At 36.4% G+C, this 60,948-nt stretch overlaps 2 protein-coding genes and 1 long non-coding RNA gene across 3 annotated transcripts; all 3 read right to left on the bottom strand.

The window, feature by feature from the left end:
- Positions 1–292: 292 nt before the first annotated feature.
- Positions 293–12,056, bottom strand: LOC126809807 (glutamate receptor 4). Its single transcript, XM_050534599.2, has 8 exons — positions 11,934–12,056; positions 10,623–10,844; positions 9,268–9,368; positions 7,986–8,076; positions 7,310–7,631; positions 6,599–6,816; positions 5,490–5,740; positions 293–1,093 (listed from the first exon to the last, which is right to left on the bottom strand). Exons 1-8 carry the CDS (start codon positions 12,033–12,035, stop codon positions 817–819), a joined length of 1,584 nt encoding a protein of 527 aa, XP_050390556.2. The 5' UTR covers positions 12,036–12,056; the 3' UTR covers positions 293–816.
- Positions 12,057–13,630: 1,574 nt separating this feature from the next.
- On the bottom strand, positions 13,631–21,407 carry LOC130010902 (uncharacterized). Its single transcript, XR_008786190.1, has 6 exons — positions 21,326–21,407; positions 19,252–19,385; positions 17,856–18,020; positions 15,030–15,281; positions 14,367–14,539; positions 13,631–13,800 (listed from the first exon to the last, which is right to left on the bottom strand). It is a non-coding gene; the product is annotated as an uncharacterized LOC130010902 (long non-coding RNA).
- A 15,058-nt stretch (positions 21,408–36,465) lies between these two features.
- LOC126809809 (ionotropic receptor 25a) lies at positions 36,466–51,869 on the bottom strand. The gene is made up of 9 exons (XM_050534601.2): positions 51,768–51,869; positions 51,420–51,680; positions 51,010–51,128; positions 43,813–43,908; positions 42,861–43,052; positions 41,671–42,001; positions 38,794–39,361; positions 37,351–37,564; positions 36,466–36,721 (listed from the first exon to the last, which is right to left on the bottom strand). The coding sequence occupies exons 2-9, from the start codon at positions 51,535–51,537 to the stop codon at positions 36,629–36,631; spliced, it is 1,731 nt and encodes a 576-aa protein (XP_050390558.2). The 5' UTR covers positions 51,538–51,680; positions 51,768–51,869; the 3' UTR covers positions 36,466–36,628.
- Positions 51,870–60,948: the final 9,079 nt, after the last annotated feature.

Below are 60,948 nucleotides of genomic sequence, written 5' to 3'. Positions count from 1 at the left end.
AGTTCACCAATACTGGTCACCTAACATATTAGATATAGCTCACCAGCAGTAGAGATTGTCTCCCCCCCCCCATCGCCCCTCTCTCTCTCTCTCTCTCTCTCTCCCTCTCATATAACACATTTCATGGCCATGCCATGCCGGATGCCATCTTCATTAGCCCGATAGGTGCAGAAAGGTAAAACCCGTTTCATGTTTGTTTCATTTTATGAATCACTATTTATTAAATTAACATATTTACATTTTGATTATCTATATAATCTATTTCAATACAATTTACGATATATGGTGCCGATTATCTTCCTTTAAATTCAAACACACATTTATATTTGTACAAAATCATTAATTAAATACGGTGTCGCATGATCTGATCGTCCACATCTCCTTAATCGAGAAATAACCATAAATAAACTACTTAAATTATTCGTATCAACACTAAACGGAATCATAAAATGTTCGAAGAGTTATAATGGAAGCTAATGTGAACATCCGCGAGATAGCACTCATTAAACATTACGTGATATATTTATTTATTATTCAAACTTCCGGTAAGGCAATTTATTAATCAAACATACTAAGTCCAACTTCCGGTAAGGCAAATGGGAAGTCATGGCATATTCCTGGTTGATTAAATACATTATCTTAAAGTTAACTAGAAACTAAAGATAATGTCATTGAGATCAACCGTGAAGAGTGCTGCGTTTGTTTTAATTAACAGCTTGCAATTGCTTCGTTCTTACATTTTGCTATTTTAGTGCACTGTTTGTTGTATGTTTTGATGGGAAGTTAGGCTGCCTTGCGTGTTACGACCGTTCAAAATTATTCTTTTTCGTTTTCTGGTGGCTCTTGATTTCCGCTGATTTTCAAACATTTAGTCAATCCAACAAACCCTTTAGAATAATAGACTAGTTCAATTAAAAGCAATATGCCGGCACTTCCGGCCACTGAGAGAAAAATGAAGAAAGGGCCGGCTAAACTCTCTAGACCTAAAGTCTGTGCTTGACTTGTTCTGTCGGATCCGGAACACTGATCGGAACTTGGCCACCATTTCTGTTTCCATTTGTCTATTAATCCTGCTTCCTGCATCTTCATTATACTAGAAATACAGGAAGTACTAAAATCGTTATACATGAAATACATATTAAGAAGTATGAGCGTAGTATGGATCAGGAACCGGACATGACGTCATCGTCGCCATCTTGGAATTGCAGAAACAAATACCAGTCTGTGAAACGATGCACTATGGGCAAAGGAACGGGAATTGTTGGAGCCTTAGGCTTTTTTCGAAGTGCACCACTCCAATTCAGAAAAAGAGCAAGATGAGGGCATAGTTCCTGGTCTAAAAGTAAAATCGATCTTAAAGTCTATTAATACAAACCGGCAAAGCCGTGTACGTTATTATTACCTGAACTGACTGTCATTTATAAATTGGAAAATAACACACTATTTACATGTATGGTTTCAACAAGATTTCACAAGTCTTTATCAAACATATAAACCTTGTCGGGGAACGTTCTTTAAGAAGCCTATCCATAGCACAGTAATATCTGGCGTTTCAAAACGGCTAATTATGGTCGGCCACCCCCCACCACATGCATCTCGAGACTAGAGTGTTACATTTTATTTTGAGCTGAAGATTTTTTCGACAATGTAAATAGATTATTTCTTAAAATTTGGGAATTTGATTTAAATTCTTAAAAGGTCACATTTTTTAAATATATATTTCAGAAAAACCTGGATTTCTCCTTTAACGTGGCTGACAATAATTAATAATATTAAAATTGCGCAATAAAACAAGAATGAAGCATACAACATTCGTGAACAGGTTTCATGAAATCATATTTCAGTAACAAGAGATCTTTCTACATTTGGGATTTGAAATGTGTGGAAAGTTAGGAAACGAATGAAGGAGAAACTCAGATGCAAAATGCAAAATGGAGAAGTGTAATGTGAAAAATAACTATCATACTGTATTTTGTATTATTGAAAAGTGTATTATATATTTTAACACTGTGGCATTGTGGAGCAATGTAAATTGCAAATTGTAAAACTAAAATACATATTTTGAACTACTGACATATGCAGGTTGTACAGTGAACATTGAAATAATATTGGCAACGTTATACTTCCATAATATATAAACTATGCCATGTAAAAACGCTTTGATGAAGTTCAATTGGGGTATTCCATATGTATAGGTCTTTAAAGACAAGTGTACTGGGTTGGGGTTTTTTTTCGACCCTTTACTTAACAACGACATGATCCACATGATAGATAATAGACTGAAATCAATAATAACGCAAGTGTTGATGTAAACACTTTTATTTTAAACAGCGTGAATAATTCCAATCTGCTATTTTTGTTAGGTCCATAAGCACCGTATATAATTTTATTTCCCTGGCAGTAATAATAACATTATTTAATAATACTAATAATTTGGGATTTGAAGAAGTCAAAGTTCGCAGTATTCCAGTGTTTTATAATTATATCTCACATATGACTGACATTCATAAAACCATCTGCCCCACGGTATGAAATCACATTCATAAAACCATCTGCCCCACGGTATGAAATCATACTCATGAAACTTTTCATCTCCCTGCCTCCTAGTATAACCTAAGATTCTCCCAACATTCTTCTCCATACGAGAGAAACTTGAATGGTGTATTTGCAAAGGTCTATCTGTTCCAGAAGATGTGTGTGTGTGTGGGGGGGGGGCGCTGCAAGTAGCAATAACAAATGTTACTTCCTGACACTTCGAATGGAAGCGAACTGTTCCACGTGATCAACATCTCCCATCATTCCTGGCAATGATCAACATCTTCCATTCTTACTGGCAATGTTCTTAAAATGGGCGATGAAATGATTTGTATTGTGGATTATATCCAACTTTTCAACACCAGCCGGGTTATCACGACGGGCATACGTCATATGATGTGGTATACGAGAGATTTTACCCGAACAGCTGTTTTACCACCTAGGGTTCGTACACATCATCTAAACGGCTAGCATTATTGACCAAGTTCACAAAGCATCCTCAGGCTTAAAGTTAAGAATTTACTCAAAATTGTTCACCTTATTTTAACTACAACATAGCCCTTTATAAAACTTTTGTTGTTATAATGTATCAAATACATAAATAAGAAACTATGTGCAATGTTTTGTGTTTCTGGATCAAAGATCTTAAAGATACATTATGACAGTTCTCACTATAATAGTTAAATAATAGATAATGTAAAGAGAATAACGGTAATATTCTGAAAATTGCAGTCAAACTGCGTCACTTTAAATCGAGAAATACTCATTTTAAAAACCATGTAGCCTCGATTGTCATTGTTGCTTTGTGACGAAAATAAAAAGGTCTCGTTTATCCATTTTTGTGTTTTTATCAATGGCTGTTGAACGGTAGATCGGATTCAAATCTAATGAAGATCGGAAGCATCAGATGGCATCAAGAGTTGATTATGGTCTTGTGATGTTAATAAATATCTAATTAATAGTTTATATATGATTTCAGGCCTAAAAAGTCATGCGATAGGCAGATGTAGCTCTTGCATCTGTATGTTTAACTAAGTCTGAGAATGCTTTGTGAATTCGGGGCCCGGCTTATTCAATCAACACGGAATCTTGTGGTATGTGAGGCGCTGAGTTATTCGATGAGCAACTACGGCACCCATGGATGAATAACGAAAGATGTGGGCCATACATCAAGAGCTCATAACTTCAACCCTAATACATTTTTTTAAGGCACAAATAGAAACAAATAAATAAATTGTCAATTGTTGATCGTGCCCTATTAAATGGTTGATTAATTAATCAATATCAATATTTGTTCAGCAAGTTTCTAGATTAAAGTTAATGACGAATGTTTGTTAAATGTTTCGTAAAAACACCATTAACTCAAAAGAATGCTATATTTTGTTAAATGATAAATGTTATCCGTTTACCTAGATATCAAATTGGGGCGCAAACTCCCACTCCGATGTACAAAAATATTTTTTACCGCTTTTAAGAACAATTTTATCCTCCGCAATATAAAAAATAGTCTATTTATTTTAGAAGGATACTAAAAAAAATTCTCGGATTTAAAAATCTTCAATAATTTAAAAGCTTTAATAACCCCGCAATATAAAAATAATGTTTACCACTTTTACTATATTTTTAAAACCCCGCAGAACAAAAATAGTCTTTATATTCTAAAAGGTTTCTATTTTTTAAACACGACTTCAATAACTTTTATCTCTTTGTCATTATTTTACGTTCATAACAGGACTTTGTATGTCTGATTTGGAACAGTGGCGGGTAGACGCGCCTGCGTTAGAATATCCTTACGCTTTTTGAAACACCCGATATAATTTTGCCACGCGAATGCCAGGTTATTACTTGTTCTTAGGAGCGCAATGCTGTTACATTGACACATCCCCATGGGGCAAGTCTGTATTCCATTACCTTTATTTTAATCGGTATGTATTTATGGAATCTGAACTGATTACGCTTTAGGAATGGTTGTACTATATTTCACACATTCCTCTATTTTTTATACGTTATATTACATTAATGGAAAGTGTTTAGAGATGGCATCACCAATAGCCATGGGTGTCAACACAAACTTATCGTATCACTGTAAGGGAATGTTAAAATAGGTAAGAACAACAAAAAATCTTTAGATAATTCTTTTAATTTCTTAGAATAAATGCGAATTCTTTATATTATGAGGGACGTGGTCTTTACATTAGAAGGGGTGTCGCTTTTACATTAGGGTGGATGTAGCTTTTACATTTTGGTGGATGTAGCTGTTACATTAGGGTGGGTGTAGCTTTTACGTTAGGGTGGATGTAGCTTTTACATTTTGGTGGATGTAGCTTTTACATTAGGATGGATGTAGCTTTTACATTATGATGGGTGTAGCTTTTACATTAGGGTGGATGTAGCTTTTACATCAGGGTGGATGTAGCTTTTACATTAGGATGGATGTAGCTTTTACACTAGGGTGGATGTGGCTTTTACATTAAGGCGGATGTAGCTTTTACATTAGAGCGGATGTAGCTTTTACGTTAGGATGTAGCTTTTACATTAGGGTGTATGTAGCTTTTACATTAGGTTGTATGTAGCTTTTACATTAGGGTGGATGTAGCTTTTACATTGGAGTGGATGTAACTTTTACATTACAGGGTGGATGTAGCTTTTACGTTAGGGGAGATTCAGCCCTTACATAGGAGAGGTCAAGTCCTTACATTCAAGGAGATCACGCCTATACACGAGCAGACATCAAATCCATAGATTAAGAGAGATCACGCCTGTACATTAGGAGAGATCAGACCTTACATTAGGAGAGCTTTTACATTAGGAGAGATTATTACGTTACATTAGCAGAGAAGAACAAGGAGAGACGAAGGCTTTTCCTTACAAGAAAACTGGTCTTGATAGTACGGACGCTATAAAGCATAACATTGAACCAAGATTAAATCCATAAATAAAACTAATTGACTTACTGATAATTAAAGGCATCACTAAATACTGCATTTTCTGGCATGATAAAACCTAGACCGGCTGTATTAAAGGATTCATCGGCCAGTGAATAGGTCTCACAGTCATTTAAAACGATATATTCTAACTGTGATCTATCGGTCATAAAAGCTGTAAAACCCTGTTCTACCAATTTACGGGCGTCTTGATTATTTGTTATTCTTGGCATGTTACCCATCATGTTCCATACATCTTGGTAAATTCCACCATTCGCTTCCTGCAAGTGAAAGTAGTTATGTATGGTAACATCGGCGGGGAATAATTGTGTTACTGGAGACAAGATTTCATATCAGGCAATATTTCAGATCAGTGCATTTTCAACAAAACGAAAACATAAACCATCACTCCTTTGGTCAGTTTCTGAAGCCGGGTACTTTAACTGAAATATTTTAATAATGTTGCCCTTTGATTAGATAAAAAGCTACAATTTGAAGTAGAATTATAGTTCTAGCCACATGAAAATGTTGAATTCTTACAATATTGTAGTTTTTGTAAGGTTCCCACTGTCGTGCGATAGTTACGATAGGTTTGTCGCTATTACGTCCACGATCTGCTACTTGCAGATACGTTCAGATACGTTTCGATACGGTCAACACGATTGCTACGCTGACCTCAATATATAATAAGACCCGATCTACGATTACTCCAGGATTAAAACTACGATTCCAATCGTAGCACGAGTCGTGATAGTGGAGACCAAGAATTAAGTAGGGACCTACACCTTACCTCGGAAGATGGACCGCCAAACAAAATGTACCTCAAACCAAGTTTACAGATGTACCGCTGCCACACTGAGTTCCTAATACTTAGATCAAGCTGTACCTCAAATATATTATATAGATGGACTACATCCCAACCCATTTCCCAAACACTCAGGACCAACTGACCCAAAATAAAGTATATGGATAATACATTCTACACCCTTTGCCAAACACTAGAGACCAACTAACCAATTATACCTCAAATAAAGTATATGGACTGACCACCCAACCCATGTTTCTAACACTTAGGACCAGCCGTGCCTCATATACAATATGCAGATAATCCACGTCAAGCTTGGTCAACTGTTTCTTACCTTAAATAAAGTATATAGATTGGAACCATATTTGGCGAGTGGAAGAATGTCACTCTGTTCTGATAATTCTGTTAAACTGTTGATAGGTTTCTCAGCTATAGTTACTGTAAGGAAGGCAGCTAAATTAGCTGTGTAGGTAGAGGTCATTAAAATAGTGAACAGCCACCAGAAGCCTAAAATAAGTCGACCAGATATACTCTTTGGTTGCGGGTCACCACCTAAAAAATATAGAAAATAGAAATTAAATGGGGTTTAACGTCTTACTGTTCTGCTCCGGCAGGGCTAATGAAGACGGGCATACGTCATACAGTGTGCTATTAGGCGAAGTTTGCCCGGACAGCGGCGCTAGGACCTACTTTTACGTGCACGAATGTTCTCGGTCAACACAAGAATCGAACACGAAACCCCCTGGTTAGCTACAGAGTGGTATCTTTATCACTAAATGAAATGGTGGTGTCTTGTTCATCTTTAATCAAAGGGAATTGTCTTATTACCTTAATGAAAGGATGCTGTCTTTTTCACTTTAATCAAATGGTTGTGCCGTTTTAACCTTAATGAAAGTGTGGTGTCCTTTTCACCTAAGTGAAAGGGTGGTGTCTTTTTCACCTTAATCGAAGGGTGATGTGTAAATGACCCCAATACAAGACACACTTTTCCACAAATTATAAACACCATTTCACTGTCCCTCTCATCAAAGTAATTATGTCCTACCTTGTTCCATGTAACTCCCATAAACCAACCAAATACTCTCCTTCAACATCATCTGATCCGTTTTACTGTATAATTTATGGTTGGAGTAGGGCGTAATTCTATTCACTATATACAACAATACACCAACGGCGATAACTCCCGCTACTATACAGCCCCACACTTCCGGTGCAAATGGTATGAACATTTTAAACATTTTCTTGGATTCACTGTTAGGTTTTCTGATAAGGATCCCAATACCTTCTTCCATATATGGCTTTGTAAAATCTATCACTGCTTCTCTCACAGACGTAATAGTAAATGGCCCAACTCCAAAGGCATAGTTCTGATATAAAATAGAATTTAAAAATGAAATGTAATGGTGTTTAACCTGCTACTGTTCTGTCCCGAGTGGACTAATAAAGACGGGTAGAATTTAAAACGTCACAAAGGCATCAAATATACCGAGGAGTAGTCCCCAATCTACAATTTATTACAGGTCACAGCAATGCCTAGTTTTCACATAAATGTTTAAACATTTTATATTACAAAGACGTATTTTTATGTTAAATTTTAAATATAAAACTTGTATCTTTCTGTTTAAACTAATAAAGTAAAATTAATTGATAATGATGATCGTAAGAGTATTGAAAGGTTGCATGTAATAAACTAAGTTGTAAATCAATAAAGTTGTGTTTACCCCTTTAACAACCTGTCCAACTATTCCATTCCACGTCCCATCCTCAACCGGTGAACCCCAGATTCGATCAGCAGGTTCAGAAATAACATAACTATAACAAAGAATTGACAAGATTAGAACATGACGATTGATTCTAACCAGAAGGCTAACATACAACCTTCAGTGATAACAACTAGAATTCCTTCCTACGTTTATCCATCATAATTGAAAGTGTGGATATTTGTGTACAAGGCAAACAAATTCAATATTTGGCCACAAATGTTGATTCAATTATAGACGCTTATGTATTTTCTAGATATGCAGAATTAAATGTTCTGTTATGCGCCTTTGCATATCGCAAATATAACACTTGATCTCGCTTTTAACTCCGTACATCTTATGAAGGCCTTCGCGTATTACCCTGCATATTTCAGCACTAATTGCGATTGGCAACTGATCCGCGCTTTCCAGCTAATATGTCTACCTCTGATAATCAAGCGGCAAAGTTCATGGTTCATTCAATGTCAAGGCTTCCGTTGAGGTCGCCATGCTTGATTTGTCACAACCTACTGTTCTCGTGTCCTCGATCAAGGGAGATAACGTAGCTATAAGTTCGGGAATTGCAGACCAGTCTAGCAACGTCTAGATGTAAAACTCCCGGTCGTTGTTTGAGGAACACTAGGAGAACCACGTAGCCTCAGGAACATGAGGTGGACCACTGTGCTTCAGGAACATGAGGTGGAAAACGGTGCTTCGGGAACATGACGAGGGTCGCGCTGCTTCAGAGATCATAACACCAGCTAACTAATCCGGGTATCGTGGGATCTATACTGATATTGGCCGAGGACGTTCTTTGGTATTTGCCAGCCATGTTGTCCAGCTGAAAGACACCCCTGGTCGTTCGCTTAGAAAGTCCCGAGTAAATCATTGGCAGCACTTCGACGACCCCGAGACAATTGGAGTACACCGTAGCGCCTCAGTCAGGGCAAAAGTTTCCTCATACCTCATTTCGTGGCGTATCCCCGACTTCATTCATTAGCCCACGTTGGCGTGGATTAGTAAGACGTTACCCTCCCCTCCCCCCGCCCACACACACACACACACCAACCATCCCAGTTCATTTCATTTTATAGGTCGACTATTATCCAATAGCCAGTGATTCAATACGTTTTATATACAAAACTTACAAATACATAAACAACACGTATTACGACACAAACATCAACAATTAAAACATAGATATACATGTACATACAAATTCGTAAATTCTTTTGTGTGAATTCTTAAACGAAAATATACGTACTGGAAATTAAATTTTTCCGCCATTTCGTTCAGAATATCTATACAGAAACCTTCCCATTTTGTTATATTACCCACTGTAGTCTTCATGTTGAAAGGTTCAGCCTAAAATAGAAAAATAAAAACTCTGCATCTGTTGAACTTATAACTTTTAAACGAGGGTTTGATTGGTCTGTCAAGATCATTCTGAGTAAAATACAGATCTATATTTCGTTTCGTTTTTTTATACTACATGAAGATCTGACCGGTTGTAGCGATAGTTCGCGTCAGAGGCCATACGAGCAACTTTTGACCCTATGACGTCAGACATTTGATTAACCAATCAGCATTGATGTTACTAGTGGATTACCCACAGTTCCGTGCAAAACACGCCTAAAGCTCGCCGTAACAGACCGTTTCATTAGCTATTCCCGCACGTCCTTCAGAACACGTCAATGATAACAACTCTTCCAGATCCTAGTGTATTAAAGACAAGTTAAACGAAATTTTGAACTATAATAACGAAACGAAATAGGATCTGTGTTTTAATCAGATAGTGTCAAGATGTAACTCAGTAAGTAAGACGTTGGCTCGCTAACCCAGGGATCCCATGTTCGATCCTTGCGTTCACCGAGAAAAGTCATCGGGATTTTCTGACGTGGTTTCTCCTTGTCAATGGTGCAGGACAGAGGGCCTGGCAAGGTACTTTTTTACGTACAGTATCATTTACACTAAATAAGAAATATTTGTCATCTAGATATAGTTCCAACACATATATTTTTGAAAATAATTTAGAATAAATTAATTTGTAGAAGTTAACATTGAGAGCTAATAAACTCTCCCCGATCTCTGTGATAGTAGCTACCATCCGAATATATTCTTCTGATCGGTTTGCGACGGCCTCTGAACAAAACACTGACCGATCTGGAATGACCCAGGGTTCAAGATGAACCGGAAGTAGTTTAGTTGAAGTCAATTAAAATTTACACAAGACCTGTTTGTGGAGTTGTGTATTTCGGATATCCTGTTTTCATATAATAATGAATGATGTTGTTCTTAGTGTTTACTGTCTGGCTCCACCAAGCGTGATATCGCAGAGAAGTTGTCTTATTATCATAGAGCATGCGCAGACGTTTATCCTGTGGGAGGAAACCGGAGTACCCGGAGTTAACCCATGAGGATGAGAAAGCGCCCCTTTTTCCGAGTAATATATGATGACGTTAAATTCTATAAATATGCTATACGACAATCAAGACGGATAAAGTAAATGACTTGAATATGGTGTATCAATTTTTAATAATTCACTTGTGGGGTGGTGTGTTTCGAGGACAACATAATCCGGAAACGATCGAAATAGTCGTACAAAACCAACCTACTTACTGGTAAAGCTCCAATCACTAATGTTCGATTACCAAAATCTGTGAAAATATTTTGATAAACAGTCGAGTCTACAAGCATTAAACCAGTCCCGGATGCCCAGTAACCTATGTTCTTAAATTTGTCTGGGTCCATATTATGAAAACTGCAGACAATGAATTTGAGTCCAACTGGATAACCGTGGTCATCGAATTGTAACTTTCCCATACTTCCAATAGTATTGGTCTGAAACAAAGGAATATTTTGATGATGCAAAAAGTTTAATAAACTTTGACACTTAATTTCCCAGATACTACGTATAGTCGTTCGGATGGCACGAACATCCGAGGTCCCGTGGACACATTGGTGTGCACATAATAAATCACTTGGAAGTTGGAATCAGATACAAGAGTATGGTTTCCTTAGTCTAATCGGAGCAGAACGCTATGGCGTTAAATCCCATTTCATTTCATTTCGATGGCACACAATTCATAACAGCCCCGCGATATCCCATCGTAGGACATTTTATACACCCTATTCACAAACAACAATATTTGGACTAAGGATAGGTTTCACTTGTAGGTTACTAAACGCTAGATTTGCGGTCTATAGCCTGATGTCCCATGATCTAAAAACGGCTGCCTTCACTTCCGATTCTCCATTTTGTACAAGTCACATGATCGATGTAATTTATTTGCAGAGTGGTGCACGCTCCTATCGCTTAATTGTGCACACGGACGTCAATTAAAGATATTCTTATTTTTCAGAAAATTAACATATAAACAATATAATAATTAGAAAAGTTTGGCATTTCCTAGCCTTTAAATCATGCAAGTAGTTTTTTACGGTGGCTAAATGGGTAAGACGCTGGCTTGCTAGCCTGGAGGTCGGGTGTTCGATCCCTGCATTGGCCGAGAAAGTTCATCCAGATTTTCCGGCGTGGTTTCCCCTTGTCATTGATGCCGGACAAAGGGCCTAACAAGGACAGCTGTCTACTCGTTCGGATGGGACGAAAAACCGAGGTCCCGTGTACACATTGGCATACACGTAAAAGATCCCTTGACAGTTGGAATTCGATATAAGAGTAGGCCGTAGTGCCTCTGTCCGGGCAACATTTCCCTCATAGCACAATGTATGGCATATGCCCATTTTCATTAGCCCAGTTCGGAGCAGAACAGTGGCACGTTAAACCCCATTTCATTTCATTTCATTACATTACATTTCCGTGGCCGTTACTGGTTGTCATGCATAATACAAAGACACAAGGTGGATTACAATACAATAAAGTAACACAAAGACACAATGTTGGTTAAAATACAATAAAATAATAACCACCTGACTCAACTCCTGGCTTATATTATTCTTCCAGTTAACATCATGGCTATCTGTACTACACATACTGTAGGTGGCGCTGATTGTAGTAGCGGCTGACGTCATTGTAATGGCGGATGACAAAATTTCAAAGGAGTCCAAAAGACGAGATAAAAATACCTGAAGAACAAGGAACAGAAACAAAACTTAAAAATTTAAGAATTCCTAAACACATTAAAGGACAATAACACTCTTGCTGGCTTGACAGCTCCAGAAAATAAATAATAGCCTTATTTTAAGTATTAGATGTTTATGTGTCCTACCTGGTGTGTAAATTGTTCATTACATCCTATTTTACTTGTCCAGAGGGTTCGAAAATATTTTTAAATCCAAGTCACATTTGAAAAGGTTTATGTTAGGCTTTTCAAATCATTTAGTTGAATTTTTCCAATTTTTTAAATTAGGTGTGTTAAGATGAAATTTGTATCATCAATTAATTGGAATATTGTAAAATAATGCAATTTGTTGACTAGAATAAAGATTGGGACATATTATTATGTTACAACAAGAGTGGTATTGAGCCTTTAAATAAACACGTATCTGTGTTTGTTTTTGCCAGCCAATCGTCCATGTTAAATACGAAATCAGATAAGAATAGATCGCTTTACTCGTCGATTGTCATGGACAGTAAGCGTTTTTTAGAGCAAAAGCACGATTTGTCCCTAATATATTTCTAATGAATTCTAACAAATACAAATAAAATAAATTTTTATGGCAGAGATAATTTCTGTGCACTCTAATCTTTATAGCAGAGATAATTTCTGTGCACTCTAAAGATAAAAAGAATTATGTATAATAACTTGGGTTGTGGGTGTCTTGGAATTATTTCGATACAATCACTAATTATAATACTGTTAATGATTTATATGGACTAATTAGATACAGTACTAATGAGAGCTAATGGCACATGAAATATAACTAATTGTTTGACGTCATTCTCTGAGGATAAACTTGGTACAGTGATCCACTGAACGTAAATCCGATATAATTTATAGTTAGAGTACTACACAACACTGAAGGTAAAATTTATAGTATTACCCAACACTGTACCATTATTTGAAATAATAGTAAGCCAACAGCAAACGATGACGTCACATCTATATTTTAATTTACATTACTACGCTAAACAATTGGCAATAATACACGATGAATGCTGTCCAGATGTCAAGAAATATGTTCCATTTTAAAAATAATACAATGGACATATATTAGAAGAAGTGATGTCAAAGAAACAGCTTGGGTTATTATTCACTAAAACTTTTACTTATTTAGTTAAAACTAAGGTTTTATAAAGCTCCTAGCTCGTAAAAAAGTTGAATTCGTGAAATAGTGTTTTTTTCAATATAAACTGTTAGCTATGATAACTTGCCGTACTTAACATAGTAATTAATTTCTTTATTTCCTTTAGATCTCCCTTTTGTATTCACTACCAAATGTATTCACCGTATAATCAATGTAGAAACGTTGTTTGACCTATTTGCAGTGCTTTTAGTTGTGAGCTTTGAAGTGTTCGCTGAATACTACCTAACACTTATGGTTAAACAGACAATCATCGGCGATGGTAAAAAGTAAATTGAAAGTAGAAACGTCCATCTTTTATTACGTATCCCCCACCAACCCACCCAATCTTTTTACCTACCTCTTTGTAATCGATTCCTGTACATTGACCATTGACCTGTAGACAAGGGAGATCACTCCCAGCCGGTAACTTTCTCTTTAAAAATACAACATTACTGCCATTCACCTTACCCTCTTTCAAAGATGCTGCGGATATCGTATCAGAATATGCCAACCAGAAAAACGCAGCATCCAACATTGACAAATCTTTAGCCTGTAAAAGTTCCAGATATATAATAGTTATTCTAAGCTCATGATGATGATGAGGGTGATGAAGATGATGAGAGTGATGAAGATGATGAGAGTGATCATTGTGTTGAAGATGATGAGGGTAATGAAGATGATGAGGGTAATGAAGAAGATGAAGATGATGATGATGATGATGATGAAGATGATAAGGGTAATGAAGATGACGATGGTGATGAGGGTGATGAGGATGATGAAGAAGATGATGATGATGAGGAGGAGGGTGATGAAGATGATGAAGGTGATGAAGATGATGATGAGGGTTATGAAGATGATTCATTGATGATGAGGGTGATGAAGATGATGAGGGTGGTGAAGAGAAGATGATGAGGAAGATGCTGTTGTTGCTGCTGTTGCTGATGCTGATGATGGTGATGATGATGATGATGGGGGTGATGAAGATGAAGAAGGTGACGATGAAGATGTTGTTGCTGCTGTTGCTGATGATAAATTAATAAAGAAATTGAAACCTGAAGATGAAGATGATGATGACTAAAGAGAAGGTGATGGTGATGAAGATTACATTAATCGTACCTGTTGGAATACATCCCGTACATTCTGATCACGGGCTATAACAATAATGTTTCGATATTGGGAATCTAAAATGGTCTGCATATGACTGGATAATCCATCGTCGATGTCCAGGCATAGTGAGCCTATATAATATTTCGATAATTCATTTATCAAGCCTGCTTTTTGTTTTGAACCTTGAAAGAAAAAAGTGGTTGACTTTTTACAACAAATTAATATGTTCGAAGCAGTGATGGTAACATGGCTATCACTATAAATAGTTCAGGGACTTTGTCTGTTCCATGTTCCTAAAGCAGAGCAACCTTATTTGTCAAAAATCAATAAGAAAGAAAGATTAAATATAATTTAGTCTTTCCTAGAGCCCTAGAGTGGCTATGAATCATAAGCGCCCAAAGTATTGCAAAAAGGTGACTGGTAAGAAAATCTGTGTTAGAAATAGTCATATTCTACACGTCATATAACGTCATGTAAATGGTTTCATAAAAACAAATTGACAAAATTATTGATAACTGAAATTATTAACATGCTCGTTTTCACTAAGCTGTTATGACCTCATTTTGAATCCCTGGTTTCATTGGTGATCACATGACTTTTCTTTGAGTATCACGTGAGATATCCCGTGTTTGGATAATTAAAATTGCTACTTTTGAAAATATATTATTTTACCTATAAAGGAATCATGTAAAATTAAAACTTCCGACCATTGCTCGTGATTAGCAATCGCTGTAATAGCCTCGTTTTCACTGTGATAATATGGCGTCATTTTGATTCCGTTATCTGAATGGTGATCACATGACTTATCGTTGAGTATCACGTGAGGTATCACGTGTTTGGAAGCCCAAACGTTGATCAATGAAGCTTGCGAACAGTCGGCTATTGTGATTAATCCATGACAACTTGGTGGTATTTTAGAACAACCTGGAAATAATATTCAACACTTATTAGGGGGTTATTAGTAAGACGACTACCTCTGGCTTGCGGTCGTGATCCCTGGTTTGAGAGTATGCGCCTTAGGATAGGGGCGCCTTCTCATTCTTGTGGGTTTACTCCGGGTACTTCGGTTTCCTCCAAGCACGTCATAAACATTTATTACTTGATATTTAACAGACAATGAAGGCGGACTACAGATCAATACGCAGATAGGGTAAACAATTCATAGCACCCCCCCCCCTCCCCAATAATATACACAGTTAATACAACTGATTTAAAATTCTTGGTAAGACAGGGAACCACTCAATAAATATACACAAAATATATGAAAACATCCACAAACAGAAGTACAATAGATCTATACTTCCATATTTCGAATTCCATCTTTCAGGGTTCTTTTACGTGCAACTTCGATTACTCTTCAATCAGGAGTTCCCCAGGGATCAGTTTTGGGCCCCTTTTTGTTTTTGACTTACATCAATGATGTACAAGATGTACTCCATAATGTGGCTAGATTATTTGCAGACGACACGGCACTTGGGTGTAGCAAACAGTCAGTTTCAGAGATAGAACAGTCCCTAAACTACGATCTGACAAATCTTAACATTTGGGCGAATAATTGGCTTATAAACTTTAATCCAAACAAAACAAAAGCTATTTTATTTAGCTCTAAAAAAACAGAAAATTATCCGAGTCTGATATTCGATAATCAAGCACTTGAAGTGGTTAAATGTCACAAACACTTGGGCATTACCCTTTCAAATGACGCCAAATGGACCATCCATATAGAAACTATTATCTCGTCCACCTCAAAATTATTATATATTTTGCGTAAACTAAAATTCACCTTTAATAGACAAACTCTAAATAATGTATATTTGATATTCATAAGGCAAAAATTGGAATACGCATGTGAAGTGTGGGATGGGTGTAACGTTTCCAATACCGAAAAACTTGAAAAGGTACAGCTAGAAGCTGCCAGGATTGTGACTGGACTAACTAAAACTTGTTCTCGTGAAGCGCTTTATTTTGAAACCGGATCGAATAAATTGTCAGACAGACGTACACAAAAGCGACTAACTACATTTTTTCAAATTAAAAATCAGAGAAACCCAGCATACTTATATGACATTCTAGAATATTATCAACAAACACCACAAAAATACAATTTAAGAAACATTAGCGAATATAGATATCCTTATTGTAGAACAACATTACACCAAACTTCGTACTTCCCCACAACAATTCGAGATTGGGAATTATTATTAGAGGACCCCATAAAGCAATCAACCACTCTTAAATCCTTCAAATATCTATACAAACAAAAATTACGTTCCTTAATACATAAAGCGCCAATCTACTATTGTAAAGGTAATAGACATGAAAATATTATTCACACTAGAATACGGCATGGGTGTAGTTCGTTGCAAAATGATTTGTATGAAATAAACGTTGTGAATGATCCCACATGTTCTTGTGGCAAATTTATAGAAAATGCCGAACACTATTTCCTGCAATGTCACTTATATGATGTAATTCGTGCTAAACTATTAAATACACTGTCAAGTTATTCTGTGATAAATATAGATATCCTATTGTGCGGCAATTCAGAATTGTCAATTGAGATGAATACAAACCTTTTCCTTGAAGTTCACAAATATATCAAACTTTCAAAACGATTTAAATAAAAGTTATTGTTAGTAGTTACATCTTAGAATAAATTATTAGCTTTAGCTTTTTTGGTGGATAACATTTTTTTTTTCCCGCACCCCCCATTTTTATTTATTTTGTCATTTTATACATGCATCAGTTCATTTATATCCCATTTATTAAACTTTATTTTTCAATGTTTTAAATATAATTTTATATTCTCTTTATCACCTCTTCACTTATTTTATATAGAGCTTTGCGATATAATTCATCTGACTTTACTTATATTACTTATAAATTATTTATTATTGTATATACTATTTCGCAATCTTGTTTGTATTAAATAATGTCTATCATTTCTATGTATGGAAAGGGCTTTTCTAAGTTTTTGAAACTTGTGCTCAATCCTTTTGATATTTGTCAATAAAATATGTTTAAACAAAAAAAACAAAAAAACTTCGACCCCAGAGTGCTAGACATTGTGGGAGCCGCGGTGGCACATTGAGTAAGACCCTGGCTCATTAACCAGGAGTCTCGGGGTCGATCCTGTTGCTGGTTATTATGTGTGGTTACCTGCTGCCTGTGGTGCCTGGCAGTGTCTATTCGTTCGTATAGGACTAAAACCGAGGTCCGGTGTACACGTCGGTATGCACATAAAAGAACCCTTTAAGGAAGGAATTCGATATAGAGTAAGCAGTTATGCCGTTGTGTCCGTCTTCATTAACCCTGTCGGTGAAGAAAAGTAGGGGGCTAAACTCCATTCGTCTAGCACCACTGACAAGGGGAAACCACACTGGAAAACCCAGTATAATTTCCTGAGATACTTCTCGAAAAACATCAGAATCGAACTTTGTACCCCCAAGCTTCGTGGCTCCCGGAAGTAAAGATAAATCTATATGCGCATATACTTACCATTGTCCGTTATGCCTAGTAATTCCGTCTTTGAGAGCTCAATCAGGGAAGTATTAAGCGTTATTTGTGGAAAGCGCCCTCTGTCGGTGAACGAAAACATAGCATCGTGCATGTATTGTATAAGGTTTGATTCTGGGAAATCCACACCAGTTTGGTGAATTATGCCTGAAGATGAGAGAAGAGACATAACTGTAACACTGTCCAATAAATACGGTGCTTTAAAGTGACATTTTTTAAAACAAAATTATTACTCTTTCATGTAAATAATTTAATTAAATCAACCTGTCTATAACATCATATATAATGTATTGGCCGTTAAATTTGTAATAAACAATTACAAGCAACAACAGCATTGGACAATAAATTACTTTAGCGAATTTAAACATCTATCTGTTGTTTTTAAAAAAAAGGTAATAAAATGTAAAATTAACGCGATATTAATCTACTACATTAATTCTTTCATGTGGTACTTTGAGTTCCACTGCAAAAAAAAACCTCCCCTACCCCTGAAAAAGAATTCTGTATTTTGGTTACAAATGAAAAATATCAGCATTAGTGAAGCAATGGTAAAAAGAAAACATTTAAATACTTTCTCCAGGAAAAGTCTACAATTTTAAAAATCGTAGTGCTGATATGACCCTCGCCAAGCCTAGTTCAAAAGTTCAAGTTTTATTCTGATTGACAAGCCGTGAAATGTATAATGTTAATATTACTGCTGTTTTATATCCTTGTTTTAGTACATGGACAGAACCGGATTTTTCAAGAGACTGAAGTCTGGGATCCTCAAGTTCATGTGTGGGGTCACTCGACAAAGTGTAGTATAATATTATAGACATGGTCATTAGCCTTTTTTACACATGTAGTCTTAAACATCTAAATTATTAGTTAGACATTAATAACTTAACCAGACCATAATCAGCTCTCGATGTCATCGCTAGCCTGCGATATTTACTGAATTAGGATCCCATTTGCTGCTCAACTTTCATTCATGATTTAATCATGAAATGGATAATCGAGACTATGTTTATATCGTACCGACTTCAGTAAGGATGATCGAGGCTAGGCCGAAAGTTCAATCGCTAAAATCTCGGTTAAGAGTGGATCAATTCGACTGAAATTTTTAGCATATTCTATTTACATTATCTAGTTTTTAAGTATTATAGTGAGAACTGCCAACCCTTTATCTAATCTCCTGTAATGTATCTTTAAGTGTGTCTAAAACACGCTTTCATCTTCCTTTAGACGGGGGGGGGGGGGAGGGGGTTACTCACTTTTCTTCATCTGAATCCGGCACTGTACATGAGTTGCCTGTAATATTTCACTACTACTAGTTAGGAAGTTCGCATAAAACGTGCACGATCTAGGCTATCGGACAAACCGAGAAATGTATACTTACATATGTTGAACTCCCAGGCTGTGATAATTTTTGTAAACAAAGCAAACCATAAACAGAAAATATAAAAACCTCCCATATTCTTCTATATTGCAAAGGTTACAATTCTACACATTTGTATTTGTCATCGATGATTCCTGGAAAGAAAAATATAACAAATATTAACTAACCCTTAGTAAATAAAATCAACTAGTTATAAGAATCCCTAGCCCTACCCCCGGGAGAGTGGAAAAAAATCATTTTTAGAAATTCCAAGCCCAAGTAGGAAACATACTAATGTGGCTCTCACCCGAGAGCCTCAAATTTATTCTTTTTTCTTCAGAAACAAAAATACCAGAATACCACAAGTGACACCGAAGGACGGCCATCGGCGCCACCAACACCAAAAAACAGCGAAATCAACTCTGTATATAAATCTAATGTATTGCATGCATTTTTAATAAAACTAGAAAATATTACGAACCAAATTTTCATCATCCTAGGTCAGTGTTTATGTGAAGACTTTTAAGTAACCTCTCGTAAGTAATCACGTGCTCTAACCTTATTTACATCTCAACGACCTTGAGCTGCCTTAACAAATAGATTCAGTCATCAGACGATATAATGTTATTCTCCTTAATTAATTATCCGATATGACCTACATAAATGAACGACGGTTGAAATTTTAAAAATAACATTTTTATACAAATAAACAGGGGGAACAAACATAATTATTTAATCAATAACTAAAACAAATAGACGCACGGGATTAAATTCGAGTCTCATAAAAATAATAACGAAATTTAAATCCATTTGCTGATGGGAGAAGCAGTGGAGAAAGCACGTTCACTATACTTGAGAGTATCGCTTATCTTAAACTAGCGGGAAATATAATCATCGACGATCAAAAGACCCTTTAAATAAAATGGCTAAAAGTTAATAAAGCTGTAAGTTAATAGCATTTACAAATCTAAAATGTAAAACCATTTTACCGACATAGACAGTAGAAATTGGATATTATGAGCGATACACATTGGAAATAATATTATTCTGAAGTAGAGACAAACTAACGAAACGGAAATTACATTATTCGCTAGCACAGACAAACTAGCAAAACGGAAATTACATTATTCGCAAACAAAGACAATATAACAAAACGTAATAGATAAAGGTAATGTTAGAACAAGGCGAGACATTAACGCGCTTGTGGCTAAAGCGCAGGAATATAACGGTAAATAGCACAGCAATAAATAAACCATTAACATTTATCAGAGTGTAAGAAGCGGATGAATATAACAGTAAATATAAAACGAAATAAATAAACCCAGCGGATGAATATAACAGTAAATAAAAAATAAATAAATAAAGCCTTTAATATTTATCAAACGGGGGTCATAAAGGGGTTAAATAAACAACGGAATAAATTAAAACTTTAATATTTATTACAAACTGTTGGTATAAAGCTGATGATGACGAGACAACACCAAACTGAGGGTATAAATTGGATGAATATATTGATAAACAAAAAAAATAATATAAATAAATCGTTAATATTTATCAAACTGGGGTATAAAGCGGATGAATATAACGGTTAATAAAAAATACTAATCAATAAACCCTAGAATATTTATCAAACTGGTGATGTAAAGTGCCTAAAATTAAACGGCCAACTAGAACTTTAATAATTATCTAAAACGTATACATCGGATAAATATAACGCTAAACAAAAAAATATAACTACATAAATAAAGGGGCAATAAAATGGTAAATAATGATATAAATAAAAGAGAATCAAATTAAACTTAAATAATTATCTAAAAAGATATACATCGGTTAAATATTACGGTAAACAAACAATATAACTACATACATAAAGGAGCAATAAAACAGTAAATAAAAATATGACTACATAAATAAACAGAAACGATGGAGAGAAAACTTTAAATAGATTTTAAAAAATATAACTACATAAATAAATAAAGCAGCAATAAAACGGTAAATAAAAGTATAACTGGAGAGAAAACTTAAAATAGATTTTAAAAAGCGGATGAATATCAGGATAAATGAAAAATAGAAATAACAAATTTGTAATATTTACCTGTTTTTTGGTGAAATCTTGTCATATCGTGTATTGTGTATTTCGCTTTGTGTCTGTCGACGTCTTTCTTATAATCAGAATAATATTGATTCATCTTAAAAGAGAGAAAATGAGAGAGAGAAAAAATGGTTAATGGAATCTTCTATATTATTAGACACGTATCATGTGGTATCGATATCGATAATCCTACTCTGACAGATTCTATTTGTCCCCAACCATCTGTTGGATACCTGACTGAAGGGACAAGACGTCAAAACGAAAGTAGATCCACGGTGGCTCACTGAGTAAGGCGCTAACTCATTAACTAAAGGTCCCGGGTTCGATGCTCTGTTCCCCGGCTTAGATCATCTGTTCCCAGGGTTCGATCATCTGTTCCCTGTGTAAGATCCTCTGATTCCCCGGGTTAGGTCCACTATTCCCCGGGATAGATACTCTGTTCCCCGGCTTAGATCATCTGTCCCCTGTGTTAAATCCTCTGTTCCCGGGTTAGATCCTTGGTACCCCGGGATTAGATCATCTGTTCCCTGTGTAGTTTCCAGCGTAGTTTCCGCTTGTCAGTTTGGAAAGAACCAGTATCTAGATGGGACAAACAACCGAGGTCTCGTGTACAAGAAAAAATAAAAAGATATACAATTTAATTGCTATTTTAGTTAAATTTCAAAATGAATTTTGATGTTAAGCCATAGAATATAAACAAGATAAAACACAAACAAATATGGACGATATTAAATTACTGATTGCCATGTTTCCGTTTTGTTTAACCCCCACAAACAAAGACGTGTATTTCTAATTAAAATGTGTTCACACACCGCAGGGAGGAGTGTACAAAACGAAAGTAGAAGATGGAATAATAACCAAGAAATCGAAGACCCATTAAGAAAGATCCTTTTAAAATTGATTTACTCCTGTATTAATGTTTGACGGTAGGTGTTATTCACAGGAAAAGTTATAAAGCAATAGTAATTGGAAGATTTTCTTTTACACATTAATAGTCGATGCCTTCTAGAGGAGTTTAACAAAAATAGAAAAAAATCCTTATGTCGTTAATTACCTTATATTCCATGCCGCGGAACGAAAGTAAAATTGGAGTAAATTGGAAATGTACTTCTTAAAAAAGAAATTAATCAAACTGATAAAATTCAATGGAAATGGAATGGGGTTTAACGTCCTACTGTTCTGCTCCGACTGGGATAATGCAGACGGGCATGCGACATACAGTGTGCTATAGAAGGAAAATTTTTACCCGGTCAGCGGAGCTACAACCTACTCTCACAGCGAATTCAAACTGCCAAGGCATCTTTTGCGTGCAATTCAATGTGTATTCGGGACCTCGGTCTTTCGTCCCATCCGAACAACTATAGCTGGAAAATCCAGATGAACTTTCTCGGCTAACGTACGGATCGAGCTCCCCAGTATAGTGAGCCGAAATATTCAATGGAGAAGAAGCCTAATTCGAGCTCCCCAGTTTAGTGAGCCGAAATATTCAATGGAGAAGAAGCCTAATTCGAGCTCCCCAGTTTAGTGAGCCGAAATATTCAATGGAGAAGAAGCCTAATGCGAGCTCCCCAGTTTAATGAGCCGAAATATTCAATGGAGAAGAAGCCCAATTCGCGGCTAGATCTAACTATTAAAGCTACCTGCAGATTTCATCAAGGGCGCCGTGATGTAAATAGGGTTAGGGCACGTGATTCTTGACGAGTAGTGGGTTAGGGTAGGATCTGTAAGTCACCTTATGCAATAGATCTAACCTAAATTCGCTTTAAAATCCATATAAATATCATGTTACAGATACTATATAAAACACTTTCATGAGTGAACCAGCTGGTTAGCCCTTTAAGTTTATTGATGCGAGTGATATTCACACGTTTCCGATGATATTTGTTATAATAGCCAATCTAAACAGCCCGGATGTTTATCTTCTGATTAGAGGACGTATCTCTAACCATCCATTGATTACTGTACGTAGTAGGTGGGTCTAATTAATAAACATCAACACTATAGCATATCGAGTTCTATCAATCTTCATATCTTAACGACGTGATCTACAGAGAGAGAGAGAGAGGGGGGGGGGGCGATTCTGGATCTGTACGTGACAAAGCGTACGGACGTCTGTCTATCCGGGGGGTTGACCCTCAACTATATAGGACCCCTGTCGGTACCAAAGCTTTTAGCATTTCGATCCAAATAAAGTTGTTCTAGAACAAGTAGTAGGGATAAGCTGATTCGTTCATGCTTTAGTTTTACACCCAAGAAAAGGCAGATCAAGAGGAAGAGGCAGATCGAGAGGAGATAATCTAATCTTTATTCAGCACATACAAACTGAATTAGCTTCAACATGGTTATAACGTTACAGCCTCTACTAAATCTTATCTATGGTAATATTTGTGACTGTCGTTTGTCTGTCTGTCTGTCTGTTTAGGATTGGCGGCTACACCAGGGCTGCCACGAGGCTGAAATTTGGTGTATTTGGGTAGCTCGGTCAGGGAAGTAACACAGGTTAGGTGGCGTTGGAATACCACTTCCGGTTCAATTTTCGGGTGTATGTGTATATCTGTATGTATATCTATGGATACATCTATGTGTATTATAGTGGGTATATCTATGCATATATCTATGTGTATTTAGTGGGTATATCTATGTGTATTATAGTATGTATATCTATAGTATGTATATCTATGGATATATCTATGTGTATTATAGTTGGTATATCTATGGATATATCTATGTGTATTATAGTTGGTATATTATAGTTGGTATATCTATGGATATATCTATGTGTATTATAGTTGGTATATCTATGGATATATCTATGTGTATTATAGTTGGTATATCTATGGATACATCTATGTGTATTATAGTGGCCATATCTATGGCGACATCTATGCTGCTTTCTGATCTATGACTGTGCACATTCGAACTACACTTCATACAAGACGCACGATCACGTAGAGATAAAGATATATTCTTAGATATACCCATAGTTATATTGCATAGTTATACTCATATATCTCACCCGAATCAATGATATTGTCTTTATAGGCGAGGGGATTTATATTTCAAGGATTGCGGAAGTTTAAAATTATTTAGATTAAGTAAAGATCAATATTCGCCACGCGCATACAAATATTAGGATTAATAAATCTTTCCAATTACTTTAGGAAAAAATAAACGAATAGGGCAGATTGGGGTGGACAAGTACAGAAAACAAACTAACGAAAATTGTAACATCTATACATCAGTAGCTTCAATTTCCCGGTCGCAATTTATGTCCAAATCAGCTGAGAGCCATGTCTGGTGACACTCAAATTAATAATTGAAGATTTCATAGCAATAAAGTAGACCTGCAGTTCCGTTGTTTTTAAATACGATTATTTGATTTCTTCAAATAAATCCATTTTTAGCAGATTTGCTTAACAACTTGTTCATTTATATCATTCTAATTCTTCTTTTCACAGTATGTCAATTCTAGTGCCCTGGTCTAAAAATATGCAAAAATACTATTTTTACAGGTTGTGTGAAATGGCACTTGTCCACCTTTAAAATAGCTGTATCTATCATATGTATGTTAAACTATAATATATGGAAACGAGATGAAATAGGGTTTAACGTCCTATTGTTCTACACCAACGGGGGTAATGAAAACGAGGATATCGTGTCCAGACAGCAGCGCCACAGCCCACTCTTATACAGGCTGATTAAAGCGCAGATCCTATTTCGTTTTGTTTTTTATACTTCAACATTTTGTTTTACTTGTCTTTACTACACTAGGATCTGGAAGAGTTGTTATATAACCCGCGTTCTGATTAATGTGAGGGATTAGCCAATGAAACGGTCTGTTACGGCAAGTTTTTGGCGTGAGTTGCACGGAACTGTGGGTAACCCACTAGAAACATCAACGCTGATTGCTTAATCAAATGTCTGACGGCATAGGGTCAAAGTCGCTCGTATGACCTTTGACGTGACTATCCACTACAACTGGTCATATCTTCATGGGGGGGTTGGATGGCTGAATGGTTAGCGTGGGCGCGCTGTATCATAAAGTCTGTCATTGAGTCGACTGTCGTGGTTTCGAATCCCCGGTTGTACGTGACAAGGAGTAGGGTCGCCTGTCCAACCTTATGTTAGTCCCGAAATGACATAGTCTGTGTCGAGTGGACGTTAAACCCCATTTCTCTCTCTCTCTCTCTCTCTCTCTCTCTCTCCCTCTCATATCTTCATGTAGTAGAGGTCATCGAAAGTAACACTACATGTCCAACCTGTAAATTATGTAACGCTGTCTGTAATAAATCACATGGTATATAAATGTTTTTTTTATTATTATCAATTGTAAGTCCAGCAATGCTTAATCAGAAGAATATGCTGGTTATTAGTATATCCAGGCGACGTGTTAACGTTATCAGTAGCCATAACAACCCTTTAAAATTAATTGATTCCTTTGATCTTATATCTTGAATATCATCTCGACCACTATTGATTTTGTTGAAAGATTCGGATTTATTGATATATAAAAATACTATGATTTGGATGGAAAAAACTATATTTTTATTACCTTTACATATTTGCCAAGGCCTTTCGGCGTCACGGCACCCTTTGCCGTGAAGACGCCGTAAGGCTGAAAGATCTTGGTAAATATGTAGATGTAATTAAAATATGATTACATGTATTATAACATTTTGATTAATTAATTTTCGTGGTTAATTGTTATTTCGTTTTAGTTTTTATAATTTATATTTAAATTTGTCATTTGTGATATCATAGTAACACAATAAAATGGCCGGACTATTCGTCTTAACACGATGAAAGCACCAGCTTTTTTTTTCTCAAATACTTCAATTTTACGACCCATTCTTATTTCGACATGTTTACTAATTCATGTCACGTTTCGAAGAATATTAGCCCAACACATACTATCGGATTATAATGACCCTTTTAAATTAATTGTTTCCTTTGATGTTATATCTTGCATATTATCTCATTATTGGTTTTCTTGTATGGTTTCAGATTTGTTGCCATAGTTTCTCTATATGTATTTGTCTCACAATTTGTATTGCTTATGATCTTGATAAAGTTGAGAAAATAGTCTTCGAAACGTTATCTAAACAAACCAGTCAACTGGCGGGGTATCGTGACAAGGAGTAGGGTCGCCTGTCCAACCTCGTGGGTTTTTTCCGGGTCCTCCGGTTACCTCCCACTGCTAAAGACCCCTACGCACAAGCGAATTATTGAAATAAAAAAATGAACCATGTACTAGTACCGAAATGACATAGTTTGTCTCGAGTAGACGTTAAACCCCATTTCTCTCTCTCTCTAAACAAACTAGTAGATGTTTACCATAAGTATGTGTTATAGTTTATTACTCTATCCAGTTATTAAATATATTAGTAGATGTTTACCATAAATATGTGTTATAGTTTATTACTCTATCCAGTTATTAAATATATTAGTAGATGTTTACCATAAGTATGTGTTATAGTTTATTACTCTATCCAGTTACTAAATATATTAGTAGATGTTTACCATAATTATGTGGTATAGTTTATTACTCTATAAAGTTACTAAATATGATGGTAGATGTTTTCCATAAGTATGCTTTATTATGTACCAGTTACTAAATGTTTACCATAAGTAATTATTATAGTTTATTACGTTATCCAGTTACTAAATGTTTACCATAAGTAATTATTATAGTTTATTACGCTATCCAGTTACTAAATGCCACTAAAAGCAAGGTATGTGCATGATGTAGAGATTTTATCGCTTTCTTTCAAAAACATTGTACTGTTTGTATAATTCTGTTTGACAACGTGTAACAATCACACGGATATGATTGTTTTGTTAAATTAGAAATTAATATTGCAATATGAACACATGCTTTTATATTACTAATAATAGAGCAGCTTTCTAACTGTCATTTACAACCAAACCAAGTGGTGGTAAATGGCAGTTAAAAACCGGCTCTTTTATTAGTAATAGTAATAAAAGGCTATATTGCAATATTAATTTCTAATTTTACCACCTGGCTGAGTGTTGTAACATCTGAAATTTAGATCAGCCCGGCGTGTACGTGATAAGGATTACGTGTACGTGTCTAATTAATCGCGTGGTTTTCCTCTGGGTCAATCCATTTCCTACCCCAGACCCGACTGATAACTAACCTAGTTACTTTAGTAACGCTCACAGATCAGGCCAGTCCCTCACCGTTACTGTCTCTCCCATATACACATGTAATATGAAAATAACGCTTTTGTGAATATTGGATGGGCATAGCCGCGAACCCGTGACCTCCGTTTGCGCAAGCGTGGGTTTCCTAATGGCAGACCAATTCAAACGCATTTATGTTTTTGAAAATAGTGTTGAATTATTATAAATGTGTGTCAGGTGTGTCGAGAAACGATTTTGTTTATTTGGCGAACAAAGAAGAATCACGGTGTAAAAAAAAGGCAAGGGTTCCAAAATAGGCTTAGAACCGAGACGGTGTTAAGCGTTATTTTCATACTACATGTCTATAGAGACAGGCAGTAACGTCCGACCAGACACCGTTTACTACAGTAACTACTTGTAATACTATTGCTAGAATTTTTGCTCTTGAAATAAGATGCCTTTATATTTCATTAATTAATATCTTTGGCAAGTTAGTAATTTCAAACATATTCACATATATAGTGTGCACTAAATCAACTTAGTCTGTAATTGACAGTTGACACATAAAAAAGAGTTATTTATCGAAAACATATGTCACTCATTTACCACCAGAATTACACGTGAGTGGAATTATTCTAATTGCATCATTTGATTTAAAGTAACCAATCATTTTGTTAATTACACAAGTTCAGGGCCATGATCACGCGTTATTGTGCATGATATTCATTTACCTTTAAAAGAAACCGGGGAACCCTGTAAGTCAGACTTGCATTAGATTCCAGAGATCGAGGGTACATCTGAGTTCCTAGACAGCCGAGAGGCTGGATAGGGTGGAGAAGTGGTTTTAGCTATATAGTATTGTAATTTGTGCTATGCTTGTATACCTGTATTCAGGTATATGCTATATAAAATGTAGAAGCGAACTACATGTATGCATTATTATTCCTAGTAAGACAAACGCCTTAAGAAACTGGAAGAATTAAATACACAACGTGAAGCAGAAGTAAAGACAGCTAGAGACAAATTCTAGACGATCACAAGGCTACAGAAATATGTAGTAAGAAAAGATGCATGGGTCGTATGTAGGATGTGGCGACCAGTTTTCTCGCCCGCTCTCCACGTCAGACAGAAAGACCCATGGTGCTACATACTTTCTTTCAAGCAAATTGTTGAAATAAAAAATGTACCATATCTTAGTTCCGAAATAAACTAGCACGTGTTGGCTAGACTCAAAACTGTCTTTCCCACTGCTAAACACCGCCCTGTTAGCCTCTTAAATAAACATATCTCTCTCTCTCTCTCGCTCTCTCTCTCTCTTGTGATTAGACAGTAAGTGTCACGATAACAGCGCATCAATATATTGGAACACACCCATTCAATAAACATTCGTTATTCGTCTTGATTGTCGTATTGGATATTTATAGAATTTATCGTCACCGTTTGTTAATAGTCTTATAGATTATCACAACTGTAAAACTAAAATACGAAAGCTAATAAATAATAAACAGTTACTGACAAAAGCAATAATATCTCTCTCTCTCTCCAACTCTCTCACTCTCTCTCTCTCTCTCTCTCTCGTAGAAAAAAACAGTTAAAGATAGAAACAAAATAAAAGATATAACACATTATAATGCCTTTAGTAAATTTCTATTGACTTACCACTGAACCACTTCCGGTTTATCTTGAACTCTCGGTCATTTCAGATTAGTCAATGTCTAGGTCGAAGGTTGCCAAGTTTCAGTATACACACACAAACACATACTCATGGACTGTTTAATTACTTCTAAACTTCAATGTCTCAACAATCTTCATGAAATGAGAATCAAGCCCACTCCATTTATAGAACCAATCCTTATATCCGGTGAGAAAACAGTTAAGTAAATTTGTTTTTTGCTGTCGGCGAGTTCTTCTAAGATAAGATGTCGGTATAGTCGTGTTGTTTTTATGATTTCTAGTAAAAGATCGGTCTACTCCTGCTCTCTATGATTTTTTCTACTAATGACAGGTAGATCAATATCCACCTGATCGAACGACAGGTAAATATCTCGTCTAGGTAAATATAAATATTACAACACACACAATCCAATAAAGACGTGGACTATTCACTTGAAATATTCTGGCACGGAATTTCACCCTGCCCTTATCATCACTGGTCCATTGTTGTGTTTATTGCGTGGTGAGTCATATGTTAGGGGGTGGGTGGGGTAGGGTGGGGTGGGTGGAGCGAATGGTCTATCGTGTGTGCTGCAGATCATGAGGTGTGTCACAGTGGTGTGTTTCTCATTCCATACGTGTACGTAACAAGGACTTGAGTCGACGACTTGTCCTCGTTAGGTTTCTACTGTTCGCCGGTTTTCACCTACTTCTATAGACTCCTACTCGCAAACGAAATGACCTAGTTTGCGTTAAGTGGACGTTAAACCCTATTTTTCTCATCATCAGAATGTCCCGGGAGAGGCTACATGATTTGTCAATCCAGGTTCTCGCTTGTCCCGGATTAAGCTTCCGGAAGGGACAAATTGGTAGTACTAATAATATCAGATAAAAATCACTGGATCTTTATCCATGAATGACATCAATGAAGACTTTAAACCCTAGTTCTGTGTCTGTGTGTTCGTCTGTTCGCATTTGGTGGCTTTAATTTGGTATAAGGGTAGTTTGAGTCGGAGAGTGGCATAGGCTCGGTGGCGATGCACTGCCACTTCTGGTGTTGGAGTTATACAGTTATGTTAACTCTGGCTTCACGATACCAAGATGGCTGCGATGACGTCTTGCTCGATTCCAGATTCATATAATAGGCCCACTCTCGTTCTTGTTTGATAAAAATCTTTAAGTTGGTAATTCGAGAGAGAGAGAGAGAGAGAGAGAGGGGGGCGGGAGAGGGAACGGCGGGAGGGGGGGGCAACGTCCACTCGACGCAAACTAATATAATAATATGATTCAATTTTATTTTAATAATTCCCCAAACCCCCGATTTTAGACAGATAGTCCTGTGTGCAAGTGAGAAATCGAAACCACGTCACTTGACCCTTTATGATCTAAAGTGCGCTCATTAAACCATTCGCCCACACAATCTCCTCAATTTATTGCTGTTGGTATTGCTACAGAATATGGTACTAGCATGCTACATCATTTAAACATACATTATGCAAGAGCTGCATCTGCCTATTGCAATTCTTAAATTTTCAGCATATTCTCTTTTCATTATCTATTTGTAATTATTAAGACGAGAACTGCCAGCTCTTTATCTCATCTTACCTAATGCCCCTTTAAATATGGAATCACTGGCTTACTAATCACGATGTCCTTCTATTAATTATAACTGTCATAATTATCTTACTTCCGGTTTTCCGTTCGATTAAAAACCAGATCACTATATCTATATCTATATGCCATTGTCTATGTAATATAGAATATGGAATCACTGGCTTACTATTAATTATAACTGTCATAATTATCTTACTTCCGGTTTTCCGTTCGATTAAAAACCAGATTTTACTATATCTATATTTAGATGCCATCGTCAACCAGGAAGTTGCCATTGCTACTATATCAGATAATACATGGTGTCACGCTTTCAAATCGTGATAATTTATTGTAACAATTAACACGCTTCCTGTCAGGTTGGTCATACTTTATGATAAATGATCATGACTGATTGAATTTTAATGTTTTATGATTACATCAGTTTAGGTTCCACACCTGATCACTTGCGCTCTAGAAATGAAATTAATTCGGGTTTAACATCCTATTGTCCTGCTTGTTTCAGTGTCCACACCTTATACTATTTCTGCTTTAGATCATAGGACTTTGTTATAATTCATGTGGGTTTTTTTTCGATTCCATTTTTGATCGTGAGACGGTGTATGGTCGTCTGTCTAATCTAGTGGATTTTCTTCGGGTCCTCCAATTTCCGTCCACTGCTAATACCCCCGTCAGACCGGGGTGGCGTCCTTACTGCGCTGCTATGGCGATTGGAATTGGTTTAAGGGCGCGTCAAGATCGCCATAAGCGTGGTAGAAACACCAACTATCGTGCTGTTGTCTCTATGATCACAAATAACCGCCTAGTCACGGCGTTTGTTTTGAGCATGTTCAAAACAAACGCCAAATTTCTGCGATCTGACCTGGAAAGCCTACACACATCTCAATTAAAAAAATAAACCTGTACAATATGTAAATCCTAAAATGACACAGTTTGCGTCGAGTGGACGTTAAACCACAGTTGTCTAAGATTCTGTCTGTCAGCTAGTAGGCTATACAATTTATTTACTATAGTTAGAGATCGGAAAACAGTATCAGCGATGGTCATAGGTCGCTCATTTTGAGATAAACGTATGTAAAATATGATTTCTATGATTACGTGACAAATGAGGAAGTATAATTTACCAATTATCAATTGTTCTTTTACGTGTGTCGTGCCGGACGGAGGGCCTGACAAAGACAGCTGTCTAGTTGTTCGGAGGGTACGAAAAACCGAGGTCCCGTGTATACATTGACGTGCACGTAAAAGATCCCTTGGCAATTGGAATTCGATATAAGAGTAGGCCATAGCTCCGTTGTCCAGGCAAAATTTCCCTCATAGCACACTGTATGGCGTATGTCCGTCTTCATTAGCCCAGGCGGAGCAGAACAGTAGGGCGTTAAATCCTATTTTATTCATTCATTCATTCGTTTACGTGTACACCAATGTGAACACCGATGTACCCGAGTTACGTCCGAATGATGGGTATAACTTATGTACGAATTGCATTAGATTATTATCAGAAATTCAAAAGTCAATTAATTAGGAAATACGGTAGAGGTACAATGATTTATTTCTATCCCGGGTTCGCCCACGCAGTGTAATGTCAGGTTCCCACTATCACGATTCGCGCTACAATTGAAATCGTGGTTTTAATCGTGGTCTATTCGTGGTGATTCTATCAGATCTTATCATATATTGAGGCATTTGTGGCAATCAAGTTGATCGTATCGACACATATCCGAACCTATCTGCACATACCTTTTCCTGGACTCAATAGGGACATTATATATATGACAGTTTTAATTGTGTTTTTATATTGACAAAATAAACAGTTCGTGCTTAATGCTTGTGTCGATTGATCGTTACTTGTATTTGATTTCTTTGATAATACTAGGTTCCCACTATCTCGAGTGGTTTTAATCGTGGTGATCATATCGAAATGAAATGAAATGGGGTTTAACGTCCTACTGTTTTGCGTATGCCCGGCTAATGAAGACGGGCATACGCCATACAGTGTGCTATGAGGGCAATTTTGCCCGGGCAGCGGCGCTACGGCCTACTCTTATATCGAATTGCAACTGCCAAGGGATCTTTTACGGACACGCCAATTTGTACACGGGACCTCGGTTTTTCGTCCCATCCGAACGACTAGACAGCTGTCCTTGTCAGGCCCTCTGTCTTGCATTACTGACAAGGGGAAACCACGCCGGAAAATCTGGATGAACGTTCTCGGCCAATGCAGGGATCGAACACCCGACCTCCAGGTTAGCGAGCCACCGTCTTACCCACTTAGCCACGTGATCCTACCAGGTCTGATCATATATTGAGGTTAGTCGTAGCAATCATGTTGATCGTATTGAGACGTATCCGAATGGATCTGCGCGCACCAGATCGTGGACTCAATATGAACAATCCTATCGTTATGCAGCACATGACAGTGGAAACACTGATATCCGCTGGTTCAAGACTTACAATGGTGTTTGAAGCACTCATTCCTAAATGGTGTTTGAAGCAGTCATTCCTAAATGGTGATTGAATTATTCACTCCTAAATGGTGTTTGAAGCACCCATTCCTAAAAGGTGTTTGAAGCACTCATTCCTAAATGGTGTTTGAAGCACTCATTCCTAAATGGTACTTTATATGAGAGCATTATAACCGAGTTATGTGCAAACTGATTTGTGCTGTTGTGGCTTGTCTAAAACTATTCACCAAAGACGAGCGAATTCCCTTCGCATTGATAGATTTGTACATTTTCCTAACCCGTGTGCGGATACAGGAAGTATTTGTCTTGAACTGGTTCATAATTGTCTAGCAAGAATTTTATACATTGTCAGCTACTAAACGTCGGGTCGGGTAGAACGGAAGTGAGGCAGTGGCAACATTCACCATTTCACTGTTATAAACTCAGATATTTATTTCACTTTAATTGATTATTCTTCAAGCTCTAGTTTGGTCATATTTGAACATAATTATGCATCCGAAGAATGACGCGGCCTGTTACGTTGAGTTTTTGGTGTGAGGTGCACGGAACTGTGGGTAAACCACTAGACACGTCAACGCTGATTCATTAATAAATCTCTGACGTCATAATGTCAAAAGCCTGACGCGACCTTCCACTAAAACTTGTCAGATCTTCATGTAGTGTAGGCCATCAAAAGTATAAAAAACAAAAGGAAATATAGATCTGTATTTTATTCAGATTTCAACCCACTCTGATAGATTGTCCAAGTTTGTTAAAATGTATATTTAAACCTCTAGATATAGGACAGTGCGCATGGATGCGTATCATCCCCTTTATTTCCATCTGGCTCCGATCCTGGTATATTTAAATCTCTAGATATAGAACAGTGCACGTGCATGTGTACCATCCCCTTTATTCCCATCTGGATATAGGGCTTGTGTATCATCCCCTTTATTTCCACCTGGATTCGATCCTGGTATATATTGGACAGTGCGCGTGCATGACGTGTACCATCCCCTTTATTCCCATGTATCATGCCCTTTATTCCCACCTGGATCAGAGTCTGGTACATCTCTCTCTCTCTCTATCGAGACTAAACTTCACCCATTAGATCAAATATACTTCCATAATTCAATAATCAGTTAAACAAACCTAGATTGTGTTGATTTAACTGATTAATGGTGTATTTTTACTCGCGCCCTTTATGTACCAGACTAATGAACACGTCCAAGTATTAATGAGGGAAACTGAACCATATGTTAGTCCAGAAATGACATAATTTGTGTCGAGTGGACGTTAAACCCCATTTTACTCACTCTCACGTTTTACCAATCAGACTAATGAAAACGTCCAAGTGTTAATGAGGGAAATTGTGTACTAGCAGAGGAACTACGGCCAGGGGATTTGTCGATGACCTTTAGTTTTTGTCCCAGCATTTCCTGCGGTATGGGGCAGGCGGGGCAATCCCGAGGAACGTTGCAGGTCTAAATCGAGATCAATGGGTTAGTGAGCAAGCGCCATATTGACCGATTAAAGGACTGAAGGAACGCCGGTTATATTGTAGTGTTGGGACTTCCGCCTGTTATGAGATTCACTAATGTGATCCCAATTATTTGAAGGTGATTATCACCTGCCATATTTGCTTTCTATTGAGATTGTAGATCCTGGGAATTTGACTGACCAATCAAATTAGGTATTCGGGGTTCTAGAACGAAATGGCGTGAGGTGAGGATATGATTGGGGTTCGGACTATAAACCACGCACGTAATATTCTCTCACATCTGCATTGATAGAAAGTGGGAAAGATTGTACAGAAATAAAACAATAATAAATAAAGAGGTAATAAATTTCCATTTCTATATCGCCAAAATCCCATAAATATTGTACACGTTGCGCTTGACAAGCATATCTACATAAGAGCCTTTAGCTCTCAGTTATAACTTCTTTAAAACAGATGAGTTTTTTAAAGTTTATTAAATGACGGTAATAAAAGTGCATTGGCGAAGGTTAATGGGTAATGAGTTCCGACTTCTAGCAGAAGCTCGTCTTCATTAGCCCAGTTCGGAGCAGAACCGTAGGACGTTAAACCCCATTTCATTTCATTTCATTTCTAGCAGTAGCGACTTCAAACGAACGATAACCAAAATCTGTCATCCTGTAAATAGGGTTTAACGCCCCGTATTCCGCACCAACTGGAGACAGGCATGCGCCGTGCCATGTACTATGAGGATATCCAATTCGTCCTGAACTGCTGAAAGGGGAAAACCACACATGAATATACCGTGTACTATGCAGTGTACTATGAGACTATGAGGAAATTCGATCCGCCCTGAATTGCTGACAGGGAAAAACACACAGGAATATCCCATGGATCTGCTTGAAACGAAACTTAGAAATCGTACAAAGAAACGAAAATAAATTGTAATATAACTTTATTTATCAATTTAAAACCACAATTTTATATTCTGATCATCTTTTGGGATTGATGGCATGAAATGACATGAACAATTGAATACCAGATATTGATAAAATAAACATTACCAACAACCAATCTCTAGTAGTATTTCTTTCTGGCACAAATTTATTTACTATTGTCCTTGGAACATTTCGCCGGTCAATTTTGTAATAATTAAAATATTAATTGTTTTCCACAATATGTTTTTGTGTTTATTACGCGTGTCAATTTCTAAATGACGCTCAAAGAAAAAATAAAATCAATTTTGTAATAATAAGATCACTGATTAACATTACATCACAGACCAATTACTAACATGTCACTGATTAAAAGATCAAAGTATAATTAATATATCACAAATTAACAGATAACTAATTAACAGAAATAAACTATAATTAATATATCACTAGCAGATAGCTACTTAACAGATCAAACGTATAATTAATATATCACTAACAGATAGATAGCTATTTAACAGATTAAAAGTGTAATTAATATATCACTAACAGGGAGATATTTAACATAAACTATAATTAATATATCACAAACAGATGGCTATTTAACAGATCAAACTATAATTAATATATCACTAACAGGGAGATATTTAACAGATTAAAACTATAATTAATATATCACAAACAGACAGCTATTTAACATATCAGACTATAATTAATATATCGCTAGCAGATAACTAATTAACAGATAAACATATAATTAATATATCATTAACAGATAGCTAGTTAACAGAATATAAACTATATGTAGATTAAAACGTATACTTAAGAGATCAGTAACTGATAGCTAAACGTATAATTAATATATCACTAACCGGGAGATTAAAACTGTACTTAGATCAAACGTATAATTAAGCGATCACTAATTGATAGATCACTAATTAACGGATCTAACATGTATTATCATGAACAGTTGTAAACAATACAGAACATCTAATTTCCAACATCCATATCTTGCTCTACATTATTTCAACAATTAAATATTTTAGATTTTGTTTGGTTTTATCGTGTCGGGTTTTGTCTTCTCAGTGAATGACACCACTGGTGTTTGGACCGGTTTTACCTCCATAATATTCGTCTGCAAAACAATAGTAATATTTACAAAATATAAGTTGTTTTCATCTATATCTATTTACACAATATAAGTTGTTTTCATCTATATGTAATTAACTTATATTTCACAATTACAAAATCTATATCTAATTAACTGTCATGGAAATCGATATAAATCAAACGGAAATCGAATCCCCTCTACGCGATACTTCGTGTATTTTGAGAATAACATATTTTATATGGTCACTTCCGCATGTTGTTTCCGTATAGTATTCACAAAATTGCCTCTGTCAAGGCTTATCTAATATATAGCCTACACGGATTGGTCTCATTTGTGTATTATCCCATCCGAGAAAAATGAAATAGGGTTTAACGTCCTACTTTTCTGCCTCGACTGGGCTTATGAAGACGGGCATACGCCATACAGTGTGCTATGAGGGACATTTTGCTGGGGCAACAGCACCATGGTCTACTCTTAAATCGAATTTCAACTGTCAATGAATCTTTTACGTGCACGCCAATGTTTATACACGGGACTAGATAGCTGTCCTTGTCAGGCCCCCGTTAACTTTTCTTATCTCGCTCGTACGATTAATTTTCGTGAATACTTTATTTTAGTGACTTAATAGAGTTTTACACATTCTTTGCACTTACTCTTTTGTGTGCCCTTACTCTTGTCCACAACAGTTCCACCACCAATACTAACACGCCCGAACATACCCCCATGACAACAACCAAGAAACTTCCGGTAAGAGACTGAAGGTCAAGGCCTTGATCACTGGTGTCTTCTGGGCAGGAAACTTTCCCGTCGTCCCACCATTTACGTTTATACGTTTCTAATCGCCGATCTTGCTGAAGATCTAGAATGCTGAAATTTACACGTAAACCTGAATTTAAGTAAGAGCTAATCTGCGTATTGTAGGTCTGTTTGCTGACTTCAAATGCTATATAGATATATTGAGACATTTATTGACATGCTAAGCCCCAATTCAACTCTCTGTGTCATCAGGTGGCTTAGACATTAAATGAATTGGACCCCCCCCCCCCCCACTGTTTATTAATTAATAACCTGGTCGAACAAGGCTAACTAACATTCCATTTTAAGCTTCAATCGACACTGTAACCCAACACCTGGTACCTCAACCAGACTAGTCTCAACCCAGTATCATACTCCAGGAACTACTCGCTTTTTTAAGTACCTATAAAACTATTTTCGCGATTCAGATAACCAAGATGAAATATATTTGGACAAATTGCGGAATCTCTGTTCAAACCAGCACCACCCTCTATGGACTCCTTTAAGCTTTTTAAACAATCACTGGATTATTTTTGCGGTTTGGATAACCGATATAAAATATTTTGATAGAATGTTCAACAGATTGCTGAATCTCTGTACATCAATATAATTAGCGTTGTTACATTATACTAATGTTTGGCTTATAACCAATATACCTAGTACTTCTTTATCTTAACTACGTGTGATTTCTGCCGATTATTGTTAGCAAACTAACCCAATACAAGTTGTAGAATTCCAATATGCCTCGGTAAACTATTGTACATTACATACTAGCCCTAGTCATCTTATTATCAATACATGTTCATTTACGCTTACATTTGTGTCAACCTATCTTACAATAAACTTTGAGATAAGAATTGCCTTGTGGGGGAAAGTGCATGTGGCTGTGGCTCGTGACAAAATTGAAGATTTTGGTGATTGAATGACAAGTAACCGTCATTGTAGTAGCCGTGTATCTTAAATACGGCCTGGGCCAATGATATCAGCTAACAATCAGGGCAACTAATGAATTCATGCATAGATTTTGAGTTGATCACTGATTCCCCAGTCGTTGAAAATGGCAGGATTGTCTCTATAATTGATTGGAGGCCATTCTCACCTGACTGAAGACCAGTCTATCTGACAGGAGACCAGTCTCACCTGAATGGAGACCAGTCTATCTGACAGGAGACCAGTCTCAACTGACTGGAGACCAGTCTAACTGACTGGAGACCAACCAGTCTACCTGACTGGAGACCAACCAGTCTACCTGTCCTCAGTATTAATGAAATATTTTAAGTTTAAAGAAAGGCTGTACTTACGCTGCCGATATTTTCTTGGTATAAACAGAATTTTCTTTCAAGGCAAAGGCATAGGGTCTTACACTAAATTGGTCTCCTATGGACGTCAGATCGCAATCTCGTGACGTCAGATACTTTATAATGGGTGACTCGGATATCAAGGCAAAGTTCTCCGACGACACTTTATCAATACCAGCCTGGGTGTCAGAGACAAAACCCGTGCTTTGAATAGCACGCCATATTGTTACGTATTTATCTCCCAAAGGATAATCCCAAACAGCAAAACTGTTATTACCGCCCCCTTCATTATTCTGTCCTAAACTCATGTTCTTCCACAAGGTGTAAAAATTCTCCTCGATGGCCGCCATTCTTTCGAAGTAGTTCATCACTGATGAATGTGCCACGGCGCTATATTTCACTTCCGATTGTGCTGAGAGTGCATCCAGTGAGGATATGGACACACCTAATCTGGAGACGGTGAGAAAGGCAGCTAAATTGGCTGTAAAAGTTGACATCATGATGACCGAGAAAAACCAGAAACCAGCCACCAACAGCCGAGCAGAAAAACTCTTAGGGGGTTCCCCGCCACCTGTATATAGAAATAATGTTCTATATTAACCTGTGTAATAATCAAACACAAGCGATGCGTTCAGGTGAAAGAAAACTTGAAATTAATTTAGATGAACTGTGAAATTTATAGCGTGTTTCAAGGGAGGCACAAGTACCACACTGGACCACATCAAGTGGCACATTCCATCTCATGATATCGATTATCTTATATAAAATAGAAATATGAAATCAAATTTAACGTCCTACTGTTATGTGCCGACTGGGCTAATGAAGACGGACATGCGCCAGCTATGAGGTAATTTTTTCCCGGGACAGGGGCACTATGCTCTACTCTTATGTCGAATTCCGACCACGGATTTTAGTTCAACTCGAACGACTATAGGCCTACGTTGTCCCTTGCCCAGCCCTCCGCCCTGCATTATATATACTATTCAAAAAAAGTAGGGGATATTTGATTTTGGGGGCACAATACTAAAATATGCAAATGACTATGAAAAAAGTCACTATAGAACCTAACAGAAGAAACATTTCCAGTTACATGTGACGCCCAAACGCACCAATAGCTACCGCATGGAATGCAGGTGATGCTTGGGATCATCATGGGGGTCCAACCCAAGATTTGCACGACTCTGACTTTGAATGTTACAGTCATTGTGGCATTGAATTCCAGGGTGGAAACATCAGTTTAATTGTTTTAGTGACCAGAAAACAAATTTTGATATGCGTCGGCTTACCCAAAATGAAAGGTTACGTGCCCTTGGCATGCTACAGATCGGCACAACACAGGCGGTTGTGGCGCGGACGATGAATGTTTTTCAGTCTGTCATAAGCAGGCTATGGTCCAGATACCGTGATACACAATCTGTACAGGACAGACCACGCTCAGGTCGACCAAGGGCGACAACTCAAGCCCAGGATCGATTTATCCGTACCTTGGCCTTGAGAAATCGTGTCATCACAGCAAATCAGATCAGCGCTCGTCTTCAAACAGACACTGGTGTGAGAGTGAGTGGCCAGACGATTCGGAATCGACTGCATAGGGGTCACCTTCGCGCCCGACGTCCTCGCGTGATCCCTTGTTTGAGAGATCATCACATTCAGGCAAGACGTCGTTGGTGTAGGGATCGTCAACACTGGGATAATCGACGCTGGAGCAATGTGATGTTTTCAGATGAATCAAGGTTCACTGTTGATTTTTTGGACAGAGGGTGTGGCGTCGTCGAAACGAGCGCTTCCAAGACGTTAACGTCATCAGCCATGATCGATTTGGGGGTGGTTATGTTATGGTGTGGGGAGGCATCACTGTTGCTGGAAGAACGGCTTTACATGTTGTTGCAGGGCGTGTTACAGGCCAGTACTACCGGGACAACATCTTGGCAGTCCATGTTGTGCCGTTCGCACGATGTCATGGCCGCCGTTTCATCTTCCAGGATGACAACGCAAGATGTCACAAGGCCAGGGTCGTTACAGGTTACCTCCAACAACAGAACATCACCACATTACCTTGGCCAGCACTGAGTCCCGACCTCTCCCCCATCGAGCATGTCTGGGACATGCTTGGACAGAGGTTACGTCAACGTCAACAACGTCCTGTCAATGTCCAAGAACTTGCTGCTGCGTTGCAACAGGAATGGGACAATCTGGACCAAAATGACCTTAGACGTCTCATTAGGAGTATGCCACGTCGGATCAATGCTTGTTTGGCAAACAGAGGAGGATTTACCCGTTATTGACTTGGTTGTGATGCTGTGGTAACTTTGCTGTTTGACCCGGGTATCATTTTACCCTTATAATGGTCAGTCTGTGCCTTACTTAGTCTAACGAACATTTGGAATAAATCGATGAATGTGAACTTCATTTCATTTTGTCATTTGTTTCTTCGTCAGTTTCATTAGGTGACTTTAATAACACTTAAAAATCAAATATCCCCTACTTTTTTTGAATAGTATATTAAAAAAAAACACTATGGCGTTTCTGAATTGTCTGCAATATACCCCTATTATACTAAACGCAATGGTATCACAGAGGTGATTGATAAAATAACGTTTAAGCCCAGAGCGTTTCAGTCCTTGAGGAAAATAAAGTTTTCTTAATTTAAACTTTTGAAGTCCTACGGAAAATATTTGGCACATACGTTAAACCCCATTTCATTTCAGACCGAGTAAATAACATAACGTCACCGAAAGTGCGTGACCTCAAATGCTTCGAACCAAGCAAAACATTGTCTTAATCGCTACAAAAACCGCGACAGGACCAAAACTCAAAATATTCTGATCATCTGTTCGAAAGATCAGAATCGCCATATCTGTGATGGAATGACATTTTTACCTGACATTGTCAAGGATCCAATAACAAACCAGATGCTCTCATGTAGATTAAAGGTAGGTTGGTCCTGATAATCAGGATTCTTACAGAAACCTGGTGCTGGGGAATATTTATCAAATAACATGAGCAGAACGCTGGTTAAGGCTATAACTCCACCCAGACATAACCAAGCTTGAGACGTGAACACATCCGCGAAATAAAACGTGTTCACTTGTTGCGTCTGTTTCTTCATCATGATCTGGATACCAGCGAAGTCGTAGTAAGGTAAAGTGTAGTCGACCACTGTTTCTCGGTCAGCAGTCACTGTCATGGCTCCAACTATTATATCAGCATCCTGAAATATCATTGTAAATGAAATGGGGTTTAACGTCCTACTGTTCTGCTCCGATCTGGGCTAATGAAGACAGGCATACGCCATACAGTGTGCTATGAGGGAACTTTTGCCCGGACAGCGGCACTACGACCTACTGTTATATCGAATTCCAACTGTCAAGGGATCTTTTACGTGCACGTCAATGTGTACACGCGACCTCGGTTTTTCGTGCCATCCGAATTACTAGACAGCTGTCCTTATCAGTCCCTCCATCCTGCATCACTGACAAGGAGAACCACGCTGACCAAAGCAGGTATCGAACACCCGACCTCCAGACTCGCAAGCCAGTGTCTTACCCACTTAGCCACCGCGACCCCCGAATGTTATTGTAGATAAGAGAGAAGGTTTTAACCTCCACTCAACAGCAATTAACGAAATACAATTGGTTTAACGCTCTAGCTTTCTGCGCCAACCGTGATAATAAAGATATACTTATAGCAACACAGTAGGCTATGATAGACATGTTGCCCGGGCGGTGGCATTTTCGCCTACTCTTTCAAGTGTCTTTTGCGTACTCGCGTGTTTTTCGTCCCACGCATGACTCTCCATACTACAGCATTCAATTTCATCGACCATCAACGCTATAGATCCCGGGCCCCCTTCTGAGTAAACAGGCGCCTTACACGCTAGGTCACCACGACTCCCAATTTTGTGGTAGCTAAAAACCATGCTATATATAACACCAAGTAGAGATTAAGAGCAATGTGATTCGATTTCCTTTTTTCCTTGTATTGATTGGGTTTATTTGTTTAACAGATATGGTGACAATAAATCGTGATATTTTATTGCTTGTGTTTCAATAAATACATGGAATACTGACCCCTTTAAGAATATTACCAACGCATCCATTCCACAACTGGTTACTATCTAGGTTACCATAGAGACCATCGTCACATTCACGTACAGTAAAAGTAAACCCAATCCTTTCGGCTATATCGTTCATGACGTCGATACTGTAACCATAATACGTCACGCCTGTACCACTTTGGTTCCGAAATACAAACGGCGGCTCCTGTTACAAGATATTAAGAAACTAAGCATTATAAGATACATTGATTTCTGGTTTATTGTCTGAAGTATGAAGAGATTATTTCTCTCACGTGTGTGGAGGATGGGTGGTCGAATGGTCTAAAGTGTGTGTTTTTGATTATAAGGTCTGACATTGAGTCAAGTGACTAGACACCGTCCTTGACAGGTCTTCTGTGTTTCACCACTGACTGTGACCTTATCATCAATAACTCAATGCAGCAGAGCCACACTTTATAAAATAAATCCCTTTTTGTCTGGGGTTTTATCCTGAATGGATATCGACATGTATATTTATTATACCTAATCCTAAATACATAAAACTCCATTTGTCCCAGAGATGTATCACTTGGGTCGAGGAACAACGAAGATGGTTAATTATGAAATCAATACACAGATTCAAAACGGTTAAAGATATATTTTGCTTAGGTAGTGTTCTTCTATCAAATTAATCCATACAAAACGTATAGCTGCCAGATCTGTTGAAAGTGTCATAAAAACATATTCGTTGTGTTCGTGGACATAGCCTATATGGTTATGGTATAGTATTCATGAAATAATCTGAACAAATGTATTTGTTTTAAAATCTATTCGTATTTTTCGTGGACATAGCCTATTAGATTATGATACAATATGCCAAGGGGTAATTCTGTCCCGTTTGCTGAAATTGTTATAAAACCTATAAAACCTTTTTCCTCTCACGTAGATTTTTATTTTTCTGATTGTAATGCATATAATATAATTACCACTACAACAGCAATCCTGAGTACTACCATGGAATCATTATTGAAGAACAGTTGTTCGTTTGCAAACATTCCTGTATCTGGTTGCCATGTTCCTATCTATAGTCAAAAACAAAAAGAAGAAAGCAAATTTATTGTGTGAAATTAATTTGATCTTTGTTCAAACCATACATATATTGTTTATGTCTTTTAAGTACACTGCAATCGACTTTGAACTAAAATGGCAACATAGTAATAAAACGTGACGAATACAGGGAGACAAACAACGTCATCAACTAATATAAGACCAAGCAACAACTGATACAAAAACGGACATGGGACCAATACAATAATAGCCACGGGGTTAATACAAAAACAGGTATGGGTTCAGTACAAGTAGAAGTATGAAATCAGTACGAGAGAAAGCATGGAACCATTGAACAATAACAAGCTTCAGACCAAGTAACCAGTACAAGGACAGGCATGGAACCATAGAACAAGTACACGAACAAGCATGGGACCATTGAACCAGTATAAGAATCAGGATGGGACCATGGAACTAGTACAGGCATGGGTCCAATGTAAGAACACTCATTGGACCAATATAAAAACACGTACAAAACAAACTTGACTACAATGTTGTCTCTTGTATGCAGGCTTAGTATGTGGTTTAAGCTACTCCTACAATGACTTATCATTGAGTGATGTAATACATTTACCTTGTTACAATGACTATCCTTGAGTGATATTATACATTTACCTTGTTACAATGTATGTCATTGGTTAATATTATTAGCTTATCTTGTTACAATGATCATCATTGGGTGTTATTATAAACTCATTTTGTAACAATGATTATCATTGGGTGATCTTAAAATAACTTTGTTAAAATGACTATCATTGGGTGATATTATAAACTTGCCTTGTGACAATGATTATGATTAGTTGTTATAAAACTTACCTTGTTACAATGATCATCGTATCTATATATATCTACATCTACAGGTAATGTTGTTATACCATCAGTTGGTAGATAAACACCGAACCCACCATCACCTGTCTAACGGTAAAACTAATTTTATAGATGACATGTTCAAAACAGTTAAAATTTCCATTCATAAGGGTCACCGTACACAGGGTCCAGGTACATGAAATGAAATGGGGTTTAACGTCCTACCGTTCTGCTCCTGAGCTAATGAAGACGGGTATACGTCATGCAACGTGTTTTGCCCGGACAGCGGCGCTACGGCCCATTCTTATATCGAATTCCAGCTGCCAAGGGATCTTTTACGTGCATGCCAATGCGTACACCCTGCACCTCGGTTTTTCGTCCCTGTCAGGCCATACGCCCTAAACCTATGATAACGGGAAACCACGCGGAAAATTCCTGTAAACTTTCTCGGCCAATACCGGGAGCGAACTCGCGACCTCCGGGCTAGCGAACCAATGTCTTACTCACTTAGGCACCTTGGCCACGCCGAGGTACATAATGTCCATTGTAAATGGTCCAAAGGTAAAACTTTAAATATGCAAAATGATCCAATATGGAAAATGTACAGACCAAAAGGGTCCAATATCCAAACAGGCCCACTGACGATTGCCAAATTTGTCCTCTTGAATATTCTCTTCTTTGCATATTTTAATATTTTTCTATTTTGCACTGGAATTTTTGACGTTAAACATATTTAATCAATAATGCCAGTGTACTACTGAAGTGGTACATTATAGATTAGTGTCAGATGAAAGCTCCAAGGGTTATATTTCTCCATATATCTAGAAAAGGCTTTCATTATTAACTTCTGGGACATCATAGCATCTCTTGATTTTGGTACATACTATAGAAAATACCAAGACTGAAATAGATCCATGTCAGAGGAGTGCCGCAAGGTTCGGTTTTTAGGTTTCATTTCTCCATATACTTATAGAATACTTTCTTAATTAGTAAGCCATGTAATGGTGTATACCTATGGCATCCAATGCACAATTGAAGAATTATAATTTATTTTTTGTAGATTAAATAAAACCTCTTAATCCATTCATGGCCAACTAATGCACCATACTTTCGCATGGGTGTAAATATAGGCTGGGTATATTTGAAATGAGTTTATGTTGCTATTACCTCATTTATTGCGTTTTTAAAAAGTTGTCGACAGTCTGTCTCGCACTGATCAGTGCAGTTGAATTCACAGGTTATGGTGGTGTCACTGGTTAAAGACTTGTCCATGTATTTCAAAGCCGCGTCTACAAATCTGACCGATTTCTCTTCATAATTCATGGTTACAACCTGGTATTAGAAAGGTACAAACAAGGGAATAAGACATAAGTAAAATAGGAATACCAACTTAATGTAGTAATATGTGATGCGGCTTTAGAAAAACCAACTACAACAAGTCTTTGTTAAAGTAGAAATTTTATTATTAATTTATAAAAACCATGCCCAGCCTTTCTTAAAGTAGCAATTTTATTATTAATTTATAATAAACACGCCCAGTCTTTGTTAAAGTAGCAATTTTATTATTAATTTATAAAATCCAAGAATCTCCAGTCTTTGTTAAAATAGTAATATTATTATTAGTTTATTAAAACCCACCACGTCCAGTCTTTGTTAAAATAGTAATATAATTATTAATTTATAAAAAAACAACTACGTCAAGTCTTTGTTAAAGTAATAATTTTAATATTAATTTATAAAACCGACCATCTCCAGTCTTTGTTAAAGTAGTAATAGAATTATTAATTTATTAAAACCCACCACGTCCAGTCTTTGTTATAGTGGTAATATTTTTATTAATTTATAAAAACCAACCAAGTCCAGTCTTTGTTAAAGTAATGATATTATTATTAATTTATAAAAAAAAACAAGTCTTTGTTAAAGTAGTAATATTATTATTAATTTATAAAAAACAATCTTGTTAAATCGTTACACAGAGTTAAACATTATGTATATTATACTGATCGTACAAACATCCACATTTATCAATATTAACGTTATCGTTTTTAAACTGCACGTATCTGTCGGCTGCCAATCTGGTTAAAACACAGATCTTATTTCGTTTCGTTTTTATCGTTCAAGGGGATCACGTGGCTAAGTGGGTAAGGCGCTGGCTCGCTAGCCTGGAGGTCGGGTGTTCGATCCCTGCATTGGCCGAGAAAGTTCATCTCGATTTTCCGGCGTGGTTTCCCCTTGTCAGTGATGCAGAAAGGAGGGCCTGACAAGGACAGCTGCCTAGTCGTTCGGATGGGACGAAAAACCGAGGTCCCGTGTACACATTGGCGTGCACGTAAAAGATCCCTTGGCAGTTGGAATTCGATATAAGAGTAGGCCGTAGCGCCGCTGCCCGGGCAAAATTTCCCTCATAGCACACTGTATGGCGTATGCCCGTCTTCAATTAGCCCAGGTTAGGTGCAGAAGAGTAGGACGTTAAACCCCATTTCATTTCATTTTTATCGTTCAAAATTTCATTTTATTTGTCTGTACTACACTAGGATCTGGACCTGTGTTCTGGATAGCGTGAGAGATTAGCCAATGAAACTATCTGTTACGAGGACCTCTTGGCGTGAAATACACGGAACTGTGGGTAAACCACTAGAAACCACTGATTGATTAATCAATGTCTGGCGTCATAGGGTCAAAAGCCGCTCGTACAACCCCTGACGCTACCTTCCAGTACAACTGGTCAGATCTTCTTGTAGTGTAGACCATCGAAAGTATTAAAACACGAAACGAAATATAGATCTGTATTGTAATCAGATTGTGTTATAGATTGTGGCTTTATAGTAACTAATGTTTACAGTAGATGCTGCTATTGACAGATTAACAATGGGACAATATTCTAGAATATTTACAGTAATGTAGCTGAAACTGTAAGAATTATTTAAACTATTATTCTAAAATCAGTATGATTAATAACAACAAAGGTATCTGGTTCGCGTAGACTTATAACGGTTTTAATGTACCAACCTAGTACACTAAACACGAATACAAATCAGAAAAAGTATCTGGTCCGCATAGACTTATACCAGCTCCAATGTACGGTGGGTGAGTGTACCAACCTAGTACACTAAACACGTTTAGTCACTCGACTATATCAGCCATAAATAACAAACAGCATTTATTTTCACACATTGTAAAAATATGTGGTAAAATGATGACCTGATTGAACGTGGTCTGAGTTTGAATTATTAAACGTGAAAACACTAACGACCTAGACCTGTGATTGCTTGGGGACACAACTTTGCGTGTAAGTATCGGGTAAAACAGGTTATTGGACATTGATATGAAATCAAACAGAGACGGTATATCCCTAGATGATTATTTGTCCTTAGTGTAGACAGTTCATTATAATATGTAATTAGTGCTGGTATTGTACCCACCCTACCAAATATCTAAATATTACATTATTGTTTTCTTTGAACACGATCATCAGCGATTTTACTTCCTTGTCGTAATTCTTTTTATATTTATTTTCGTGAAATTCATTTTTTTTTATTCGTTTTGTTAAAATAGAATGCTTTCTTTAATCCTTTGAAATCAGCTGAGTCATATTCACACAACAATTTTAACAATTCATCCCTTCCATTGGCCAATTAGATTTTAAATCGCAACCAATGACCTCTCTGCATCTTTAAAATATGTTAGTTTAAGTGGCTGTGAATCAGGCCTTTATACTGTTTTTGTCAGTTATTTTATCCAATTTGTACAAAATGATATTTTACAATCTGTTTCACAGAGGATTACGAAAGTTTTCTAATAACTCTGTAAAAGATGACTGGTTTCAACATGACGTCACATACGGCGTCAATCATTGGCCCATTGGCGCGTGCATGTTTTACCTAAGACGTTACTAGTCCGGGCAGAATGGTGTCTTTTACTCATTTAACCTACTCATTTACACTAAATAGTACATATTTTTACCTACATATACTTCAATCACCTTTATTTATTTTTCTAATGTTTAAATAAAATGTTCTAGAATTGAATTTGCAGAAGGAAAAATGTTATATTGTAAGCCCATTAATTCTAGCGAATATACACTGCTGATCAGTGTGGATATTCTATTGTGTCAACTGTTTGTCTTTGTTTTACTTACGTTGTGTGTTGGATTTCTGTCTCTAAGAATTATAACATTAGATTGTTGACAGACATTACATTCTGGAACTCGACCATCTGTAGCATACATTATCCATCTATACCGTCCTCTTAACATGTCTAAACGATGGGCCTACGTTCAAATATAAATAGAACGATTTTATTGGTTCATATCCAATTAAAACAATTTATTGGCTAATATTCAAATACAAATAGAACGATTTCATTGGTTAATATCCAATTTAAACAATTCCATTGGTTCACTATTGGTTAATATCTAATTAAAACAATTCTATTGGTTACAATGCATATAGAGCCATTCTATCGGTTAAAGTACGCATAGAACCATTATATTAATTTACGATTAAAACAATTCCATTTGTTAAAATACAGATATAAGAATGCTACGGGTTAATGTTTAAATAATACAGTTTGTTGGTCAATGTACTAATATCGGAAATATGAATTATATTTGATAATAAACACATTATATAATTTCAGTAGCTTGATAATGAAATATGTAATTAATGCACCTGGATTAATGTACATGTCTAAACAATAGTTAATGTACACATATAACGATAATTTTAAATGTTAATACACAATGATAATCGGGGTAACAGTGTGGACTTTCAATCAAAATAATCGTGATACCAGAAATTTGACTCCCTGTTAAACTAATCGTCATATCAGAAGTTCGACTCCCTATCAAAGCAATAGCACATAAAACAACCATGTATCTCTCAGTTCAGACTATTCTGTTTATCTGGGGGCATCTGTAATGTGCTAGTTAAGTTTGGTTGATTTGGAAATTTACTTATGACAGAAATATTCAGTTACCCAAGTCTCCTACCATTATCATAAGCATGGTTTTATCAGGATAGTTTCGATCTCCCGGTTGTACGTGACATGGGGTGGGATCGCCTGTCGAACCTGGTGGTTTTTCGCCGGGTCCTCCAGTTTCACCCTCTCTCTCTCTCTCTCTCTCTCTTGATCAAATTTATTAATGTGGAAACTGAGACTATGCCTGGTTCCATTTCCGATTGTATTTATCTAGGGGCACCTCTGTGAAAGATGTGGTGGGTTCTCCGTAGCTTACAGTCTTATTTATTAATGAATGTGTGGGGTTTTAGCTTACAAGTTTTCCCGAGGCGTTGCTGTATCTCTTGCCACAGAGCATGGTTTTTGGATGGGCTGTCTTAGCTAAGAGTTTGATTCATCCAGCAATGTGTGATGTTATAGCTTTCTGGTTTAATAGGGGCGTTGGTGTACTTCTTGACATAAACATGTTCTGCAATAATCCATACCATGGATATGACATAGTTCAGGTGTGACTTGAGACTGTGTCTATGACTAAACTTATACTTGGCTATATTGATTGATTCCCGGGCTTTTAGTCAGCTAAATAAAATCCCCGTTTCTTTGTTTGTTATCAAAACTCTTATCTTACTCTCAAAAGGTTGTGCAATCTAATAAATAAATTCGATTGTTCAATGATCTCCCGGAGCAACGGTTGAAACAAAATCACAATATAATGCAAATACATAAATTGACAAACAATAAAACTTCCATAGAATATAATTTATGGACTACATCGAGTCGGTAATGAAACTAATATTGTTTTTTTGTAGTTTATTTGATCTTTCTCGTAGAGCAATATAAAACTAACCAATTCCTGTTATCTAATTATGAATGTTCTGTGTTTTCGCCAAGATGGGATATCGAACAGTGGGGTTTAAAATAATAGATAACATACAATGGACAATGTCGGGATGGTGTAATTGTGGGATCAGGGTGTAGGGTGTAATGGGGGGTGGAGGCAGCGATATATAAAAATGTGTAGAATTAATTGTTGTCATAGAACATATACCTATCGTCTATACATCAATTCTTCCTACACGGAATATTTTATTCCCCTAAAGATTGAATGATCCAAATTTTTAGATTTGTCTTTTTATTTTATTTTTGTTTTGTTTTGGGTTTTTTTTTTGGGGGGGGGGGGGGGGTCTGTTGTTATTTTTTGTTGTTTCTTTCGAAAGTGGTGTGGCAGGATATACCCTGAGAAAATATGAATGAATTACCTCTTGCAGCATGATTTCTTCACACTGTGACGTAGCAAACACGAATACAACCTTGACCTCTGTTTTAGCTGTCAAGTTTTTCAGTTCGTTTGAGACGTTACACGATATGACAGGGATATCAATCTGAAACAAAAGACTGGCCGATTCAAGATGACGCTGGTACTTGTGATCTGAAAGAATATTGATATAAACCACAATAAACAAACAGTAAATTAAATTTTTATCAAATTATGAAATGGTCAAGGATTTTATATAAGTAACATAAGGACCAGAACCGGATATGGCGTCATTGCTTCTGTTTTGAAATTATAACGTCAAATCCCAATCTCTCCTCAATCGATGCAGAATTGTTAATGGAATGGGCATGCCAAGTTTCATGTCAATTATATATTTATAAGAGGAATTTTCTGAGTAATTAATCTCGATTCGACTTTTAAATAAAGGAATTAAAATAATCATACCAAGGCCAGATTTATCAAACATAACAGCCACCGAGTCCGTTGAAGCATTTGTGTATTTCTCTAAATCTAATAAAAACGTTTTATATGCAAACGCCACTGTTCTAGCCTTTATAGACATATCTATCAGTTGATTGGATAAACCATGACACGTGTCAGTTCCTAGTGTGACGTAACTGAGAGCATAGGCCTGCAATAATCCTATAGGGCAGAACACTTTGTTGCTATCAATAACAGCCAACCATTTCCTATTTGTCTTATACTCTGTAATAGAAAAATAGTTATGTATTCTTAAAGATTCCACATCAATACAAGCAAAATATATTTTACATAACATAGATGTTCGCTTACCATTTTTCCAGAAATCAAATATTTCTTTTCCCTCTAGGTACTTGACAGAATATGACGGAGTAAAGGATAAGGGTGTGGATTGGTTAAGACCATACTCGGACAGCTTATCGGCATATCTGGTTAAATAGTCTTGTCTGTTTCTTTTAATTACAACTGAAAATTAAAATGTGTTTGTCAATCACCAAGTAAGACTTGGAATATATCTACTTTACATCTGAAGAACGGATAGAAAGATGACATCACGTTAGCAATTTTGTTATTAAAGCTGTATTATGTCAAGAGTTCGCCGTTTCTGCTATACTAGTTTAAAAATAAATAATGAAATATGAATATATTGAAAATTATGAGTTATCAGTATTTTAAGTGTTGACAAGATAGTCCCGATTGTCGAGTAGTATTGCAACGATAATAATCCATTTTAACGTGAAATTGTTATAATCCATTTCAGTTGTCTAGATGGATATGGGTTTCGCATGTAAATAAATGCCTAATTAATAATTTATTTAACAACTTAAGACAAACCAAAACCAGAAGTATAGGCAGATTAAGCTCACGCGTAATGCCCCATTAATTTATAAGAACTCACCTATCATGACGTCTAACGATTCGGAACATGGCGACAGCAATAGAACTAGAATAACCTGCAGCAAAAACCTGGACTGTTCCATGTCTAGAACTCTGAAGAAAAAAAGAAATGAAATGAAATGGGATTTAACGTCCTACTGTTCGGCTCCGAAACTGGGCTAATGAAGACGGGCATACGCCATACAGTGTGCTATGAAGGAAATTTTGCCCTGGCAGCGGCACTATCGCCTACTCTTATATCGAATTCCAACTGCCAAGGGATCTTTTACGTGCATTCCAATGTATACACGGGACCTCGGTTTTTCGTCTCATCCGAAGGACTAGACAGCTGTCCTTGTCAGGCCGTCCGTTCTGCACCACTGACAAGGAGAAACCACGTCGGAAAATCTGGATCAACTTTCTCGACCAATGCAGGGATCGAACACCCGACCTCCCGGCTAGCGAGCCAGCGTCTTAACCACCTAGAAACCGTGGCTCCTGCCTTAATCACTGAGTCATCGTGACTCACAATTGTGATTTTATTTTACTCAACCGATACATTCCACTTAAACATTAAAGCAGAAGTCGATTTTCATTCTGGATTTCCAACAAGGTTGACATTTTTATTGTAATACATGGATGTGTTGTCAGTTCCAAAATAAAATGAAAAATCATTTTAACACTAAATCTAAACCAAAACAATTTTGTTGCGGTTTTTTTTTATTGTCATATATCAAAAAAAGGGGAAGGTTTGAGATAGGTCTAAACATTTTAAAGGTCTCATTATTAATGATATAATCATTCATTATCTAGAACTGTCACCTTCTGTAATACTGGTGTAGTTATCAGATCGTCTGATAAGAGTACAAATCAAGATTGATCAACATTAATGAGTTAATCGACCTTAATGGATGGTAATCAGAAAAATACAGATTGTCATCACATTAACATCTACAGATATACCCGATGTGATGAGAATCTCTTTAATCGCATTTAGTACAATTAGTCCCCGAAGTTGTCTCAATCAAGAAAAGTTTATTATGTTCTAATATGACCAACGGACCCATTCATCTGATTTGATATAATGCATTTCTTGCTTATTGTTTGAAATGTCTGTTAATGTTGTGTCTTGTCGACTAGTCTACCTTGTGTAATTAATATCGTGTGTCGTGTCGACTACTCTGCCTTGTGTAATTAATATTGTGTGTCTCGTCGACTAGTTTATCCTGTGTAATTAATTTTATGTGGTGAAGTTAATATTATATACTAGCAGGTTTCCTGGCCTAGCCAGGTGCCCAAATGCGCCCGGACCCGATTCGCCCAGGGCCCAAATTCGTCCGGAACCCAAATTCGATGGCTTTAAACATTTGAGGGGGTCATGCTGGTTAATTTGATACCACATGGCGGAGGGCGGGGGCAATGAAGCGTGATAACTCCAAGGGGTCTATTATTGAATGAATGAATAATACGTGGGTTAACGTCCTAGTGGTCTGCCACACCAACCACCCGGGATAATGAAGACAAGGCAGACCGAGGTTAATGCGACGTGTACCATGTATGGTTACTAATTTTCTTAAAAAAAAGGTGGGGGAGTCATATCTGTGAGACAATCATTGATTTCATTTAGCCCAAACTAGATTGAAATCTTGGTAATTATTATACTCATATTAGAATTGGATTTATTTATTAATTATTTTTTTTTAAATTAAACATATATTATGCTAGAGCTAAATCTACCTATTGCAGATCTTTCTTTCTTCGGCCTTATTTTGATTTAATTTAAAAATGGAAACGCGAGGCTTGCCTTAGAACAACCTGTACCATGGTTGCAATATTATTAAAGCACGCATCTTGTCAAACCTTCAAAGGCTAATATCTTCGCTCCCAATGGAGCAATTGGAATGAAATGTTTCAATAAATTAATTTTGCATTATCTATTTTCGAACTATTACAGCAAAAATGGCCAGCTCTTTATCTGAATCTTATCTTAAATAATGTATCTTTAATTATTTTTATTTATTGAAATATTTTTTTTTAAAAAATAAAAAAATTAAACAAGAATTGAAACAGAAATGAAAACCTGGAGTATATATTTTATTTGTGGTAATAGAACATACATGTATAACCATTGATTTTGATCACGGTCCGTTGATTTGATTTCTATAATTATTTTTACATAAAAAAACAACATTTTTTACGTGTATTATAATTTTGACACTGCGATAAATAACAGTAATTTCATCAGAATGATAGCTATAAATTGTATTGTTCCAGCTGATAGAGAATTAATGATTTGTACATAAAACTTACAGAGAATTGAAACAGAATGATTTGTACTTAACAGTTATACAGAACTGAAACAGAATGATTTGTACTTAACAGTTATAGAGAACTGAAACAGAATGCTCAATGGATATAGCGGTTGATAAAAATCCAATTGGTTTTAACGTGCTATTATTCTGCCATTGATAACAAAATACAGAGAGGGATAGATAGACAGAGACAGGGACACAGAGAGAGAGAGAGATAGACAGAGACAGGGACAGAGAGAGAGAGAGAGACAGAGAGAGAGATTAAATGTATTTGGCTAATCATAATGTATTATGTACATTATAATGGCTACATTATTTTGTAAATATTGTATTTTTTGATTGATAAAAATACTAGTTGTTCCGTCGTTGATACGTTATAATTATTATAAATAATTAACTAATGTTTATCGTATATACCAGATATGTGTTCCATATTCGCGCAACATAATTTTGTAAATAATTAAAGTTTGAAGCACCAGAATATGTGCTATGTTTTAGTACATTAAAGGGACAATAACACTCTTGCTAGCTTGAAAGCTCCAGAAAATAAATAATAGCCTTATTATTAGTACTAGATGTTTAAGTGTCCTACCTGTTGTGTAAATTATCCATTACATTCTATTTTACTTGTCCAGTGGGTTCGAAAATATTTTTAAATCGAAGTTTCATTTGAAAAGGTTTACGTTAGACGTTTCAAACCATTATGTTGAATTTTTCAAAATTTTTAAATAAAGTGTGTTAAGATGAAATTTGTATCATCAATTAATTGAAATATTCTAAAATAGTACAATTTGTTGACCAGAATAAAGATTGGGACATATTATTCAGTTACAACAAGAGTGGTATTGAGCCTTTAAGTTGTATAATCTTTGTGAGGCATTTAATAACTGAATAGAGCAATAAACTATAACACATACTTAGCTTAATAACGTTGAGAGAATACTCTTCGAAACGTCGCCCAAATAAAGAAGTAGAATGTTTTTTCATAAGTATGTATTATAGTTTATTACTAAGTTATATGTTATGTTATAAAAAATGAAAGTTTGACTTAAGAAAATGTTTGTTATGTCGCCGATATATTATATTATCAATACTTTATGTTATTCTAACCACGATGTGTGTTATGTCGCCGCTACATTATATTATAAATAATGAATTTATAAATACTTTATGTTTGCTAACAAGGGTATGTGTTATGTCGTCGCTACATTAATTTACTTTATGATGTTCTGACAAGGGTATGTGTTTTGTCGTCGCTGGATTAATTTATAAATACTGGGGGGGGGGGGGGGGTTCTAACCAAGATGTGTGTTCTGTTGTCACTATAACATTATGGTATAAATAATTCTCAGAAAATCTTCACAAACATTATCTACTTAAGGAAAATTCTCAAATCGGAAAACCTGTGGAACCAAGCCTTTAACGTCAATTAAAATCTAAATTTATATTTTATTTTGCTGAAAGCTCTTTCGGGATAGCACATTTCATAAACAATTAAAATCTAAATCTATATCTTGCTTTAATCCCGTTTAATAAACAATTAAGAATAAGGATTTGCAGATAATTTACGTTTCTAAGAAATCTCTATCGTCAATTTGTAAAAATCTTAATAACCATTAAAACATATTCTCCAATACACCAGAAATTAATTAAATTAAATTATAGATTAATATTGATGTTCTGATATAGCAATCTCCAACGTGTTAAGGTTTCTATAACCATATAAGTCCACTGGTCAACAAATCCATTAAACCATCTATTAAAAACAGAACCTTAATTACTCATCAAAACTTCTTTAAAAATGTTTTAAGGGTGCAACCTTTTCATTGGCCAAAATCGTAAATTTCTGCTGTAAATTTCGAGCTCAACCAATGAACAATAAGTATTCTTAAAGCGTTTCCTTTTGGGTTGTTTGCGAATAAGGTCTCGGGCTAATAAATTACAATTGTAGCCATATTGATTGCTTGGACAGATCACTCATGTTGAATAAATTGAAAGTAGAAATCAAGAAACCATGACGTTCCAAAATAAAGCATAGAAACAATTATGGCCGGAAATCGTGGTTATTTTATTTGTTATATTAACATAGTATTATATATTTTTATATGTACAGAATGATTTGTGACACTTAATAAATTATTATTGTTATTATTATTATTATTATTAACAAGACTAATTGATACGCATCCATCTAAAAATAGAATTTATACCCGCAAGAAATCACAATCTTCGACGTGTCGAAGATCACTAACCTCAATCTTCAATTAAAAAAAGGAAAGGGGGGGGGGATTTTTAAAATACAAATTAATACATTTTCTTCTAATAAATAAAATTTATGTTCCCAAGAAATCGGAATCGTCGGCGTTTTATAAGATTACAAAAACTTACCTGAAATTTCATGAGACAGCTCTGCAATCAAATCGTCAATTTATATGTGGATTAAATGACCGAAGCCCAGATCCCGTAATTTAAATAATTGAAATTCTCCTGGATATATTTTTGTCCTAGTAAATCATTGTTGTATAGAGATCAGGTAGCCGACAGGTAAATTACAGGTTTATTTTCACCTGGGAAAAACCTCGCGTGGTTTGCTTCACCTGAACGGTCTATCATTGATCAGTGATATGACACGCTAACAGCGCGAGACATATAAACATTATATAGATATTAGATAATTCCATATTGATGATTGTAGTTTTTATTTGATCTTTGGGTAGTCAATGATAAATAACTAAAAATTAATGATTTTAAAATCCAATATATTGATAATTACATATGTTGTCCGTAATAGACTTTATTATCTCGAAATCGATAAATTTTGATAAATGTAAATTGAAGTCATGATATGTCTACTTAGTAATGTTGCCACAGAAACGAAGACCCACTCTTTCTTTAGTCACTCGGTCATTAAAATTGCATTATGTAAGATTTAGATAAAGAGATGGCACTTGCTGCTATAATAGTATAATAATCGATAATGACAAGTGAATATATTGAAATGACTTTATTCTGAGCGATTTTATCATTGTTTGAAGTTTTTACAAGATTTAGCTAAAATAGTCCCGATTGTCATGTACCATTGCTCATATAAAAAACCAAGTCTCGATTATCTATTTTACTGTTAAATTGTTAAATGGTGAAGTTGATCCATTCAATGTCTCAGGCATTCTATGTTCTAGAGAATTGATTATGGTCTTGTCATTTGAATTAATGTCTAATTAATAATTTATATAACATTTGAAGCAAGAAAAAGGACGTACGATACCCATACATAGAGTCTATCGAAACATGCCCTTGCAAAAGCATTGGAAATATTTTATACGATATGCAGAAGTGTGCACCAAATAATGGCATCCCACTGAAAACGTCATAATTCAAAATGGATTTTAAATTTTCAATTTGCTGGTTTAGGTTTAATCAGCACTCTTGAAACTCTTTTATCATCTTTTAACCCCATTTTATTTCATTCCAATTCACAATCAAAAATATCAAACCTCACTATTAATGAGTTTGTACATTGATCCTAAACAGGAATTGAGATGTTAGATTAACATGCGTGTCTAATGATAATTTAGTATTTTCCTATGTTTACTTATGATTCAGATAATTTAGCGGTACATTAATTATTATAAATCAATATCCAACTCGGAATTCCTTTATGTATTCAATATTCAATTAAAGTTTCTCCAGCCATGTGCAAAAAAAAAAAATTAAATTAAGGTAAGATTTTTCCTTAGATTTCTGAAGGAATCCCCCCTCAACTTTAAATAAAAGCTGGATTTCCTCAAGGACGGTTTCGAAGAAAAATCGTAAATGGGCCTGGGGGATTGTTAATCCTTTCCAAGATATTACTGTTGAATCTATAAATAAAAATGGTTCAATTCCGTTTAGTATTTTGTTAACATTCGCTTTCCACCGCAGACAATATCTAATACATATTCAACACAACCCATCTCCACCAATGAGTTCCCTTGAAATCTTTTGTAGCACCATGGGTCGCCTGTCAGACGTGGGGAGCGGACAAACGGTAAAAACCGATCGCCACATCCGGTGTATAACCCATGCACTCTTTTCTTAATACATATCTTGCAACAGGCTTTGATCGTCTAGTATAATCTCTGGTTGTACTTGTCTAAGATTATCTCTGGTTGTATTTGTAATGTACTTCTTATGACTCACGTTGTGTATCTTTAAATGTCATTCGGACATCCCACGTTATCAGAAATGAAATAAAATGAAATGGAGTTTAACGTCCCACTGTTCTGCTCCGAACTGGGCTAATGAAGACGGGCATACGCCATACAGTGTGTTATGAGAGAAATTTTCCCGGACAGCGGCACTACGGCCTACTCTTATATCAAGGGATCTTTTACGTGCACACCAATGCGTACATGGGACCTCGGTTTTTCGTCACATCCAAACGACTAGACAGCTGCCCTTTTCAGGCCCTCCATCCTGCATCACTGACAAGGGGGAACCACGCCGGAAATTCCCGATGAACTTTCTTGGCCAATTCAGGGATCGAACACCCGACCTCCAGAGCGAGACATCGTCCTACTCATATAGCCACCCTGACTCCCCCCCCCCACCACCAGGTTATCAGTCCCAAAATATCGTATGATTAACAAACAAGATGACAGGAACAAAAGTACGGTTTATATAGTTTTATATCAAGCTGGTTACATAATTACAAGCATAAGTCATTCCCTCTATCTCTCGATCCAGATGTTGTCCCTTGATCCACAACGGTCTCCCCGCTCCTAGAATATGCCTGGTGTCTATCGTAGCGCGCACATTCTATTAATTATATACTCTGAGATTTACAGGCATTAATTATTCCATTATTTAGGATGTAATTAAGCATGTGAATGATCTTTCGTGCCAAATATGGAATGGTAATTTTACTTTCACGTCTTTTTAGACATAGAATTTATCCCTGGCCTTAGATCCCGTTTCTTGCAATTCTCACAATATTTCACAAACAGTTTATTTTGTGTTTTAAATAAACTCATACCATAGCTAATATACTAACAATGGAGAATAATTAACCAAGGTTATAATATTATTATACATATGAGTTCTTTTGCATAAATCCACCATCCATATTATTACACTTTTAGTGGACTTCTGTTCTCTTAATTAAATCAGTAAATGTTAAGTAGTTGCGTAAAATTTTGTATGACACACAGAAACTTTAATAATCACAATGAAGCAAAAGGAAATGACGTCATTATCACGTGATAACATATTCACAGTAAATATAAATATTATCATCACGCAATAACAGATACGTGGTAAATATGCGTGTTTAATGTCATGTATTTATTTTCAATATTGGTTTGTAATGGTCACGTCACTTGCCATAATCACAGTTAGGATATACGCATACACGACGTCACTATCACGTGATGACAGGTGCGCGATAAATATATTTGTTTAATTGATAAATAGTTGAGTAGATATTGATCAGAAGTTTTATCAAACATTCTCAAGTGGTAGGCTACAGACTTTGTTTTGATGAGGAAAATAAATCCACTCGATCATGGGTTGGAGAAATGAGTTAATTATCCGTTTTGTTTGTTTTTAATTACTGTTTTAATAGCGGGTGGTTCTACTGTACAATATAATCAAATAACAACGAATCGGGTTGTTCTACTGTACAATATAATCAAATAACAACCATTGAAGAAATAAATATACCTTGAAATTAAAACTGTGAAAGTCAGGGAGCGGCTGGGAACCAGAGACGCTAGACTGTAAATGATTCTTTCAGAGTATATCCGGATGTTTCTAGCTTATGCACAAATTAAGAGGGTGGCAATCAAAAATGACACAAATTAATGCTACCAAGCACTTAAAATAGTTTAACTTTGTCCTACAAAATGAACATACACCATTTCGTTGATACAGTGTCAATGGAAGGCTTATTTTAATAATTCGTTTGCGCATAGAGATCTTTAGCAGCGGGGGCGGGGCGGAGAAAACCCACGAGGTTGGGCAGGCGACCCTATTCCTTGTTACCACTCAATGACAAACCTTATGATTCAACGCGCACGCGCTAACCATTCGGCCATTCACGCCACCCCACCCCTGCCCCGGCACATCTTAAAGACTTAGAACTAAATCCAATGCCCCATAACTCGGGTATATATACATATCATACCTATAGATCCATTCTTAGTAGGAAGCCGGAGGAACCGGATAAGTCCCATGCCGGGTGAAAGTTTCATAAATATGTCAACGTTATCTCTCTAATGTTTTATTAGGGTGTTGGCATCTAAAACCCGAGTAAGGCGTTGACTTGC

The sequence above is a fragment of the Patella vulgata genome, chromosome 2, assembly GCF_932274485.2.
Source record: "Patella vulgata chromosome 2, xgPatVulg1.2, whole genome shotgun sequence".
NCBI classification, from domain to species: Eukaryota; Metazoa; Mollusca; class Gastropoda; family Patellidae; genus Patella; species Patella vulgata.
This window is presented reverse-complemented; position numbering and strand designations above follow the sequence as displayed.

Bases quoted from the DNA above. Each gene is read 5' to 3' on its own strand.
- LOC126809809 (XM_050534601.2), bottom strand. From the start codon at position 51,537: ATGTCTATAAAGGCTAGAACAGTGGCGTTTGCATATAAAACGTTTTTA. The intron at 42,002-42,860 runs GTCAGTATTCCA...ATGATATTTCAG, and splicing joins TTGGTAATATTCTTAAAGGG to GATGCTGATATAATAGTTGG. The intron at 39,362-41,670 runs GTAAAAATGTCA...TTCTATATACAG, and splicing joins TGGATCCTTGACAATGTCAG to GTGGCGGGGAACCCCCTAAG.
- LOC126809807 (XM_050534599.2), bottom strand. From the start codon at position 12,035: ATGACGTCAGCCGCTACTACAATCAGCGCCACCTACAGTATGTGTAGT. The intron at 9,369-10,622 runs GTAAGTAGGTTG...TTTCTATTTTAG, and splicing joins TAGTGATTGGAGCTTTACCA to GCTGAACCTTTCAACATGAA. The intron at 5,741-6,598 runs GTAAGAAACAGT...TTTCACTTGCAG, and splicing joins ATCTATATACTTTATTTAAG to GAAGCGAATGGTGGAATTTA.